The sequence below is a fragment of the Corapipo altera genome, unplaced genomic scaffold (assembly GCF_003945725.1).
Source record: "Corapipo altera isolate COAL_440 unplaced genomic scaffold, ASM394572v1 54, whole genome shotgun sequence".
Lineage (NCBI taxonomy): Eukaryota > Metazoa > Chordata > Aves > Passeriformes > Pipridae > Corapipo > Corapipo altera.
The window spans coordinates 6,966,261-7,038,349 of NW_020884902.1; the positions used below are offsets into that span (position 1 = coordinate 6,966,261).

Sequence of the window (72,089 nt, forward strand, 5' to 3'; positions counted from 1 at the left end):
ATTACTTTGGGAAATTTAAAGAAAATATGCTTTGATCTAGCAAAGGAAAAGTGCTCTGACAGTTTCTCAAATCATAATGTTGAGTTCCTAGAAATATTTAAAAAGGAGAACATAAAGTTAGTGATCATAATTTTGGGACTAGTCTAGATTTATTCGTTCTTCCAGAACCTCTTGAAATATTAGGAAGAACAAAGGAAGTGAATAAAAATTTAACTTCCTAGGCTTGAATTCTGAGTATTCATAGTTTATTTTCTACATCTTATCATTCCTGACCACATGGATTTAAATGGAACATCTTAGACATCTCCTCTGGCTTCTCATGACATTTGGAGACAAATGGTGAATGGGACAGTTGTTTGAAGAAGTCATAAAGGAGATCAGGAAAAGGTTCTAGGAAGAAAACTAATCAGCATCCCACAGCTGGGCCTCTTCCTGTGCTTTGAGCAAGTTCCATGGATTTACTTGCTTAAGAGAGGTTGGTTTCTTCCTTCTCACTCTTTAGCATCTCAAGGCTGGCAAGTTCATAATATTTTTTGTGCTTCAGAGGGCTTTAAAAGAGAGGCCAGACTCTGTCTGCAGCTCTCAGGAGCACCAGAGGCCATACACAGCCTGCTTTATTCCCATGGCATTCCCTGAGCAAGGGCATGATGTGAGCTCTGGATCACTGTCTTCTGTTCCTCAGCCTCAGTTCTCATTCACAACCAGGAAAGGGGTTTTGGGGTTTGTTCGGTTTTTTTATTCAGGGTTTTTTGCATTCACACAAAATTGAAAAATTTTTTGGACTGAAGGACCCTACCTACCTTTCAAGTGCCCTGTGGATACAAATTTCTCTCTGTCCAAATAAGCACATAATACATATATCCATTACTGCGTGTCATCAATACATAATTTTATCCCACGGCAGGATAATTTCAATTTCACAGAAGGAGAAAGAAGTGGATTAAAACGGCCCAGAATCAAAATTCCCAACTGAATAAACCTTGTTTTCACATTTATTGAAGGGAGAAAATACATTTCTGTGAGCTTGGTCAGGAAAAGGAATAATGTGTCAGATAAACAGAGCATCAAAGAATGCTAAATATTTTAAAATAGGTTGCTTAGTACAAATATTATTTCACAGGGGTTGTTTTCTATTGTTTTATGTGGGTTAACCTTGGCACTGTTAAAAGATGCCAAATGTTTGTTTAAAGAACACTATAGGGTAAATAAAGTCATGACGACACTAAATCTGTTTCAAATGTGGAGTTATAGTCTCATTTCCTGTATATTTTAAACTTGTGATATGTGGTCATATAAATATTAGAAAAGGAGAGGGTCATTATAACCACAGTAATAGGAACATGAATCCAGTACAGTAGCTTTGAACAAAAATACAAATGCAATTTTTAGAACCTAATTGAAAAATGGCAGCAGAGATTCTGCTACATGGGAAAAATATATTATCCCACCTTAGGCTGTTATAAACGAGGAGAAAAAAACCCCACAGGTGAATCAGGTATTCGAATGTATTCTATAGCTCTTTTTTTACACAGAAAGCCACTTATGAAATTTAAGAAAGGGTATTTTTCTGTTCAAGGACTACTAGATAAAACGTGCAGCACACGGTACGTGTATCCTGAGAAAAATTCAGACAGAAAACACAGAAACAAGGAGGGGGGGCGGGGGGGTTGTTACATTTTTTTCTCCTTGTTGTCACTTTGTCGAGTCCTACTACACATTTGGTTTACACCAAGCAGAACATGAAAAGTAAACCCCAAACACAACAAAACAAGTTCTTTTTAAAATTATTATTTCTAAGGAATCAAGGGGTGAAAAAGACAGAAGATTGAGTTACTCAGGTTCTGCAATAAAATTATGGGGGGAAAATAGAAGTCTTACAAAGACTGGGATGAATAAAATCTTTTCAAAATGGGACCTCATGTGATCTGGATGCTTTTATTTACATTCTGGGCTCTAAAGAGTGATTGCACGAGGCATCTCCTCTCCACACTTACTTCTCCCCTATGGATGAAAGGAGAAATACACTGTAAGGATCCATATCCATCAAACATTATGGGATATGCTGTCCAGTAAGAGACTCCAGCCTAGCAAGGAGAATAGAAGTAGTAGTCAGCTCTCAGGGAATATTGCAAAATGATTTTGAATCAAAGTGTTTCAGACTCCTAATAAAAATTGAAAATACATCAGTTGAGGCCTGTTAAGTATTTCAATGAAAAACTACAATTTCTATAAAAAGATACAATTAAAAAGATTACAGAGTATCTAATTACATAAATAAAATGTTTCAATAGCACTACTTATTCTAGCTGTTCACTAAGTATTCATGAAAATAATCACATTTACATTTTTTCATTTCTCTCAGTGGAAGCCATAAGTGCCAGATGAAGTTAAAAGCTCCCAGATTAGGTGTTCACCTACACAGAGACAGAATGAAACAGAGCCTTTATTTGGTATTTAATCTTCTTTTGAGTTTTCTGGGACATGTGCTCACTGGATGTTATCACATGGCCTGCAGAAAACCCATCTTCTGTTCCCTCTTAAGCTACTGCTGAGGGAATTGGAAAAAAATTGAACTTGTGACCTCACACTAAGTACTTCTTATATGACCATCTTTCATGCAGCATTTAATAAAGTCACTGGTGGAGTTTTCCAGTACTCTCAAAATATTTTATCTGTTTTAATTAACCTGAATATATTTACTCTTCTCCCTGTGACAACTTGTGCCAAGCAGCACATGATCCTTTCTCACTTTCCGAGATGTACATGTACATGTACTACAGGCTCGTGAAAGTCTTGCCTGTTTTTCTGTTTTGGAACAATTATCAGTCATTTGATCATTAGTTTCAACTGCATTCTGTGAGGAGTAGCAATGCAGAACAGCAACTGCAAAATCGTTGTCCTACTTTTGCTTGTCCCAGTTCAATGTAATGACTTTCTCCTCCAGTACCCCCACATCTCACACTTCTCCCACCCAACCTCCTCCTTAAATCCCACCTGTCTTGCAAAATCTCACATCACGTTTCCAGCTTATTTTACTTCCACATCAGCTCACCTGCTTAGGGGGTGCATTCCTGTTTTATTACTACACATATAAAAAATTGGTGTGCTATTATGAGACAGCTGCTTATGTTTTGGAAGATTTTTGTATTTATTGTGTGGATATTCATGAAGATTTTAGTTAGCCATTTATGTGGTTTTAGGTGCTTGGGTTTTCAAAATATTGATCCTGACAACAATTTTGCACGTGATGTTAAGTATTTGCCTGTTTAGCCTTATTTATTTTCCTTTATCGGTTTTGTTTTTTTTTTTTGAGGAAAAACAAGCTGAAAGTTGCTCAGTGAGTCAGGATACTCACTTTGGAAACACATACAAGGTGCTCTTTGAGGAGATGCATTGCTTCAGGAGCTGAGGGTATGCCCTAGAATTTGAAAACAAGAGGAAACAAAACATAAGGGCACCACACACGTTACTAATACCACTGCCTGGGGGGGCTGGGGGCACTGGGGCTGTTTTTCATCCCCTTTCCCACACATTTTCTGCAGGAGCTGGATGTGCCCTTTGCCCAGGGCCAGCCCAGGGGCACGTCGTGGGCCCAGGGAGCTGCAGGTAACAGGATGGGTCAGGTCGGCAGGGACCACTGCGGGGCATCTGCTCCCACCTCCCTGCTCCAGCAGTGCCATCCCAGAGCACACGGCACAGGATCGTGTCCTGGTGGTTCTGGAATCTCTCCAGTGAGGGACACTCCGTAGCCTCTCCGGGCGATCTGTCCCAGTAAAGAAGTACAGTAAGGAAAGCTCTTTCTCGTGTTCAGGTGGAGCTTCCTGGGCATCAGTTTCTGCACCTTGCCTCTTGTTCTGTTGGTTGGCACCACCAGGCAGAGCCTGGCTCTGTCCTCTTGGCACCCCCGCTTCAGGTACTTCTACACACTTATAACGCCCATTAGAAGGAAAATAAAAAGGCAAGGGGAGGCAGGGACAGGACAGCGCCGATCCCGCTGTACTTGCGCCACAAGCCCGCGACGTGAGAGAGAAAACAACCAGCTCATGGCCCGCCCGGCTTATCAGGCAGCGCGTGCGGTGACGTCACATCCCCCGCAGCCAACGGCCGCCTCTGTTTACTTCGGGCGGTGTTGCATATTCATGATGCAGGTCCCGCTCCTGCGGTGACGTCACACCCCGCAGCCAATAGCCGTGTCTGTTTAGCCCAAGTGCTCGTTTGCATATTCATAATTATGCAAATTTATGCATATTCATGTTAATGCATATTCATGCGAGCCACATTCCGTGCCGCAACGGCCGCGGCGGGAGGAGCGGGAGGCGGATCCCGGCCCGGCCCCCCCCGCACAGGGAGCGGCGGCCGCGGCCCATGTGTGTGTGCGGGGCCCCGCCAGGCGCTGGAGGCGGAGCCCGCCAGGCCCGTGTGTGTGCGGAGCTGGGAGCGGGAGGCGGAGCCCACCCGACCCGTATTTAAGCGCAGCCCCGCCAGCTGCGGCGTTGTGAGCGCGGGGCGGAAGCGCCCGGCACCTCTTTCCCGTTTTCCGGGCGCAGGCGACGAGGATGAGCCAGAGAGACACCCTGGTGCATCTCTTCGCTGGCGGGTAAGCGAAACAAGGCACGGGCAGGGATCCTCCAGCTTTCCCGTCCCTATCCCTGGGCTGCAGGTCCGGCCCAGCGCCCGTTGCCGCTCGGCCTGGGAGCGGGGGCGGCGGCCGCGCCTGGGGCGGGACCCGCTGCCTGGAGCCCGGGGGTGTCCCGGGAGGGCCGTGCAGGGCTGTCCCGCTCCCTGTGCCCGAGGGTCCGGGGGGGCCGCGTTCAGCTCCCCGCCCGCTGCCCCGAGGCCCTTCGGGGCCCGCCGTGCGCGTTCGGGCCCGGCCCTGGGAGCGCTCGGGCCTGGGGGTTGTGTTGTGTTGCGGGTGGAGCGCTGGGACGGAGGTTCTCGTAAAAACCAGCGTCGTTCCCGGGGTTTGTCCCTTAGCCGGTGTTTTCGTGGAGAAGCCCGCTCTGAAGGGCTCTGTATCCCGGCGGCTGCCCGGGCTGGGAGAGCCCGGCCGGTCCCGCTCGTGTCCAAGGGCCGCTGCGTCCCTGGAATGCATTCCAGTGCTCCGGGGTGTGCTGCCTGACACGGCCCTGCAGCCTTCCACCCACGAAGGCAGAAGCAGTGGGAGGGAAGAATGAAGCTAGAAGTAAAGGTGTGTCCCCTGTAGCTTTACTTAGGTTTGAGGTAACTTTTGTACTTTCGCAGGTGTTTGGTCTCGCTGTCTTTTTCAGCCGCAAAACACGCGGGATGTATGTGGTTACACAGCCTGTGGCCCTTCCCGGGACAGGGTGGGAAGGGCACCTGGCTTAAAAGGGAAAGCTGGGGACCCTAATTGGCTTGACTGTAAAAGCGTGTTTGGGGAGAGAGCCTGGCTGTGCGGAAATGGGAGTGACACTGAGAACGTGCTTTTTATCTCGTTTGAGAGCTTGGAGCTGTGACTTTCATTTGTGCTCTTCATTGACAAAAATGAGCTCACTGCCTCTGGACTGGGGTGTTTGAGGTGGAACAATAATGTATTTACATTACTCTGACCAGGTCTGGGTGAATTGGATTACTCGTAGGCACCTTCTCTGCTTCTGGCAGACTTTGTAGGTTTGTGTACATTATGCACCTGGTCTGTTGCTTGTGTGGGGGCTTTTTCAACCCCTTAATTTCTGGCACTGTTTAAGAGGAGAGTGGTTATGCAGCAGAAGGCAGATATAGCAGTGTATAATTTTTTTCTTAAGACTTCACATCCTTGTAAGCACTTAAAAAAAGCAATAGAAGGAGTTCAAGAAAGACAAGGATCTGTTGGAGAGGGTCCAGCGGAGGCCACAAAGATGATTAGGGATCTGGAGCATCTCTCTTACGAGCAGAGACTGTGGGAGCTGGGCCTGTTTAGTTTAGAGAAGAGATGACTGAGAGGGCATCTCATTAATACATAGAAATATGTCACAGGGGTGTCAAGAGGACAGTGCTAGACTCTTTCTGTGGTGCCCAGCAACAGGGCAAGGAGTAGTGGCCCTAAACTAAAATGTGAGAAGTGTTCCTCATAAATATGCGAAAGAACTTCTTTATGTTGAGGGTGGCGGAGCACTGGAACAGGCTGCTCAGGGAAGCTGTGGAATCTCTTTCTCTGGAAACATTTAAAACCCCCTTGGATATGTTCCTGTGTCATCTGTTCCAGGTGACCCTGCCTTGGCAGGGAGCTTGGACTGGATGGTCTCCAAAGGTCCCTTCCAATCCCTGTGATTCTGTGAGTGGTGCTCACTTGATAGCTCCTCACAGGGGGGATTACTGGGCAGAGTTGTGTGTATTATCACAAAAAGGTTTACAAACCTGAAACTTAAGACTGGATGAAGATCGCTCAACTCAGCTGGTTCATTGCTATTTTTTGCAGAGACCTCTGGTCTGTGGTGAGCTGCTGGCCAGCTGGGTCAAGGGTTACTCTGTGAGGAAAAGGCTGACTGCAGTTTCCTCATGTGCATGTGCCAGCCACGTGTTTCCTGTAGCCATAGTCCACTCAAGCTAACAGTTTATACTTGGTCTCATTTAGCAGTTGAAAAGTTTTCAGGGTCATCTCCTGACTTTGCAAATTTGGTGCGCTACAGATCACCTGAGTGATCTTTAGCCTGCTGTGAAACTTAGAAAGCAAGGAAACTTTGTTTTCCTTTACGTTGCACTGGAGTCTCTGTGAAAACAACATGAATATCTCAGTCTGCTGGTTTTTTTTTTTTTGTGGTGTCCAAGTTCATTCTTTAGTTCCTGCTTTCTGAAATGAAACTGTAACAGATGACATTGCTGGTTTAGTAACATAGATGGGGCCATCCTGGCATTTCTCTGTAGCTGCCTAGGCTCCAGATTTTTTTTTTTTTGTGTATCTTCTGTTCTTCCATCATCTAATCACACAGCAACTGTTGTGACTGTAGACAACATGTTGGTAGTATAAACTCAGGTGCTTTTATTCCAAATGAAGAAGAAATCAGTTGAGCGTTCTCCATCCTTAAATTACAAAGCCTTGTGATTGAAAAGTAGGCTGTAGATTAACGTTTTGGTTTAAGTATATAAGTGACAGTTACATGCTCTTCTAGTTCACAGAATTGCAGAATATATGCCAAGTTGGACTTGGTCATAAGAATGATCAAGTCCAACTCCTGGCCCTGCACAGAGCTCTCCAAGAGTCACACCATGTGCTGGACAGTATTGACTCTTTAAAAAAAGAGTAGTAGAAACCCTTAATGTTTTGCTTTATAGGGAAGATTAATATGTTTTGGATGTACCTGCTTGCAATCATAATTGATATATTGAATGAAAATTTGGGTGTTGGCTACAAAAATAATATTCAGGTTTTCATGATTTTTTTACTTGATTTCCAGAAAGCTTATGATAGTAATTTTGTATCATACAAACTTCCATCAGAGCAGTAAACTTGCCTGAGTGTTTCCTCAGCAAAAAGAGGGACCATTTTGGGTTTGGAGGTGTGTTCAGCTGCTTTTCTGAGTTAACAGTTGGGTAGTGTCAGGTTTGCTTCTCTTCTTCACTCCTGTGTTTCCTGCAGAAAGTTGGCTGTTTTCTAGTTTAATATGTGAGAGAGTGTAGGGAGGAGTCTCTTTATTTGTCTTGATTATAGAACTGTCTCAAATTGGTCTGTCACTGAAATCACTCTGATGGAGGTGCAGAAAATGTATTTAAGATAAATCTTTGAGTTCTCAGAGAGATCAGACACTGTTGAAATTATGAAGTAAAGGTGAAAGACTCTTGAGGTTTTCTGATTAAAAAGATGATAATAATAATCTCTAGTGGGTATTGTGATAATGGGGACTTTTTTTATGCCTTTTCAGAAAATAGCCACTTGAGTCATAACCAACTTGTCAAACACTTAGCTCCTCTCTGCCCTAACATACATTCCTAACATGTAAACCTGGATGCCTTTCAGAATGAGTGAGAAGAAGGTTAGTACCTTCCTGTCCAAACTTGGTTATTTTTATACTCAGATATGCTTCTGTGTGGAATAAGACAGTGTTTGTTTAAAACTTGGGCTTTGCTCCATGGAGTTATCAAATTACATGGAAATTGTGGTCAGTATTTGAGACACTGAGCCACTGGTATGTTGCTCATATTTCTTTCTAGATGCAGATGCTTGGAGTGGTTTTTACTTAACACAAATGTTATTGTAAATGTTTATTTCCCCTGGCTCCTAGTAGAAGTTACACTGTTCATTGCTGATGTTTGTTTTGGATAACAGAACACAGTGATGCTTGATCCCCTGGTGCTGTTTTTCCTGTTTTCACTTGTAGGTTTCTATGTGGTGGCCCATTAAGGGATTTTATTTTTACACTGTTAATTAGAAATAGCAAGTTTGATTAGTATTTTTAGTTTAAGGATGTAAGCTTATCTCGCCTTTTTTTTCTATTAGTAAAGAAACATAATTGGTGAATAAGGGGCTTAAGGGTTTCTGGCTACCAGTGCTCCTAGACACTATATTAATATCGAAGATGGAAATGCTTATAATCTGCAAGTTGAACAGTATAATAACAGGAAAACTGTAAAAATTCAGGTTTAATAATCTACATTCTTTTTCTGAAAGCTATACTTGCTAAAACCCTTATATGTCATCAAAAGACTGGTACTGCAGACTTAATATCTGAACTTGCAACTTTGTCGATATGAAAGTTACTCTGGTCGTAAGATGGCTCCATGAAATTGCTGACAGATTTGGGACTGAATTTGTAGTGATGAGGCAGGAAGCAGTTCTGTTTGCAAGAGGCTTGGATACCTTTCTTTTTTTTTTTTTTTGACAGAATGTTGAACTCAGTTTTCTTGCTTTTCTTTTGACAACCAGTATTTGTATAGAACTTTCTTTTTCATGCAGGAAAGATAAATAGTTGTTAAAATACATGAATGAATGTAGACCTGAGATAACAGGGTCAGGGGTTATCTTCAAGTCTTTGAGGCTGTGATTACAATACTGTGAAAGGTGAATCTGAGACGGACACCATGCAGCCTTGTCTTTTATTTTTATAAAATATATAATTATTTCAAGGAATAAAAAAAGTCTTGCACTGAAAGTTTCATTTCTCGGTCAGCTGACATTGACACTGGGAATTTTAATCTCCTTTGGAGCATTTATAGACAGTCCACTGCCTGGATTGGAGACCCTCATCCATGCTGGAGCTCTCTGCTCTTACTTGCAAGTGTGAAAGGTAACAGTAAAAGATACTTAACTGCTCTGGACAAACACAGTGACTCCTTAACAGATACCTTCAACTTGGAATAATATGAGAAGGCTTTCTTATGCAGCCATCTCTGGAAATAGAACCTGGGATTTGAACACCAAGTGGGTTTAGGTTTTTGAAGCATGTGCATTTTTCTTTCCTTGCAGCATCACACAAATAATACAGATCTGTCTGGGGAAAATGGTTGTCAGAATTGTCTGTGTTCAACTACCAGCAGAGCTTAAAACCCAGTAGATCCAGGTTTGTTTCTGGTAGTCTGGTGTATTGTGAGTGGGGTGTTTGAGGCTTTTATTTCCATGGATGCTCTCTGAAATAAGCTATAGTTTAGGTGAGCACTTGTCATCTCCCTAGGTTCTTCTGTCTAAGAGATGTCCAGTATACAACTGTTCTTAGTTTTGCTGTCTTTCTTTTAAGTTTGTCATAATCCTGCAGGTTAGATAATAACTACATGTCTCATGATGTATATGTATCTGTTTCACTGAGCACCATGTCTCTTAAACTGTACAAGAAGGCTCAAGTTAAAGACTTAATTCTCTAACTTTATACTGTTAATAGTGGTGGGATTTTGGTTTTCTTTTTTTTTACCAGTGTGTTTATTTTTATGGATTTACCCACTTATCTTTGTGTTTCTACCCTTCAGTTTACTTGGGCCCTACAGGTGGTTTCCATACCATTTTATGATCAGGTGTTTCTGATTAAAGGTTTGTGGGTGTTTTTATACTCACTTGGCAAAGCTGAAAAAGGCTTATAGTAAACACTGATTAGAGGCAAATGTCACATCTAGGATAGATAAGAGGAGCAAGTGGTCTTCTGAACAGCATTCTTTAGAAAGTGCTATAAAAGTTCAGACACAGAAGTGTCTCAGATCTTGCCGTTTTTCACTTGCCATTTACACTCTATCAGCAGGAATGTATTTGCTCACCTATTTACTCTACCAGGTGAAACCCATCTAATCCTGGAGAAAAATTTGCACACTAGTAAGTGTTCTTACAAGTCAGAATTGTTGGGGCCTAGTGCATGACTGGAGGTACTGAAGCCCCAGAGTGGTTTTAGGTAGTAAAAATGTCTGAAGTAGTTCACGAAATCCCACCCATGTTATGTGGAGAAGAAATCTAATAATTTTCTAACTCTTAAAAAATGTTTTTTCCAACTGTGCTAGCCCATAATTTGTGTTAAACCACAAACTAAAAAAACTCCCCTTAATTTGAGCTGGTGAGGAGGGTAGCAGCAAAGGTGGCAGCAGTCTGCTAGCCATTTATAGAACACTTGGAAGCTGGAGCTGCTGGCTGGCTGCTAATGGCCTGCCAGGACTTGGAGCACAAAAACGTAGCTGTCTCTTTGACAATATTTCCAGCAGTGTGTTAAATAAGCAAGGCCAGAAATATGTTTCTAAGTAAAACACACTGTCATTGCTGCTGGTGACAGCAGCTGGTATTGCTGCTTAGAAGTTACTTATTTGTACAGAGTGCATAGTTCTTGAATTGTCTCTCTTCTTTATTTACCCACAAGTTCTGTTTGCTGACAGTTCCTCATAAACAGGTTTTTGTCAAGCCTTGCAGTGTTTATCTTAAAGGTCAAGTGAACTAGACAAGTCAGAGGAGTTACTACATTATGCCTTCATTTAGTGGTTGTTCAAACTCAGTGGATCTTGTGACCATTGAGAAGGTCTGATTCTTCAACATACCAAGGCCTTTTCTTTCACTCCTTCAGTTCCAGATGTTATCTTTATTATGCGGGACTTTTTGAGGGCTGGGAAAGTGGAGTATTAGACTTTGACAGAAGTAGAGATTCGGGATTTTTCCAAGACTTGAGTGATATGGAACCATGTAGCACTATAAACCTTTTTGCTTTCTTCAACTCTAAGTAGCAGTTTGAGATCTTGAAGATAGGGGACAGAGAAGAAGCTTAATTCAAACTGTCAATAGTTAGTGGAAAACATTGAAAATAGTCTTGGGTTCAATTGAATCATCTTGAATCATCAACCAAACCAAAGAAACTACCCAACAACACAACAGCAAGAAGCTGCCAAGGGTGCTGATTATTTGAAATTACCTGAATGGCAGAATGTAATGCAGGTAAAGGCCCTTAAAGGGAGGCAGGTGATCTGCTGCTTCCTTATGATTGCAGGTAAACATCCACTGGCTCCCACTGAAAAGTGCTTGCTGTAGGCAGACTTAAAAAGAGCAAACATTGAGTAGCTGTGTATCTGCCCTCTTCCCCAGTAATCTCATAATCCATTGTGAAGTGAGGTGTCTGACCCATCCACAGTGAATGTCTGGCAGAAGTGCTGCTGCAGTCAGGCATCCCCTGTGATTTGGGTGTGGTGCAGGGGAGCATGCAGGACACAAGCTCCAGGGCAGCATTAATCTTCAACTTTGGAAGATTTTTCTGGTGAGATGTATTCTGGTGTGAGGTAGCTGGGGAGCATTAAGGGCTTCAAATTCTAAGCCCTGTTCAAGAATGTAGGCCATGGGGTTTTTTTGTCCTACTTTCTTCCCCACCTGCATGGTATTTATCTCATTAATATAAATAATACTATGTGCTTTCTCTTGTGATTACTGTGGCTCAAAATCAAGTTCTCATGTAACCTGCCCAAAATCAAATGCAGAAAGATTTTAAGGAAAGTAAGCTCAAGGGAGTTGGAAATGGAGAAGTTGCAAGAAAGGAAATAAACTCTAAAGCCAGCTTTCTACATTGCCTGCTGAGGCACATTACCATAGAGTGGTGTCTGCTTTGAACTGCAGGAAATACAGTAACTTGCTATCTGCTCAGAGCTTTAGAGGTTGAGCCTCTTCATGTCAAGTTGTTTTGAGGGCTGGTCTACCTGTGGTTCTCATGTGGTGTTCATGTTGTGAACCTTCACATGTTACAAGCTCCTGCTGTGTCCAGTACTGACTAAAATAAATCTTAGCACATCTATCCTGTCTTTCTGCAACTCTAATTTTAAAATACAATTAGAAGCAAGTGAATTGCTCATTCCAAGCATGCTGCTCCAAGATGTGTGTCAGTCTGTGTGAGTGCAACACACTGAAAGACTGGGTCATCGTCCTGCCATAACACTTTTTTCCAGACTGACGAAGAAACTTGATATCTTTCTTCAATTAAACCTTGGAAGAATAGACTTCAGGCTAATGTTGGAGGTAGAGATGGGCAAGATGCCTTTAGGCTTAGTAATAGGACACCTCTAGATCACTAGGTTTAAATGGAGCATTAAGTGAACATCATGAAATGCTATCCTACTTTGCAGATGTACTGTCAGTTCAATCCATACAAAAAGATTACTTTTTTAGAATGAAGTGCTGTATTTTTGTATTCTCTACAATAAGAGTCATCAGTCTACCCACCTATAAAAATTTATAGGAAATCTTGAGTCTTAACTGTTACTCCTAATTTGGACTGAACTCTCCTTTGCATTTTGGAAAACATTATTTTAAAAAGATTGTTGAACAGGCTTATAGCTTTTTAAAGGTTTTGAGGGTGTTTGAGCTTCTTATGTTAGAAAATAAATAGCTGATAATTATGTTGTCAGAATCAAACACCTCCTCTAGTTATTGCATTGGGGAAGCAAATGCTGGGCCCTTTGAATGTAGTACTAATTGTGTTTATGTGTTAGTGGATTTCAAACTGAGTTGTTAGTGTTAATATCTGAATTGAAATCTAGGTTTACATGTTGGGATGGATTTTTTGATTGCTTTTTAAAGGATATAGTGTTCTGGTCATAGTTTTAAGAAGGGTTTTTAGCAATGTTAAGAATACTGATCTCTGAAAAGGTTCGAGGAAAGTGTTGAAGGCTTTTCTGTAATGGTAATGTAAAGGCATTTGGGGCTGTCTTGGAAATCAGAATTTCTGAATTTGGTATTTTTCCCTCAGAGGGTTTATTTAAACAGATAGGAATGCAGATCTTAATAAGCAAGTAATGAATCAGCACCAGAAGAATCCTCTGAGCAGGGCTGTGCAAAGGCAGTGTGTTCTTGGCTGTGTTCTGCTCCAGCAGCACGACCGGAACTGCACTGTCAGCACAAGTTGTGCACGGCTTGCCTGGACATGCTCACAGGAACAGACTGAGGCAAAACCTACGAGTCTTTACCTGCTCATCCTCTTGAGCTCTTTTGTCTTCCCAGATTCTACTCTGTAGTATCTTAGTCTGCCTTACTGTACTGGCAGAACTCGGGAAACACTCAGGAAATCTCTGCTTTCATGGTACAATGCCCAAAATACAAATGGAGTTTTGAAGATGTTATTTAATTGCCATGGCACAGATTTTACAGGTTTTACATGTAGCCCTGTGTGCATAGTGCATAAATCTTTTCTGCCCTTAAGGATTTTTGTCACCTTGTTTGTGGTCAGGAGTGCACTAAACATTAAAAAAACCAGTTAAAATTTACCATAAGAAGTTAAACATTTCAACTACTGAGCTGCTTTCCAGAGCTGATTTGAACAGTGTGTACTGAAGACTGTGCTCCTTCACCACTTTTTGTCCATTTAATTTTTCACTCCAACTTGTGGGGTTAACAAACTGACTTAATACTTTGCTTACCTTCAAGGGCAAATAGCTGCAGCACTGTCATACATGTTCTAGTTGGTTCTCTACCTTTTGCAGTTTGACTGTATTATAATGCTAATTCTATGTGAATGTATCCCTCAGTTTTTTTGCAATTACACATGTGATGAGCCTGTTTATTTTTGCAGATGTGGAGGTACTGTTGGTGCAATTCTGACATGTCCACTGGAAGTTGTGAAGACACGATTGCAGTCCTCCTCTGTGACTCTCTACATCTCTGAAGTTCATCTCAACACTGTGAGTGGTGCTGGTGTCAACAGAGTGACCAGAGTTTCTCCTGGACCTCTCCACTGTTTGAAGTGAGTGCACATGTCACTAGGTTTTGGGTTCATTTTGGGGAAGAGAGAAGTGTTATGGACAAATCTGTATGAAAGACTCGAAATATTGTCTGTCATGATGTTACCATGAGATGACTTTCCATATTTTCCCTTTTAACTATAAGTTTCACATTCCAATTTTCTGAATGTCCTTCATGCTTGAGTTTGTATCGTGAATTAGCCAGAGCACATATACCTTGTACAACACACAGCTCCAAACTGCATCCCCAAAGGTCACTGGGAGCACTGTGACACAGCCAGACTCACTCTCATCCTGAAAGTGTTATCCAAATCCTGGAAGTTACTGAATATGGAGGCAATGAAAATTAACTCAGTTTCTTAGTTTCTTTTGACTTTCACCACTCCATACACTTTTCAGCTTTTGAATATCTTCTGGTGGATGTGTGACTTGTAACATTTTTTTAGAACTAATAAGAAATAAGTACACCCAGCTTCTGCAAATGTCTGGGATGTCTTGTTTGCATGATGCCTCACTGAAAGGTGACTGACTGCCTTTCCTCTCCTTGCCAGCAGTGCTTGTGTAATTCAGGAGCCAGCAGAAAAGTTATAAGGCCATAGTTAAACTGCTTGTACAGACAACAGGCAGGGTTCACTTCACTCGAGGGGACTCAAGCTAGCCAGTGAAGGGCAGGAGAGGTACCTTCAATATCTGGGAATGAGGGGAGACTTCTTCCAGGAGGGACTTGCTGCTGTTTCTTGCATTAGGAAGAATTTGCCAAGACTCAATCATCTATCTTCTCTTCTCAATTAATTAGTGAGAAGTAGTTTGTAGAGAGCCCCTTCTGGCAGTTAGTGTAGGATTTAGGCCTTATCTGGTTAGTGTATAGGATTTTCTTATGGAGGTTGTACCCAAACAACTCCTTGAATGGAAGATCATCCTTAGCATGAAAGGTTTGATTCAGAGCCTTTTTATGTGTGAGCTTGATAGTGAACAGATGTGTGGGAAGGAAAGGCTTGGATCGTGACAAGCAAGAAGAGTTCCATCTGACACGCTTGCCTTATTGACTTCTCTTGATGGAAGTTGAGCCCTTCAACTTCTTTCTGAATGTTTGGTTATGAATTTATCTTGTCTAGAAGCGTATCTGAATGAATAACAGGTGGAATAGATGTTTGTTTCTTACATTCCTCTGCTAGAAGCCTGCTATGCTTTAAAAGGATCCCTAAAGCCAAAAATAACTTGAGTATTCCCAGGAAGTGAATTCAGACTGAGGCAGAGGTGATACATGATGACCTTCTTTGGTAGCGCTTGTTTGTTGTGTTAGTTTGTTTTTAACAGTTGTCTTCTTATATGTGCTGTTTATCTGTCATACAAGAATGTCTCTTTTGCTGCTTTTATTCTTTTCTTAGATGTGTTTTCTTTCAGGTCATTATCAAACAACTGAGATGCAAAGTCTGGGTTTCGAGTTCTTTAAATACATTAAATATGAAAAAAAATCCCAAATAATGTGGCAATGGACTGTGACAATAAAAATACATAGGTGCAGGACAGAATTACTCGTGTTTAAGATGCTGGAGATGTGTAGTGGGGAAATAAAACTGGATTCCTCTGTCACTCATGCCCTTACTGTCACTTGATTTTTTTTTTTTTGACTAACGGTTGTCAGAGTTTGGTTGTCTCAGCAAATTCGGTGCAGCTTTCCAAGGCTCTCAATGCTCAGTCTAAAAGCAGAGAGAATCAGGCAAATTATGTCAGAATTTCAGTGAACTGACTGCTGTAGAATCACTTCTGCATCTTAAGCATCAGCAGAGGTGAGTTCAAAGGCATCTCTGTAAAGAAACAGACTTGGATTAACTGGTAGAGGTGACTCCATTCTCTGGCAACAAAACCAAATTCCCTTATTCTTAAATGTCTGTGTTATATGTCATATTACAGATTCTCATAATTAACCTTGCACAATTTAAACCTGAGATCTCGATAATGGAAATCTCACTGACCTCCCAGCATAGGCTTCTCCATGTGACATAAGTAGGTCAACTGAGGTCATATGGAGCACTTGTCCTGCTCTTCCAACCATGGATTTGCCCTTTTGCTGCGCGTGTTCAATAAACAAGTGCAGGCTCTGGGATCTGCTTATTAATGCAAAAAGCCTGTGTCTTATTTTCAGTGCAGACTGGAACTCCTCCAACTGTGTCTGTGAACGCAGAAGAGCATCAGTAACTACCTCGGTGATAATCCTGTTACAATCTCTCTAAAACTTTGCTACTCTGTCAAATTTCGGGACTTTAGATCCAGAAGAAACAAATAGACCTGGTACATTTCACTCCTAAGTGAAGATTCCTTCTGCTTTGAATACATGTACTGTATGTGCATATATGCATGTGTACCACAGGATATGGTGGTAGTGATTTTCAGTAGTGTCTTAAGTGGACACAGATCATGTTAGTTGGATTCAGTATTGCAGTTGCTAACAATGCTTTCAGGATACCAGGCAGGTCTAAGTAGTTTGTATTTCCAAAGTGACTTTGAGTTTGTGTTCAATATTCCAATTATTGCTGTGGAGCAATACTACCCACACAGTGAAATGATGTCTGTTATGGACACAAAGGTAAGATGTTGCTGGACACATTATATCCTAAATAATGCTGGTAACTTCAGAACTACTGTTTCATTTTTGCTTATTTAAAGCAAATGTAAACTTCAAGTTGGATTTAGCAGCAGAACAGTAGTGAATCAGCTACTGGAAATCAGAATAGGCTTAGAATCTCCTTCAGTGCTATAGATGGCTTTCACTTGTTTGTTCTGATAGTATATTCCAAATAAAATGACCATTTATGCAAGGGTAGTGTGCTTTATTGAGTAATTGACTTGTCATTAACCTGCATCTGTCTTTGAAGAAGAAATATATAGTAGAACTATTTGTGTGTATTGGTCAACACTTGTAAATCAATGAGCACAGGCTTCTGTTTTGCAGCACTTGGGAAAGTAGTTAATTCTTAACTTTAAATATGGTTCTAAAGTAATTGCTAGAGCAATTTGCAGTGATGGGATGCACGTAGTCCGTGTTTTTCCTTTCATGTCCTACTAGACTTTGTAAAATACTAATGTGATTAACATCTGGATTGTTGGACAGATTGATTTCCCTAAAACTGAATACTAGTGAATATTCTCTTACCATGCCAGTGTACCTTGCTGCATAATGGTTTTCAGTGCTTTCTTTTCCACAGCTCTGTGGGATAAGTATTGTAAACACTAAAGTACTAGTAATGCCTCACCTGAGGTCTCAACTTGTTTGAACCCCTGTTTCTCTGTAAATTCCACAAAGATGGAAGGTCACACCCTGCTGCCACCCAAGCAGTCTTTCCCAAGCTGTGTTTATGGTCGACATGGTACACAAGATGTTAGGACTGTACTGAGACTGTGACTCTTTGCATGGGTTACACTCCTGTCTCAGTTAATATCAGTGAATTACCTTGCATGGAGAGGTAAGGATTGTCTTTTCTGGAAGGAAAGACTGGCAAAAGGCAAAAAACCCCTGGCTCCACAGCTCGGCAGCAGCACTTGGTAGGAGCACACAGGCAGCAGTTCAGAACTGAACAGGGAGTCCCTGCCAGCCTCAAGGAATGGCCACTTCTTATGGTGGGGTTTTCAGTTTCCTTTTACTGTAGCCAAACTAGTCACCATATGTCAAAGAATAAAACTAAGGCTCCTAGTTGAATACCTAGTGGATTTAAATAATGTATGGGTATGAGAAAGGCAGGATGTAGAGGAAAGCAGCCTTCCAGATACCAACTTCTGATGTGTAAATTAGTGTACTGTTGGGAATCTTGTAGAATCAAACCTGGATAGCATGTGCAAAACCACGTTGAGGTTTGTCTCTTTTTGAGAAGAGATAATAGGGACGCTGCCAAAGTGTCCCTGGCTGGACATCATAAGCAGTAGAGCTTCTGAGAGCTTACGTCTTCCTGAGGAGCTCTCAGATGGAGTATGACTCAGTGAAACCAAGCCTTCTTAAATCTCTTTCCTCCTCTTTTGCCCTTTGCCTTCTGACCCTTCCACTCCAAACAGTCAACAAACATGGACCTAAAGGGTGGTGAAAGGAATGTAGCATAGAATCAAGTATTTTTGCCTCCTGAAAAATGTAAAAGGTACAGGAACGTGGACATTTCCATTCTTAGTATTTTCTCCTTGATTAGAGGACACTTTCTTTAGCTTCCTGATGGCAGACAACTCCACGCATGTATGTGTTCCTGTATTTGAGGTAAGTCTGTATTGACATCATGAGTCTTAGTTCTGCACTTAGTTTCTGGATTTCTGTGGCATATCAAGCAGTAACGGAATTTTTTATTCTGATTCTAGGAAATAACTAATTTTTTGTGGTCAGCACTGTATTGTCAGTTATGAAATTTTTTCAGAGTAAAGGTTAAAGTGATGTATTTGTTTGTCAGTGCATTTCTTCATTTTGATCTGAATATTACAGTATTGTCTTTTTTGTTTTCTAGGATGATCTTGCAAAATGAAGGCCCTCGTTCTTTGTTCAGAGGGCTGGGTCCTAATTTAGTAGGCGTTGCTCCTTCCAGGTAAATACAAACGTGTACATTAAATAAATTCAGGGATTCATTTGCAGTGAATTTTGTATCTGCAGTTGTAAATACTTAATAGCAAATAACTCATTTGTTCCTGGGATAATTGTGTTGTCTGAGAAATTGAGCTACTTGTACTTCAGAGCTCCAACTGTCTCAGCACTCACTATCCCTTGTGCTATTATAATGGCATTTACTGTTGCGGGCTATCCCTTATGCAGAGTTTTGTCCAATTAAAAAGAAAAATGCTTAAGGAGTTGCACATGTAAACTATAAGTTTGTACCTTGGAAAACACAAAGGTAGATCTAGCTTTCAGTTAATCCATCATCATCAGGAAGCAGTTATGTGACTGCAACCTCGAAACACTGGGTCTTTCTTCCTAAGTTCTGATGAAGTACAGGCTGGTGCTCCCCTGCTTTACAGAGCCTGTTCTGAAGCTTCAAAAGGGGCAAGGCTGGGTAGGATGACACACTTAGCAGCTGGCACAGAGCAAGTGGATCCAGCAGTGGGCTGGGCTCCAAAGGGTACTGGGGCACTGTCAGAGAGTGCAGAAGGGAAGGATGTAAATCTCATCTCATGGGCAGTGGTATCGCTGTTCTCTGTTGCTCTGCATCAGCACAAATACTCCAGCTTCAGGCTGGTGCTGGCAGTCAGAGCAAGGAGCAGGTGATGCCAGAGTTTGAATTTCTCCTTACATATGAGTGTTAGCCAAAGTTCAGTCTGAAAATAGGAGAATATGTAAGAGAGTATGAAACAAAGCTGTGTAAAAGTAATATATCTACTTAATTCTGGATGAGGCTATAGTTGGTTTCTTGCTCATTTTTATTCTCTTCTGTTTAAGAGAAGATTCTTTATGCAGAAGGAATATATTCCACAAAGGCTTTATTATTCCCTTGACTTAGTGCTCTGCATTTGTTTATTTACTTACTTTACCTGAAGAGAAAACATTCCTGTCTCCTACACATTCAGCTAGAAAGTATCTTAACTTTTCTGGTTTAAGGTGCTTGAATGTTCCTGGAAAACATTATTAAACTGAACTTCAGCTCTGACAGGTGAGGCAATGTTCTGTAGATCCTCTGCATAAGAGAGAAACATAATGCAGGAAGCGGAGTGTCTTTATTAGATTTTTTTTTTTTTTTTAAGGATTTAGGAATACCTGAGGTATTTTCTGATCACTAACTTAGTACTGCTCTTTGGAGGAGCTGAAGTAAATCCAGTATCTTTTTTTACAGTATCTTTACACCTGCAGGGTATCAGCACTTCCTAATCTTAAGAACCTGTACTTTTGCTGGTAGACCAGTCTGTTCAATCAAATGTTCCACATTGATATCACTTTAATAGCAATTTCTATCCAGGAATAGGTTTGATTTTATAAGTTACTATCCTCAATGAAAAATATCCTCACTTGCAAAAAACTTTTTTCTTTTCAATAAATTTTGTGTTAAATCTTCTAATTCCCTTTTCTTCCCCCAAGTGAAATGCTTAGCTTGTTTCCTCCTCCCCACCATACCAAAAAAGTCAACTTGATGTAGTGTGTGAAGTCTTATTTATGAGCACATCCCTATTTCCCTCTGGCTGCCTTGGTCTTCCTCTAGTACTTCATTTCAATTAAGCACTAGCTAAGTGGATTTAACATCAGCTCTTTGTTTAAATAAGCTGTAGAGAAGCATGTTTCATAACACATCCAGTACACTTAACTGGTCAGGTTCATTTGAGAAATGACACCCATAAAGCAAGCACTTTATCTTTCTTGTAATAAAGAAAAACATGTTTGCACAGCTAATGAGGTTAATGTTCTGTTCATGAAAAGTTGCACGTTCACTTTTTCTCTTGAAGAGGAGTGTTTAAAGAAACTGAGTAACAACCTGAAATGTTCTTTTAGATGTATTTAAAATAATCGTTTTAGCTTTAATGAATGAAAACAAGTTTTCATATTTTCAATTATTTCATTATTATTTCAAATTTTCATATTTTTCATAATATATTGAATTGGCATGCTGACTTTTGTCTAGCTTTGTTTTGCTACCAGGTCACAGGCTTGAGTGTAATACAAGTTTACAAAATTCTTTTGGGAGTGTATTCAGAGAAAAAAAGTGTCCATTCTAAATACAGAACTGAAGAAACAAAATGTCGATACCAGCTTCACAGCTGTTCTAGCATTTGACATACAAATATTTATAACCATGACTTAGCAATATTTACATCTTAAATGCTACAATGCATTTAATGCATTGCATTAATGCTACAATGCATTAAATGCCAAGAATACTGTTGGAGGGGGTTTAAAAAGCTGCATACTTGTTCATTCTCTTGAAATTGTCATGCTATTGAAATGAGTTTAGGTCCATTAGTACTAAGTTTTTCTCGTATTAAAGTGTTGCAGAATACTGAAACTTGAGTTTTCAGTCCAGCAGTATTTTACTTCCCAGTCTCACAAAAAGCACTGCCATATTTCTGCTTATCTATCCTTCCCCTCACTGGTTGGTAATTGGAGCTGTTGAAGAAGAAAAAGTTAAAATGCATGATCTTTGTTTTTATTTTCTACTCCTGGAGTAGTCCCACTATGTTACAGGAGTTAATCCTTGAGTAGTTTGTTACTGAGGAAGTAAATTTTAACCCAAGATCATTCAGATTAGTGAAGTTAATGGCACTGCTTATTAAAAATATTGACACATAAAACATAACTTGGATTTTGTTCTGATTTTAGAGCCATATATTTTGCTGCTTACTCAAACTGCAAGGAAAAGCTGAACAGTATTTTCAATCCAGATTCTACCCAGGTACACATGATTTCAGCTGGTGTGGCAGGTAAGGATCTGTAGCTTTTTAGCTTTGTTCTCCAGTCATATCTGCAAATGAGAAGTGACAAATGTGGGGAAAAAAAAACAAACCAACAAAACAAACCAGAACATGTTTAGTAATTGAATAATGTTTTCTTTTAGTGGTTACCTGCCTTGGCCTCTCATTAAACAAACTATCTGGAGAATATATGCATGAAACTGCACTGAGTGATAAATAAGTGTGTGTGAATAGTCTGTTCTGGAAAACCTGCATGCCTGCTTTTTCAATTGTTAATTTGTGAAATGAAAAAAAGAAAACTTTGAAAACAGTCACTTGTTGTTCTATAAGATATAAACATTGTTTACACTGACTTCAGGTTTAATTCTTCTTAATCTGCTTTTTTTGACCACCACTTTCTGTTACAGCTTTGTGTATCTGACTTATTTTTGTCCTTCTGAAATATGCCTGCAGGTATTTGTGTAAGTTATATGTAACACTCCTTCCTCCTTTGTTCATATACCACTCTATATGAAGTTTGCTCTACCACTGAAGAGACATAGAATAGCAGATTTTTCGTAGTTTTCATATATTTTCATCTCCAAAGATAAATTTGTTTTATATCTGCAGTGTAACTTTGGTATGTTTGAACAGCCACCAATATTTGTTGCTTGATTTGTGTGTTCTGTGCTTTGGGATCATTAAGGGGAGTTAAAGGCAACTGAGCTGAGTTATGGCCATGGACTTGTGCTTTGAAAATCAAAACTTGGGCTGGCAACGCTTTACCCATTGTTGCCTGTGTTTTTGCTGCACAGAACCAATTTTTCAAAAGTTTTTTTTTATGTGTAGGCCATAGGCACTTCATAGATGAATTCTGACAGTTTTATTGTTGAAGTTTCTAGTTCCTGTCAAACTTACAACCAGTCTATAGAATGTGAGTACTGGCAATCTGGGATGGACTGACAAAAGTCATGTCACAATAATGAATAGGATTAGTTTTGCATTTAATGCTGATTATCCAGTACAAAGAAATTCTATAAAGCATATAAAATATGTGACATTAGCTTTATTTAAATGACACTGTCCATCTCTGGCACATGAAATATGATAGAGGTTTTTAATCTTTAAGATGTGAAGAGATCTGTTATGTTTTGCCCAAATAAGACAAGGATGATGAAAGGATTTTTTTTTTATCATCTAGAAGTGCGTGTTTTGTTTTTAGGTGAACAACGCAGGGAATGAATTGGAAAGGCATTTAATGTAGAGTTCATTTAATCAACTAATTGTGCCAAGAAAAATTGAACTGTCTTCAACTCCTTGTCAAGAGGATAATACATGTCTTTAGATTTGGGGGGCAGGGGGAAGTGTGGGTGATATAAACAAGTCTGTCCTCAGTTGAAGACAACTTGTATAACTTATGCAGTGCTGCAGACAGAGGAAGGTTCAGAGTGTTCCTCATCTTTGGAAGTTGCTGCCCTCATTCTGTAGTGAAAAGAACACTTCTGGAGATGTGCTGTAGTGCCTTTTCATGAGTGTTTGCAGACTTGGGCTGTAGTTTGTCATGGAGTTCTGTATCTGTTAAGTAACTTGCTTCCTTTCCAGAAGGTTGATGTTATCCATTTGTACATAAAGCTGCAGGAAACTTGGGTAAATGTCTTTAAACCTTAATTGCTCTTCACCTTTTTTACTCTTTTATACAAGTTTTAATATTGAATTTAATTTGCTTAAGAGTTCTCACACTTCCCAAGTTCTGCAGTTGTATTTCTAAACTATATAGTCAACAAAACAGAAATGCTCAGTGCAGGTTCACACTATAGGTCTTGGCACTGTACACTACAGAAATTCTCTGGAAGACCTTTAAAAAAAAAAGGTTCTTTGACACACAACTTCTCAATACTGTGTTGGTGTTATTCTGATATATGAAAAGGACTCTGTAGTTGAAATTTAACAGTGCTGTCTTGGGAACGTGCTAACCTTGTTTTTGTAATTCTAATATATTTCAGAAAATGCAGCTATTAACAGTTTTACCTGCAAGGTTTGTATTGCTGTATGATGCAAATCAGCTTAAAGAAATGGCAAAATAACAGGGACAAGATTGAATGTGAGCTCTTAATTGGTTGACAGGTTAACACAGAAGATCATTGCAATATTTGCTTTGAACCTAAGACTTCAGAATTGGCAAGGTGAATAAAGACTTCTAATAATTAGCAAAAGATAATCAGTATTGGCTTTTTTTCTTTTTCAGCTACCATTGGTTTCAGTAAGAAATTGAGTAAATCAATCTTAAATGAGGGTTGTTGTTTTGGTTTGGTGGTTTTGGGGAGGTTATTTTTGAATATGACCTTTCTGTTTCATAAAGGCTTTCCTCATACCAAATGAGCATGAAGGAGGATTTACACTTACAGAGCTTTTCTTGTAGGTTGCAAAATATGGCAATGATGCAGAAATACAATATAAAAAAAAAACCCTGTAACTTACTGTTTTATGGAAGTACTGCAAATAGTGAACTTTAGTCAACTTTAAATTCTGTTTACTTGTATCATATGCTAGTTTACTAGTATCTCAGGCTAGCTTGATGTCCTTGTTAAATAAGGATTGTCTTATGCATGTGGTGTTTTGGGGACTGAAAAGCTGAGGTGTGGTATTTTAAGCATTTTTGTTTGGTTTTAGGCCTGATTCTTCCTTCTCAAGATAAAAATGGTATATTTATGCTTTTAAGATTTTTCTGCTAAGTTTGTTTGATCTGAAGGAGAATGAATTATCTACGTATTAGTAACTGATGCCTTATGCAATTAGAAATGTTTCCTTGCTATGTGCCAGCTTCCAGCATATAGTTCACATAACTCTCATACCTAAAATATCTGTGTACTGACATGAAGTCTCAACAGTCATTTTTACCAACTCCTCAGCATATCACGTGGTTCTCTTTTTGCAAACTAGGGCAGTGAATATATCTGAGCTCGCTACAGGAATGAGTGTTTGCTTATGTGAAGACAGTTGATCTCTGTACACTTCCAAGTTAGGCTAAATTCTCAGATTCACTGTGAACTCTACCTTCTTGTTGAACGTGACCTCTTTTGCCACAGAGAAGAAAAACTGTGGAGAACTGAATGAGATACTTGATTCCTTTATGGCCTTCTTATTTGCTTTTTTAAATGAATCATAACCTCAATCAGACAACATGGTTGCAAATCTGCTGCAAAACTGCTTTGCCTTGTATTGCTGTTGCTGTTCTTTCTAGAACTTCACTGACAAACCAACCCAAATGCAGATTTTTTTTTATTTATTAAAAATAATTGGGACCACTTTATTATTTACAGAGATACAATGCTTTTGTAAGTTTTTAGTACTATGTACGCAGTTAATTCATACCAAATAAAATGCGTATTTAGTTCATTGGTCTTAGAAAGTTTGATTTCATAAGGCATCTATCTTGTTTTTTCAGTCCTAAGACTAGGCTAGATTTTGTGAATAATATTTTCAAGGGAATGGGGAAGGAGGAGGGTCCACTTGTAAGTTTGCTATGTAGGTAAGTATTCGGAGATGTAAAATTGAACTGCTGCAAATGAGCAGAAATTTCAGTACTCAGTGCATTTTAAACAACTACTTTAATATCTGTGGCCTGTTTTGATTATTTTTCTTTCTTTTTTTCCTAAACTTTTACCTGCAAACAGTTAGATCTCACAATAACTAATTCACAAATCCTTCCGATGGGATTCAATTTGTACACTTGTGTCTGATGAGGTCACTGCTTGTTGTTATGATACAGAAAAGCCTGTGTCTATTTTAGGCATTTACTGTACATTTCTCCCGTGAAAAGAGTGAGATCGTGTCATCTCATGCTCCCCACCCGCAGGTCACTTCCTGCAGAAATATGGACTAACTAAAACCTCGTGAGTACTGAACTGAGCGTCTCTTGCAGCCTCTAGTGTAAGAACCACACAGTGGGTTTGTAATATCTATTGAGTAAACAAACTGGGGAATTCATTTGCATTATCTTGAACTCAGATGATGTGCATTGTGCAAAGACATCACTTTTTTTCTTAACTCTGTTAAGAGTGATTTTTTTTTTATTTTATTTTTTTTTTATTCCCCCCCTCTGCAGATCAGGGAAAGGTAAAAAATACCTTTCACTGGTAGCTGCTACTGTACTTAGCTCTGGCTGATTGTAAGCCCCTAATGGGTTAAACAAGGCATTTTGGTTTTGGGGTTTTTTTCAGTGTCCCAGAGCTGCCTTTTAAATGCTGCAGCTGATATTCTGTGTTGTCATATTATTTCAAAGATCTCTTTTCTTTTTCTTTTTTAATGTGTATATAATCTCCTTTCTGTCTCTTTCTGTTACTCTTTTGGTTTGTTTTCATTTGACTTCTTTGGATTTTTAATTTAGCATTCCATGTTCACATGTGTCTTATCAATTACATTGGCTTATAGAGAAAAAAGCAAAACCCCTATCCTTGGAAATATGATGCATAATAGGAATACCTGGGATCTTACCTGTCAGTAGCTGTAATAGCTGAAAAAGTAGATTGAGAATTTTTTGTCTCAAAGTGGGATAAAATTTCATAGAAGTAAAGTACAAGAGTCTGTAGTATTGCCAAATTTATCTATACTTGTATTGAATCTGGAATCTTTCTTGAGGCTACAACACATTGATAAGCATTGTAAAGCATTGTAAATTTCATTGAGACTTCTGAAAAGAAAAAGGAAACAATTGATGGAGCTTCGTGGTAGCTGTTGAAAGTCTCCAACCTTTATTTTTTAAAAAATATTGTGCTAGAAACTTTGTTTAAAAATGAAAGGTTATCAAAGATCCCGAATGGTGTTTTTCATGTTTTGGAGGGTTTTCCTTGGTGTCAGCATCACTCAACTCTTAATTCATTTTTCTTCCACTGACTATATTTACTACATTAGCTGTAAGAATTGACCTGTAGTCATTTCATCTTGAAACCTGAATTACTGAGGGACCTTTGTTTTGAAAGCTTTGGTTTGAACTGTCAATTTAGGCTTTTGACAGCCCTAGAGGAAAAAAATTTGCCATGTTGCTTAGTGTCTTATCCTGCTGTTGGGGGTGCTGCACTTAGACAATGCCCAGGGAGTGCAGTTTGGGACAGAGTAGGGGCTGCATCCTGTGCCAACCACCCTTCACTGGAAATTTCCAGTGTACTCTTCCCAACCTGCTTAGGAGTGTCAGGCTGCTACTGTGGGTGACTGCAGTCACTGCTGTCACCCAGACACTGCCACTGATCTCACTATGCATTTCCTGTCCCAGATTTAGGATCTGCAGAGACCCTTTTCTTGGACTGAATAGGAAGGAGGAAGGACTGAGCAGATAAGGCTGTAATGTACAGTCTAGCAGTAACAAAATTCCAAAGCATGCAACATGAGTAGGAATGCAAAAGATTTTATTTTTTTCACTTGAAATCAAGAACTAGGAGAGACTTAAGAACTAATTTTGGTTCTGAGAGAAGTCTTTCCTGGAAAATATGTTGATAGGGAAAGTTAGTAATTTTTCCTCACCTTATTTCAAAGCCTTTATTGCAGTCCTGTGTGTTCCTAGTACCCTTTACTCCACTCTAGATATGGAAAGATTCTGATTTGAAGTCAAAGAAAATTAAAACTTTATAAGTGATAGTGTAAAGAAATAAACATGTTGGAATCAGTGGAGTTTCTATGGCATGGAATGGCTGGTCAGACAGACTCTGGCTAGTTGGGCTACAGAGCTGATTTTGCAGATGTGATGTGTTCTAAAAACATCCTGTGCCTTGTTATGGCAGAGTAGTTCCTCGGTGCTTTGAGTTTTTACATAATTATTTACCTACCTAAAGTAGAGATATAAAACACTTGTCTTCTTAAAATTTCACTCCATCATATGAAGGGTATATATGTACCAAGACATAGACAAAAAGAGTAGTGCATTTAAAAAAATACAATTCCAAACCCTTATCTACCACAGAAAGTTACTTGATTAGAAGTTTAAGTCAGTTTAAAAATATATTTAATCAGAAGATTAAACAGAAACCTCCAATGTGTTTTTGTGCTCCTGGTGTAGAAAACCAGCTGAATCTTAGCTGCCAAACCTGTCTTTAGACAGCTGTCTTTAGAGCTGTAGCTGAAGATCCTGATGGGGTATTTAAGATTTGGGGGTGGCAACAGAACAAACCTTAGAACAGTTAAGATCCTTTGGCATTTCTGAGTATTGCAGACCTTTATGTGCAATGTCAAGTAGATTGTGATTGCCCAGGAGTAACATGTATGCAAACAGTTCTGCTAAATACATTTCTGTAAGCTGCTAATGATCTCCCTAAACAAGCTTATCAATAGCCTGTTCCTTGGATAAGTATGGTGCACCAGATGTGCACTGAGTCAGGTAACTGTTGCTTTCCCACAACCCCAGCCCATCCCCCTGCAGGAGGGCAGCATGTCTCTGTAGTGATATACCAGCCATGTGTGTCACTTAAAAAGCAAGTGTCTAAATTTATCATCTCTTGCTTGGCCATGTTCCAGCTTTTCCCTTTTCCTATTCTCTCCTGCAGACATGACACCTCATTAATGGTGCATGTGTGGTATTACAACTTGATGGTTTGTTTTATTTTACTTTTTTTCAGAGCTACCTTTCACTCTGCTCTCTCTCTCTCTCCACAGTTGTGCAGAAGTAAGAGTGATTCTTACTTCTTTTTTTTTTCTTTATTTTGTTTCCGTTTCTCTTTTTCTTCCTTTTTCTTTTTCTTTAGTGGACTGAAAATCAAAGCTTTAACCCTTGGCCCTTATGCAAGCCTAAATAGTTGCTGTCTGAATAGTTAGAAGTCATAGTGTTAACTTTAACAATTTAAACACTCCTATGCTTGTAAAAGTATTCCTAGACCAACCAAGAATATCTGCTTTGAATACTAAATACCACTCAAATTTAACTGCTCTTTATAGTTCAGTATTAGAAGGTCTCTTAATTTACAGTAATATATGCCTTTTGACTGCACCAAAAGTAGTATTTATTCAGTCTGCATGCTTTCAAACTCGGATTGTATTTCAGGTAACAAAGTAAATTGACACAATGTTTTCTACCATCTCAAATTGCTATAGCTGTCTCTGCAATGCATTCTTATTGACATTTTTGCCAAATTGGCTGTGATATTAGTCTAGCTGGCATTGCTGTTCCGTGGTGTCAAAACAGAGTTGGTATTAGATAGGAAATGTACTTAATTTGGCTTATTATATATGGGGCATTTCTTGCTAAGATTTAAACATACTCAATATTAATGTAAAATTTAAAAATAACCTAAGTGTTTATTGGCTGTATGGATTCATAAAATGTCAGTAAAGGGCTACAGTGGGTACTTGTGCAAAGTCAGTATAGTCCGAGTTTTTGCATCCACTATACCTTACTGTGTGTGTGTTTTAAACTTTAATGCAGTTGTTGTTCTTGTGGTATTATCACATCTAACTTTGTTCTTTTGACATTTTTTAGGTTTTACTGCGATCACAACAACTAATCCCATTTGGTTGGTAAAGACACGATTACAGCTTGATGCCAGGTATGGTGACAATGGGAAATATCACTGCTGGGATCAAGTTACACCGAAGTGTTGGGATGTTCTCTATCCCGAAATAGAATTAATTTTTAAACAGTCAACATTGCAGATTTGGAAAGTTGATGCTGATCTACCTACAAGTTATACTCTCATATTTACTATTTTAATCTCCATTCTGAGGTATGCTTGAAGCACTATAGTAGACTGGCCAGAAAACTTGGAATTAATTACAAGGTTAACAGTCCCATTAAAATAAGTAGATTTTGGTGCTATGTACAACCTGATTTCATCTTGTACCTCTGCTTGTTTTTTACTGAATAGTCAGTTAAACTTCTTAAACTACAGGGCTTTAAAGAAATTAGGGAAATTATGGATTTCTTGTGCACAGTATTTCTCTGCATTATATCAAGCACATTGTTCATATTGAGACCTGAAGAAGGATCTTTGTATAATACTGTGGTTACCTGGGCTAGTCAAGCACGTACTGCATTCTCAGCTCTTCTAATTCAGTTGTTAGTAGAGGCATAAAACCACTTGGTCTGTGGGATTATCCTGGCCTGATCTTGTTTCTATTGAAGTTCTCAAAAATGATCCCAGTAAGAACTGGAGAAGGCTTATGTTCTGTTCTCAAAGTGACATTGCTTTGACCTTCAATACAATGTTGTGCATCTTGGGCATCAGAAGAGCAAATACTTGCAGCAGTTTGTCAGTGCACCAGTCCAGGTGTACAGGCACATGTGGGGACTGGGAGTGTCCCTGAAGCTGCAGCTCCAGCTGCTCTTCTCACCAGCTCCTTCCCAGTTTTCTGCAGTGTCCTCTGCCCGGCTTACTCAGTCTCCAACTTGCAGCTCTATGTGCTCAGTCTTTCTCTTAAACCTTGTAATGTTCATTGCATTTAACATTGCAGGTTCAAACCATCAAGACCTAAATTCTGCCATCCAGTGATGCCTCTTACTGCTTATATAATAGTTGCTGCCAGGGTCTGTCTTGTTCTGACGGTGTCCATGAGTTACCATAACTTCTTACAGGGTTATTTGCTGTTTTGTTCTGTGGCTGTCTCACTCGGACCCCTACTGGCACAATCCATATATTCCGAGTGCCTACACTCATGGCTGTAGGGAAGCACGTCTTGTGCAGTGTTGTAATGGTTTTGTGTATCTGTGTATAATGTGTGTGGCAGGTTGAACCTGGCTGGGTGTCAGACACCCACCAAAGCTGCTCTGTCACTCCACAAGTGGACAGGGGGGAGAAAATATAACCAAAGGCTCATTAGTTGAGATAAGGACTGGGAGAGATCACTCACTGAATACTGTCACAGGCAAAACAGACTTGACTTGGGGGATATTAATTGAATTTATTATGAACAAAATGAGAGCAGCAGGATCATGAGAAGTAAAATAAATCTTAAAAACACCTTTACCCCACTGCTCCCTCCTTCCTGAGCTCTGTGTCTTCCCCCTCAGCAGCACAGGGGGATGGGGAATGGGGGTTGTGGTCAGTTCATCACATATTGTTCTTGCTGCTGCTCAGGGAGAAGTCTCCCCATGCTCCAGTGTGCGGTCCCTCCCACAGGAGACAGTCCTCCAGGAACTTCTCCAACATGAGTCTATCCCACAGGCAACAGTTCTCCGTGAACTGCTATAGCAATCTGCACTCTTCTGTAGAGTGCAGTCCTTCAGGCACAACCTGCTCCAGTGTGGGTCCTCCACAGGGTCACAAGTCCTACCAGGACCCTGCTCCAGCATGGGTTTCCCACCTCCTCCCCATCCTTCTTCACTGACCTTGGTGTCTGGATGGTTGTTCCTCTCACATATTATCACTCTGCTCTTCTCTGGCCACAATTACATCTGCACAATAACTTTTTTTCCTTCTTGAATGTGTTGTCCCAGAGGCATTACTGTCATTCCTGATTTGCTGGCCTTGGCCAGTGATGGGTCCATCCTGGAGCCAACTGGCCTTGGCTCTGCTGGACATCAGGGAAGCTTCTGGCAGCTTCCCACAGAAGCAACCCCTATATCCCCCCTGCTGCCAAAACCTGGCAACATAAACCCAGTACACATGCTAAGTATTTCAATATGCACAACTCAATTCAATAAGCAAGCTCAAAATGGGAATAAAATTTTATTTGCCAAATACTGCTTGATACAGTCACGTCTAATGAGCATTTTCCTTGACATCAGCAGTGGCTTAGTTGAGTCAAATAACAGCTACCAGTGTTGCATTGGTTGATGTGCTAGTTGTTTGCTGAGAGCTGTAATGCTGTGGGGCCTGCTGTTCAAACTCTTACCCACTGTAATTACCATGCTATGGACCACTTTATTTCGGGCAACACTTAGGGGAAATCCATTATGCAAAAGAAAATGATGATTTTTCTCATGAGTCACTAACATTGACAGCCCATTTGGGAGTCTGTTTTCAAGCAGTTTAATCCTTTATTGCAGAGCTGGGGGGGCTTAGCGCTGTTGAACCTGTCTACATGATACTTTTTTCTTTAGTCAGCATATGAAGTTTGGCTTGGATTCCATGTAGTGCTTTACCTGTGTTTAGTGCCAAAGGTCTTTGAGACTTTCAAGTTCTGTGTGTTCTTAACAGTATCTGACTTGGAGCTCCTCAACATCAGCGTTGGTTATTTCCTAAGTCTTCTCATCACTCAAAGAAAAACTGTTTAACTATTGTCCAGTCCCAAGTTGCACCAGTTGATATATGACTTGTTTTCTCCTTTTAGGAATCGTGGAGAAAAGCGAATGAGTGCTCTTGAGTGTGTCCGAAAAGTTTATCGATCAGATGGCGTTAAAGGCTTTTACAGAGGAATGTCAGCATCCTACGCAGGCATATCTGAGACTGTTATTCATTTTGTTATTTATGAGAGTATTAAGAAAAAACTGCTGGAGTATAAGACTGCTTCTCCAATGGACAGTGAGGATGAGTCGGCAAAAGAAGCATCGGACTTTGTGGGAATGATGATGGCTGCTGCCACTTCCAAAACTTGTGCAACATCAATAGCATATCCCCATGGTAAGTGGGGCATGTAGAGTTGAGAACCTGAGTCAGATCCACCAGAGGGAGTCTTTTCAGTGATATTTGTAGCCAGCTTTGGTTCACTTGCTCAAGAAATATTTCTTTGTCTAAAGCTTTTCACATCAGATTTGGCAGGTCAATGTGAGTGTGGTATTCAAAAATGGAAGTACTTTAAAGTGGGTGTCTAGCATGGCCTTCTCTTAGGAAATCTTTATTTTGCCAAAGGTTTACCAGGGTGTGGCCCGAAGTACTTAAGGAGATCCGCTTTCAATTGCAATCTATCTACTCAGCAATTTTCCATTATTTTCCAGCAAGTTCTTGTCTCCCTTCTAGAAAAACAGGCTGTCTAGTTTGTGTTTCAGTTGTACTTGATTCCCCTGCAAAATAATTGTGTATCCATGAGGTTTGTTAATGGACTGAATACTAAACCAGTGTCAACTTCTGAGCTAAAATGTAAGCCCAAACAACAGTCCTTTTCTGGACTGTAACTAAGCAAATCAATTTACCTTGTTCAGTCAGGTATCTAATGCTGCTGAAAATGTAACTTGTTTTCTTCTCTACACATACTTGGTTTGCTACTCCTTTTTTTTTTTTTTTTTTAAAGAGGGGTTCTGAGATTGAGAACTTGAGGAGGGGGATTTTCATGTAACAAATCACTGATTGGTTTCTGGGAAAAATAATGCAAAGTGGTGAATGTAACCACATGTGGTTTTCTTTGTACAGAGGTTGTACGAACAAGACTAAGAGAAGAGGGAACAAAATACAGATCTTTCTTCCAGACACTGTCTTTGCTCGTGCGAGAGGAAGGGTACGGATCCCTGTACCGAGGCTTAACCACGCACCTGATCAGACAGATCCCAAACACAGCTATCATGATGTCAACCTATGAAGTTGTAGTCTACTTGCTTGATGGATAGCAGTGTGACAAGGCTTCCTGGAAGAAGGTGGAAGATGGAAAGACTGGAGTGGACCACTGAATGTCAGTGCCAATGTGGTGGGCAAAAGGAACGCTATATCAAGAAAAAGCAACTGTAGACAAAACAGAAGGTTGATTGTGGGCAACTATGAATAATTTTGCTGCCTTATTGTGTGGTCTCTTGGCAGTGTGACAAATAGGAACTGCCGCTTAAGGAATGCCTTCATACATCTCTTAATTCAAAATTATTACTTCCTTTTCATCTCTTAAGCTAGACAAAACCATGGAGTCATCTTCAGAGACCTGATGGGTGAGGGAGGGAAGATAAGATATGTTCTTGGGCAGCCTTATTCACTTTTCTTAGTGATTGTTCTGTTTTAATTCACAGTAACCTGTTGGAAGAATGGACAAGACAGTACTTTTGTAGATTTCTATACCTGAAGGTTCATAAAGAGACTGAGGTAGTAGTCAGTGTGTAAAGTTTTCCATGTTGCTACCTCAAGACAAAATATGGTGCAGGGACCCAGAACAGAGTTATTTCTTCACTACAAAAGGTGATACTTTTTGTAGTTTTTAGTTTGCTTATGGTTGGGTTTCCCCCCCTTACATTTTGAGCAGTGTTGTAGGTTAGCAAGAGAGAATCTGATTACTGAACTCTTCAGGTTATCAGTCTGTTAATACTGGATGTATGTGGATTTCTGGTTCTGCTGTATTGTCTTTTTTCTTTTTTGGAACTGTTGTTAAGTTAGAGAGACCTATGAAACATTGTCCTATATCATCAGTTTTCCTTGCCAACCTGTTCAGGTCACTCACACAGCTAAGGAAGAAGTTGGTGAATGCTACTTTATAGCCTTCTTAAGGATTTGTAATGTGATCAGAAATCTTAACTAGTCCAGCCTCCTGTTTGTGAAGACAGGATTGACAGATAGTTTCATGCTGCCTAAGCACAAACTGTATTACCCTTAAATGTCTGGATTACCTATACTTTTATGGAAGTACTGAGAGAGAGCACATATCACTGTGGCTAAGGTGACCAGAAAGCAGAAACCAGTTGAAGCTGTGATAGATCTTTTCAGTGCAGACAGGCTCTGTGCAGAAGAATGGAGAAAATTGCAGTTGAGATTTTCTTGAAAGCATTCCCCTTGATAATTGCTGTATCACATCTGTCAGCTTGAACCTGTGTCCTGAACTGCAGCTGACGTTGTAACCTTGTCCTCTACATTGTCTGAATATTCAGACATTGTTTTTACTCCATAAGCCAATAGCAAAACAATGACTTGCATTCAGCAGCGAGGCTTAGCTGGTTTTTTGTCATGATTTACGGAGTTTTCCAAAATCATACAACTGAAGTTTTAAAAAGTTGAACGTTACAGGAACTTTTACAGCTTTCTAGGTATTCTGCAGTCTACAGCCATTATCCTTAGGAGGAAGATGATCATTATAAATTGGGGGCAATAGCTTTCTACTCATAAATGCTGCTACACTGGCATGGACAGAACTGTGCTATCAACTCTTCCAGTGTGGTACTTCAGTACACTTGAACTGTGCATTGTGTGCAATGGCTTTATTTTATGAATGACTTCTTATGCACTTTGCGGCCTTCTTAGGGCTTATGAATTTTCTTCCTCTTACTGCTTATCTGTAGCCAAACTGTGTTTGAAATATGCAGTTGGGTTTTAAGCAAAGCATGTGGTTTGATTTCTGTGTAAGCTGTGCAAGAGTTCATGCTGTAGATCCATGGCATCTCTGCAGTGGTTCTGTAGGCTCTATGTAAAAGCTCAAAGCTTGCAGAACAATCAGTCTGGGTTTTTCTCATTTTCTTGTCTTAATTTTGACCCTTGTCATGTTCTCCACACAGTGTCAAAGTCCTTGAGTATTTAATGTTATTTTCTATATTAATTGCTCATCCTCTAAAAGCTATCCATAGTGTGTACAGTGACCTTGCAATGCAAAATTGACTTCCCTTCTTGGAAAATGTTATCTTTTTAAAGACATAGCGTGGTCTGAGATGTGACCATGGTGACTTGATTGTCCCAAAGAAGTGAAAGGAGTGCTTAAATGTGTTCTAAAGTGGGCTTTTTCTAGTGGTCTCTCCAGGAAAAGTCTGGAGTATTCATGACTCTGACCCAAGCCTTGCTGTGATGCCATTGTTCAGGAATAGTGACTTACTGTAACTTTTGTTGTGTGGAAAGTGGGTCACTCTCCAGGCTATCCAGATAGTTCAGTCACAGCCAAAACTTAGATTCAGCTTTGGAATTCATGAATGTGATAATCACTTGGATTTGCCGAGGCTTCATGAGAGTTACTCTCCTGTTTGGATACATTGTCCCTTGGTTCCATGTTTGTCTCCCATGAATTCCCTGGGTACTGTGTGTGTGTGCCTTCTCTGGGGGAGAGCAGAGCCCCTTGGGTTGATATGGACACGTTAACAAGGACAACTGAATACGGGAGGCAGCAGCTTAAAGTAGACAATCAGTTTATTATTCCACTTCTTTAATGGATGTTCCAGCTTTGTTTTAAGTTTCAGGGGTGATCTTTTGGATTTGCTTTACATAACCAAACATAACCCCAAAATTTCTTGGGATTTTTTGCTATTTTTTAGACTATCGGTACCTACGAAGTTACCTCTGAAATATTTCCCAAAGATCTGTAAATTATTTATATAGTTTTCTTCATATTTATTATAAAAAGTCAAAGGGAATAAAAAGATGCTACATTCAATAATATCTTTAAGTACAGAGCTGAAAGGAGTGCATTTAAACTGGCCATCTTGATTTGTATTTGAGTGTCGTGTATTTGTGTCACACTTGTCTGTGCTAGAGGCAGAGGTCTGGGATGTCTGAAACTCAGTAATTAATTGGCTTCCCGCTATTTCCCTCACCTGGGTCAGACCGAACTGGTTGGGTGCGGGAGGCTGCAGTTCCCCGGCGCGGCCCGCAGGTGGCAGCGGAGCACTCCCGCTCTGCTGAGCCGCGCTGGGAACACGGCGAGGAAAAGCCGTGGAAAATTGATTCCCGTGAGCGCAGACACATTCCTGAGCCCCTCCTGTCCGTTCGGCTCCTGCAGTGCTGTGTGGAAACAGCTCAGCTGGGGTGTCTTGCGAGGGACTGAGCCCAGCCTTTCACCTGATGGACAGATTTTTTTTTTTTTGTCCGAATTTCTGGTCTGCTCCTCTGTGTTGTTTGAAGTAGGTTTACAGTAGGGAGCTGTGGAGTTCTTGGTTGTTCTGATTGTAACTGAAACATCACCTGTCCATTTGTATATTAACACTGAACCGATCTAGTTCTGTTTACATAATGCACTCCGTATATTCCCTTGCTGATTGAGATGTTAATGACATCTGATTGTTTGTTAATGACAGTTTTTCTGGTTTTCGTATGGCCTCTGTAACATTCCTCAGACTGTAGCATTGTAAAAGGATGCTTCCAGAGACAAAACATTGGAGAGCCTTTATAGGTGTTGCTTCCTGTTTAAACTGTTCAAGTTTGGAAACAAGCAGAATGCTGAAGTGTGCCTAGGTAAATGTACTCTTTTCAACTTTCTGTTTGTTAAGACTGAGTTATGTTTTTTCGGTTCTTCTATTTAAGAGTCTGCCTGCCCTGCATATGTGAACATAACTACACCCTCAGAGTCATAGCTAAACACTCACAGATGACAGTTTGAGAATACTTCAATGCTCATGTGAGGTTTGCTATTATTCTTGCATACATGTAGTTGGCTGTAAACTATGTGCATTTACTCTGTATTTATATAGTTAACTTTTTTGTTTGGATTGCTTTAAACTTCAAAGCAAATTAAAATGATGTGCTTCTCTTCAAATGTTGCCTTCTGTGCTAAACTGTACACTGTTTTTAACCTTTGAATTTTTCTATTATTGATACATACCAGTGCCTGGAGAGTTGTGATTAAAAATGAGCAATTCATTAGGAGATCCTAGTGAGTCATTTTATCTTGTGCCATTTTATAGTAGCTGGAAAGAGTGTATCTGTATTGTACCTATAATATGGTCTTCTGGGAGGGATTCATGAATGACTTAAACTAGTAGAATGTGTCTGCAGTTCATTTGAATACTGCTACCTCTGCAGAACTAAGTGGTTCTGCCTGTCAACTGAGATTCAATAACTAGTACAAACCACTGCTGCCAAAAATAAAAAGGAAGGGCTTGAATTCCTTAAAATCTTCAGAGTTAACTGCAAGTGCAGTTATAACCAAGTTCTTGAATCATTGTTAGATACTAATTTTCTTACAGTATGTTGTGTTTGATCTGAAGTCTGTCCACAGAACTTCCTCACAAATTGTTCTGCAGATGTAGGGTTTTGTTTGGTGATTGTGTACTCTTTTCTTCCCCCTCAGTGTGTGTTCTGGAACTAAACCTTTGCAGCCTTTAATATGGGACCTGGCTTGATGTCTGATTTGATTCTTTTAGCTATTCAGAACTACTTCAAAACTTGCATTAAATCAGCGCATCTGTGATAAATTTTTTTTTCAGTGTTAATGTCAATTGACCTACCTTGCTCTCTGTAGCTTCCAGGTCAGCCAGGCTTAGGGGTGATCAGTCCTCTGGAACCAGTACAGGCAACCAATATGTGTATCCCTGGTGCATCTGAAATTATGCCTCTGACTGGCATAACTGGAATTGTCTGTTATTGATCTTTCACTTCTACCCACATTGGCAGGGCTGAGCTCAGGTGAAGCCTTTGAGGATGTATTTTGTCCATCTGCTTTACTACACCTTCTGCTGGAAGGGTCCTGTTAGGCTTGCCGTGGTCAACAAGCATGTGTATAAAATGAAGGTGTATTTAAAGTGCTAATTGATTGTGGCTTGGCGTTAATGCAGCAGTATAGTCTGACATAGATGCAACCTAAAAGCACGTAAGGCTTAACAATGACCTCTTTCACAAAAGAAAACCCTTGAATTTGATAATGCACTTACACTAAAATAAAATGTACTTCCAAAGACAAACCCTCCTCTCATCTTGTATGTGCTGTTGCCAGCCACTGTGCTTTGTGCTGACTCAGAACATCCTAATCTTCCTGCACAGCTTCTGTGAAAGGCAGGAAATGCCAGGACAGGAATCTAGTTCTCATGAGCAAATTGATGCAAACAAAATGGTGCCTTGAACTGTGGGAGATGTATTGGATATTGGAGCAGAGGAGCTTCTGTTTTTGTAGATGGAATGTTTCAAGGGATGTTCTTAAGACTGGGCTCACTAATGCAGAGATAGTTGTCACTGATGGAATTGTGTGAAGAGAACTAGAAGCATTCAAAGACAAACTCCACACGGTGAAAATTACTGCTAATTCTGGGTAGACCTCTACAAAGGGAATGTTTCTTCCTTTATCTGTGGCTGTTTGGAAGCTGGTAGCTTCTCCTAATCCTGCTTCTGCAGCAGACACTTGGGATGGACTGAGGATATACATGTGGAAATTCTCTGGAATGTAACCAAAATGCAAAGCACTCTGTTCTGAGACTTGGTCATCCATTCAGACTTTTGAAAACAGGTATACAATGTGCAAGTGTGGCAGCAAATATCTTAAGGACCAGCAAAGTAAGATTAAATAACAGTGCAAAATGTGTATTCAGTCAGTTACAAAATACTAATGAGGATTTTTGCTCTAGGCCAGGGGTGTCGCTTTTTCAGTTGGTCAGAAGACTCCATATATAGTTTTCAACAATGATCACTGTTGCCTATTTAAAAAAAAATACAATTCCAGCATACTAAATGGAAGCATAAAACAGCATTTTCTTTTGTATCTGTAAATCTCAGACTGACTTAACTTGGGGTACATTCACAGCTCTGCTTTATCACACCTATAAAAGAGAGAAGGTTATAAAAAGTGATCATAGAAAGAAGTGTATGTATCCTGCCAGAGCATGGTGTTTTACAGAAGAAAAAACTTAGAAGGGTAAGTACTATGGGTGAAAGCATTAAGCTGCAGGACCTGCTGCTACAAAATGAACTATTTGCTGGCTGTTTGCTTGGATATAAGAAAGCTTTTAATGATCAGTGCAAAACAGTCTTATATAATAGTGAGAGCAGGAAGGAAGAAGGCACTTCAGAGTGCCTGAGCAGCACATGAAAGGGATGCCATGATCTGGTGACCTGTGATAGCTCAGACCTAAATGGTCTCTTCTGTGTGTTTCGTAGGGATTAGGCTCTCTGTTTATGGGGGAATTAATCACACTGTGTTTGGGGGCTGTGTGGGGCTTGTTCCAGGAGAATTCATGGAAAAGATGAATTAAGACTTGTCCTACCTACTTCCCCCTGCCTTTCACCCTCAGAACCAACCACTCAAAGAACTTTTCTTTCTGACATCTCCATATATATGTATCTTTAATCAGTTTGTCACTTTAACTGAACAACATAATTTATTATGTTGCTGATCTGAATTTTTCCTGGTCTTATGCCACACACTGCTGTTCTGCAAGCATTTTATTTTTGTCCTTGTCTGAGGAATGACACTGTTGTATGCAAAGGTGTTAGGAAACAATATATGGTTTTTTAAGGATATATCCTTCTGGGCTGGTTCAGCCTACTGCATTCCTGTTGCATACAGTTGTTCTCTACCAGGGAAAGGATTTTGTAGATTTAAAGTCATTAGAAGGGGTGAGAAGGTAATGTGATTGGTTTTGTTTAGTATTGTTTTCATAGCAGCAAGTTAGATGTATAACAATATTTTTAAATGGAGAAAGTGGCCCCTTTCTCTGTAATTCTCACCTAAGGGAATAAAGCTCTCAGAGTACAGCTTTGCAAAACTTTTATCCAAATTTAGCTGTGCTAGATTCTTTCATTGAGAAGGTGATAGTATGAGTACTTTCCAGGGCCACATCAGACTTTGTGCTGTCTATAGCTCTTCAACATGTCCAGAAGAATGTCCAGTAGAAACACTTCCCTGGAGTGGAGGGAGTTACATTATCTTGTGTTGCCACTGTAAATGTTTCTGGCCTTCACAGTGACTGAAGGACTTGCAAGTTGATTTGGGGAACTCCAGCTGGATTCATGCTGGATATGTTTAAAGGCTTGAGAATATGCTTTCAATTACTTGAAACAAGAATGATCTATTATCATTTACACATTTTCCTAAGAGACTAGCTGAGGGGAAAATACTGAAAAATTACAACCATTCAACTATGCTTGTGGGGTGGTCTGATATTATTCCCTAATTCATTCAGGCAACAGACAAAGATTTAAAGTGCTTTCTTTGTAATACTAAAAAAAAAACCCAAACCCACCGATATAAAGAATATTGACCTTTCCCCATTAGAGAGAAGAATATCTGCCTTAGTCCTTAACTGTTATAAACTTAGGGGACTCTTGCCAAAACTTTATAGCTTGGATGTAAATGGAATATTGCCTCTCAAGCAACAGCAGCTCAGAGCTGTTAAAACCACACACACTGAAATGCCTTGACCACACAGGGGTGAACCAGTTTGAGCTAACATTTCCCCAGAGCTCAGGTCAGCCACAACTATACTTTGTTCCCATCACCTTCTTTCCCAGGGTAAAAAATTGTTTCCTTATGGCAGTGCAGCGACACTCGTGTGGTCCTCAGATACAATGGGATATTTCTGTGGGACAGCATTCTGGTAGTGCTTGGGATCTGAGCTTTTTGCTTGGGCTGTCACTTATCTCACCCTGCTCCCCCTCCACAAAAAGGTGTTCAGAATTAATTTGGGAGGGATGGGAGTTTTAGAGATGGCAGATGTGGAAAGATGCTGACAGATAAGTAAAAGTTCTGGCTTACTGGAAAAGACAAAAGGCATTATCACCCCCTCCTTTCTAAATAGCTCGAGAAACATAAATCTTCATGAAACTTTGAGCTTTATTCTTCCCTAACTGTGGAAAGACCTCTCATTATTCAAATGGAGAGTTGACAACATGTAGTGGCAGTATCTGTTAAGCTTCCTGTTCCTGAACAGGAAATAACATTGGAATTCTGCACTGTAAATCCCTTCCCAAAGAAGGATTGGGGCAAAGAGACAGTGAGTCCCTGTTTCTTCCAGATGGTATGGTTTTGAGCTGCTTCTTTGACTCCCTGGGCTGAATAAGGCTCTGAACTGATTCTGTATTCAGAGTTCCATACTGCACACACCTTAGTCGATTCTATCCAGTCTGTCTAGTTTGCATGTTCTGGAAAATAAGTAAAGGAATTTTCCTATACCTGGTTTCTCCTCAACCTCGTGTCCAAATGCAACTTCGAAGGGAGATATGGGGTAAAGCTGCAGCAATTCCTAGGCCTCTTCATGCACTCAGTGTCACCCCTCCTTGCTCAAGCCAGTCATGAAAGTAAGATGGAGAAGGGATGAGTTTAAACTGTTAACAAGGAACAAAAACTGCTTAGGTCTCCTCCTGATTTGACTTTGCATCTCTTTATGAGATGTTTATTTCCTTATGAGTGTTTATACAGTTTTTCTTTTGAGTTGTAGATTTCTGATGTTAAAAGTGGTAATGGATGGAGAAAGCAGGATTAGCTCACTAGGTACATCTGTTTTCTGCAAGAAAACTGAAGTCAACATTGAAAAAAAAAAAGTCTAACAGTAACATCTACAAACATCCTGAACTGACAGACTAAACAGCATTCTTGGGACTGAACAAGAAGCCTGGTAGTCTCTGCTAAAGGCAGGGTAAGAGCAGAATGTCAGCAGAATCACCCAGAAAAATAATAGATGAGCTATATAGAAGAAAATGAGAGAATTGTTTAGGTTGGAAGGGACCTTAAATTCATCTAGTTCTAACCCCCCTGCCATGGGCAGGGGCACCTTCCACTAAAATGAGTGATTTTCATACTTAACCCAGCTAATTCATTCTCTTAACTGAAAATAAGGCAAAGACAAAGGAAAAAAAATCGAGGTATTAGTCAACAGAGCTTTGCATAAGGCAAAATGAATTCTCACCCCACAGTAGGGAATAATCTTGCAGTAGTGTTCTCAAAATGGCTTATTATGCCTAAGTAGGTTTGGAGATGCTGTGTTTCTACAGAAAGGACTGATGAGATGACCACAATATGCAGTGATTTAAAACCTCACTGTGTCAGCTGTAGTCTCTTATGGAGTTGCGTTGAGGGAATTTGGATTACGATGAATATTATCCTAACACTGGAGAGTGTTAATCATGAACAATCTGGTCTAGTGGGAGGTGTCCCTGTCCATGGCAAGGAGGTGGGAACTGGATGATCTTTAAGGTCTCTTCCAACCCAAATAATTCTGTGTGTTCTGTGCCCAGGATCTTTTTGTGTAGGCCACAGATGTGCACCTTTGGAATGTCAGTTGCCTTCTAAGCAGGCCCCAGTTAATGCAGACTATGTTAGGTTACTACTAATAGATGCAAATTAATTTTCTGTAAACTAAGTCAGGAAAGTGGTGTGGTCAAACTAATTCCTGATTTAGCTTCCTCTTGGTTTAGTTTTTGAAGATTTAGGAGTGCTAGTGAGAAGAAAAGCATTTCCCCTGTAATATCTGATTTTATTTAACAGAGCTGTAATTTAACCTGTTAATTTGAAGTGTTACCAAGTGGCTCCTGGTGAAAAAGCAGTGTAACTCCAGGAGACCTAGAGGGACCAGTGAAAAGGTGCCTATTTTTGTGAAAGGTCATTCTGAACTTTTGACTCTGAAACTGGGGGCTCATTCTTGACCTGGACTGATGGCGATCGAGAATATTGAAAACAGAGCTGTAGAAAACTACTAATTTTCACTTAATATGAAAACTGATAGTTTTGCAACTATGTGAAAACTTGATCCAGTGTACAGCTTGCTCTTTCTACCAGCCAACACTCCTCCTCAGGGTGTAAATGACTGTACTACTCCCTCTGGGCAAAATGGTGAATTTGTCCAGGTGCAAATATGTCTTTTCATGATGAAACTTTACCCGCTTCTATCAAAAGCAACTTTTTTATACGGTAACGTGGTTTCCCCACTGTTTTTCTAGTCATAAGAATTCCAGTGCAGGATCAGGGGTGTGGTGTTATGGGAATTGCATACCAGCTAAAGTAATTCTAGTCATTGTTCTCTAAGCAGCATTTCCACCCCTCTGTGGACCCCCGCTTAAACCTTTCCAGGTTAGTGGGAAGTCACACGGAATTAATGAAGGTAAAATTACATGAATGCCTAAAAGATTAATTTATGCTGATTATTTCCTTGTTTACAGGCAATCAAATATCTCATCATGTGAACAGAAGGTCTGTAACATGATGAAAAGCCAAATACTGCCTAAGAAAGCACTTTGAAGGTTGAAGACAATGGTAATATCTTACAGTCAAAATTATATGCAGCAAGGTAGAGTCACCAACAGTAAACCTGGAATGTGTCAGAACACTTACAGAATAGAAGTACCATATAAATTCACAATCATAAATAACATCTTCAGTTCCATAGGACAGGAAAAGAAGTATATTTGAGCTTTGTCGTATTTTTCCCTCAGTACATGAAATATGAGATTTATTTCTTGCTTAGGGTGACTAAGTGTAAAGAGATGTACTAAGTTGAAGTTCTTAGGGTTGTATTGTAACAGTTATTTGAGCTTCTTATGATTGAGAGTTCATTCTGTGTTTGTAGTTTCTGATTACTAATTAGATTGACATAATCAGAAAATCTTGACCCGCACTACTTAAGAAGTATTTGGCACTTTACAGGAAGTTTTAGAATTAACAAATCAAACTATCTACTGTACTTCCTACTGAATCAGTGTGCAGAGCTGTCTGTCTGATGTGTCCCTGCCCTCCAGAGATAATGGCATAAGACACTAGAAAAAGATGAAATTGTTTAATATAACTAGTCAATATACAAGCAGGATTCAAGCTGGGAATTCTAACAAAAAGCAACAAAACCAAGATCCGGGTCTTCAATAGCTTAGATAGAGCTTGAATATATCAGTGTATAAACATGTTAGTGCCTTTTTTTTTTCTACATGACTGATAAATATTTGGAAGTGGCTATATGAGTTGAAAGAGAAAGTCTCCAGTAAGAACGTTGATACAAGTGCAGAAGAGAAGAATTTGCAATTTGTTTGTCACACACTTAGTGAAGTTTCATTGTTGATATTTTGTATACAGATTGATATTAAGGAGAATTTTTGATAAACTTGGTAAATTCCAGTAAGTCAGTGAAGTTACTTATGAGGTGAAACTGTCTAACATCTTCTTGTACTGTCTGTGGCACTGCTGTTTATATAGATCACAATATACAACTCCCAAGGATTTATAAAACTGGCAGAAATGGAACCTTAATGTGTAGATGTAGTATTACTACCAAGAAACAGTGTGATTTGCAGGCCTTTTATAGTTTTAAAAGTGGCCTGGGAATGGTGACAGCAGAGTACCTTGGAAAAGCTTAAAAAAAAACATTGGAAAGGTAAGCAATTTGTTCAGTTCAGAAATATCCTTGCCCAGCATTCCAAAAGGGGCTTGCCACTCACCTGGTGTAAACCTGTATTATTGCTGTTCTGTGACTTCTGTGGAAGGGCTGAGTTGCAACCATGGTACCTACAGGCACATAAGAAATTAGTCCCCACATGCTTAGCAATGCAGGACCGAACAGGGATTCTTGTGTGATTAAATCCAGGTCCTTGTTGTGGGAACTTGTGGCCTATACCGTTCATAAATCTACCAGGCTTCATCTTCAAACTAATTAGGTTACTTGTTCTGCTGGGAGGTTGCCTCAAAACCTGGCTTTCTTGTGTTGAAACTGCTCTAATTTACTGTCCCAGTAAGAGTCCATATAAATTGATATAACTGGTGACTTTAAGTGCTGACAGCCCTCTAAAAAGTCACTTGTGTTGTAGGCACTTTGTATTGGAGACAAGCAGTTTCCTTGATTTCCCTTTTTCTGCTGGCTTCCTTTTGCTTTTGAGTAGCATGGGGAAATATCTTACATATGGAAAAGGGACTGGGTTACCTTGTTCTTGGATTTGCGTAGTAGTAACGCTGTCTTTTTTAGTTTTTATTTTAAAATAGTTCATCATATTTGTGCAAACAATCTGAATAATCAGTCAGCTCTTGCATCCTGTAGTTAACAAATAACACAGCTGGCCCAGTTTTTGTGCATCACAGCAATTAGCTCAGACTGACTCTCTTGGATTGTTTTTGCTGTATCTTCAGTCTAAATTGTTGGTTTGCAGCAGTGACACATTTTGTATAAGTTTTTCTGTTGCTGTATAGATGCTACATTTCCTCTTAGTTATATGTGAAATTATAACACCATTGAAAAACAACCATGTAATATTTTTGCTTGCATCCTTCCGTAGGCCTGATTCTCCTACCCTAACTTACCTAAGCAAACCTTACTCATTTGATGCCATCATTCCAAGTCTACCCCTGCACAGTATCACCTTGGCTTTTTCAGTAGGACATTATAAGCCTATCTTGAAAAAACACCCCAGTGGTTTTTAGCTCTCTCTCCTCATTGCTGCACACATACAACTGCTCCTGTAACACTGGGAAAACTGTTCTTCCCATGTTATTGCATTGTATCTGTCTGACCTTCAAGGCTACGAAGTACTTCAGGGGTTGGGTTATTTAAAAGTCACAAGAGAGGTAGCACTTCCATTCCTGCCTGTGCAGCTGTGCCACAGACACCAACCTGCCTGGTAAATCACTTTGCCATCTCTGTAGAAATGAGCAGTGTACTGACAGGCAATGAGTATAAATAACGTGTGTGCAACATAAGGTGGATTCAATTGATCTGTTGGATAACAAAATAATTCAGTGGCAACTGGTCTTTATTAAAAATTTCATCACTGTTACTGAAAAAGCTAGTTTTTATCCTCCCTTTTTTTTTCTTTCTGAGGAAGTTTTCCCTTTCTCATTTTTTCCTGCTGGGAACCATATAATTCATAAAACAGGTGACTGCACTGTATTGATTGAGGCTAATGCGAACAGAAAGAGTCTTAAGGGGGGAAGAAAGCTTTTCCTGTAGAGGGTTAAATTACTGATTCTTAATTTTTTTGAAAAAAAACTAGATGTGCAATCTGTCTTTATTTGCCCTACTCTCAGTGCTGGAGAGAAATAGATTTCCAGGTATTTTAGTGAACCACAAAAATCTGTCTCTTACTTCTCCCTTTGACAGGAATAGATTTCTACTAATTTCAGAAAGGCCTTCTGTGGACACTATACTTCTGTTTCTAAACTTAGACTGGTTTCCTGGACCCACCTAGATGAGTTTGTTTTGTTCAAAAGGGGTTATACACCTTGGGCTCAAAGAGCCTTTAAATTAGAGCTGCCTATGTGTAACTTAATTTATGCCAGCTTCTTCTGTCCTCAGGTTATTATCTTGTGCCCTCACATAAGGTACTTTCACCCAGCCATATATTCTAACACTGATAAGAGAAAGCCAGTGTGGAGGCACTGCAGTTGCCTGTTCTTGAGCACTTTTTAACATTTTATTAGAGAGGACATGCTGCCTTAGACTAAGTAGTAGTAGTAGAATAAGCATATAGATACAAAAATCCAGTTATGGTCTCTGAAATCTCCAAGTAATGCACTCAAAATAACTTTCATCTCTTCTATCTTGCATAAGTGAAGCCATTAAACTCACAAGACCAGTGGGAAAAATATTACAGATGCATAGCAGTCAAATGATAGACATAAATGAACCAAATCATAGTTAATTTTCCTTTTTATTACTGGAATTTTGTTTGCATTATTTTGGGGGCTTGGGGAATCCTATGAAAATGAGGCAAATAATTTGTTTATCAGTTTATGAATATTTTCACCAAGACATCTAATTACCATACTCAAAGCATGAGTTTATTCTCTTCATGACACGAAGTTAGTTTATCACTGAAAGAGTGCAAAACCCAAATAAATGGCAGGTTCTGTGGGTCTAGTGCTGGGCTACTTTCAGCAAGCATTTTTGGTTTTCATAGTTCAATTGTGATTTTGCAGATGAAAACCTTTTGCATTTTTGCTCCTATTCTGAAAAAAAGACAGAGGGATATTTTGATGTTACCACGAATTGCTTCATGGTCTAAGTGAGCATATTGGAAATAATCTTTGTTTTCTCAACACAGAACACTTCAGAACAGGGCTGGCTTTTGTCTGAAGCAATGCACTGTCATCAGCTCTCAGCACACTGATCCTTTAGGTCAGACATTGTTTTAAGGACAAGTCCTGTGCAGGAAGATGAACTGGGGTGTGCTTGAGGTGTCTGAGAGTGAGAAGTAATCAGAAATATTTCAAAGACATCATGCCTGGTCTGGAGAAAGACAAGTTGGCAGCTTCATGGGATGGACTTCCAGGCAGGGAAAGGGGGAGAAACTGAATTAATAAGTACTCAGACTATTTATAGGCCTGCTTCCAAATCTTGGTTGGAAGGCTGGCTTTCTTCCTAAATCTCAGTGAAGCTATGGGATCAGCTGTATTACTTGTAAGGGTTTTTAATAATATAACTTTTGGAAAGATTTTTGCTTTCTTGTGTAAAAATGTGAAGAACTATCACCACAACGCAAAATGAAAACCAGGCTTTTCAAAGTCACCACACAAAAACCAAATGGTTCTGAAATGAAGATATAAGTAGACTCAGGTAACAAGTCCAAAAAAGCATAAATTTGGTTGCACCAAGCATGGTGTTCTGAAGGGGAGGTGCGAATTCAGTTCTGAACGTTGTCTTCTCATAGGAGTTGCTGTGACCTTCACAGTAATGAAGGGGAATGAACTGTAGGCTGAAGGGAACAGGGACTTCTTTTTCTTGCATGAGTGTCTGAAGTTCTCCAGCTCTCCAGTTTTCAGCCTGGGAGGTTGTGTCTGACCATTCTGCACATGGTTCTGATTGCTCTGGGAGAAATGTTCCTGGAGCTGCCCATTCCCCTGGCCTGGAAGCAGCTGTGCAGAAATAAAGCTGTATTTGTGTGTGCTGCTTCTTAGGACAGGTTAAAGAGTTTATTGGTCCATCTGCTTGTTACCATTCCCTGCTGGGGACAGTTTTCCTTTGGTTGTGCTGGCATGTCCATCGAGATGAAGCTGCTTTCTAATAGAAATCACTCAGAATAATCTGAACCATGGCTTTAGTGTAGTGGGCTTTTTTTAATTGAGTATATTGTCAGGAAAACATATGTGATGTCATGCTGCAGCAACAGCAAGAGCTGGGGCAAGAAGCTGAGGAGGGGTTTGGAGTAACTGTGTTTCAATGGTCCAGCCACCTGGACACACCTGTATCTCTTAACTGTGCTTTGAATGTTACATTTTCTTTTTCCTACATAAACAGTGGTTAAATACTTGGTTCCCATTGAAAGTCATCCTGAAAGTCAGGAGATGGGTGTTTAACTTCCATTTGTGTCTTTGAAAAGCTCCTCTTTTGTTTTACCAGTGTGCAGCAGTGTTAAAGTCCAGCAGGCCCAGCTAATTTTGAAATACTTAACATAAGAAAAAAATTTATAATGTGAAAACACTGTTAAATTTTACAAATCTGCTTTGCAATGCAAAACTCACAGTAAAGAAGTTGAATCAAAGGCTCACCACTGCCAACTAATTATTTAATGTTCTCCAGCTAATGTTGTTACGCTGCCAAAAATGTGTGCTTCCATCTTTTTCTTTTCTTATTAGGGGAGGATAAGCTCATAAATTATTTTTCTGCTTGAGTTATTTGATTTGGACTAAATTTTCTTTTGTGAAAATATGTCTGCTCCCTTTTATCATCAGCAAACTTGGGAAAAATGGCTTATCATCTTTGTTGCTGAATCTAAAAGTAAATACATTTTAAATTGTGTTTTATCACACTTTTCAAATAAAATAAATTTTAAAACCTTTTGTTCATATGTGAGAATCCAGAAACCAAAATTAATGTGACTGCTTGGTGTTCTACAAGGCTTTGAATATAATGGTAAAAAATAGGGTGATGGTTGTTTGCTTGTCAAAGACTTGAGAGATTTGCATTCAGTTTGCTGCTGTTGTAAACCCTTACAGGTCCTATAGGATTGCTGGCAAGTAGTTCTATCTTTGACCATGATCTTAAAAAGGGCTTTTCTTAATTTAAACAAGAGGACAAACACCCTGGAAATCACGTGCAGTTCAAAGGTGTTCAGACAGCAGGGTAAAGCAGGTAGTTTAAAGTCTGAACACACCAACTCAGTATGGTTTTGCTGTACACCATTACTTAAACAAATACTGGCATTTTGTCCATTTAAGTCAGCAGGAAACCTGCTGTTGATGTGAGTGCAGCTATGATCCCCTGGGTAATTCTTCAATTTGATCATAATGTAAATTCACACCAAATATATGTCTCCTTGTTGCAATATCCAAAAATAAGCATTTTCTAGTGCAAGTTTACTTTTAAGATACAGCAGCAGCTCATTGCTCACATCTGGAGCCACGATTTCATCAGCTCCTGCAAACAAAGCATGTTTTAGTCTGGTCCAGAAGCTGAGAAAGAAAACCCAGGATGTTACTGTTGTGATTTAGTAAATAATGTTATCCTTCTGTTTCAGTGCCAAATTGTGCTTCCCTCCAAAGGGACAGAGTATTTGTTGGATCACAGACCATCAGAGACTTGGTTTCCTGACAGTACATCCTCCCACACAGTCACTTGTGGTGTTGAGATCTCAGTGGTGTCCTGTGAGGCACCAGCCAGCTGTTCTGTGCAAGAATTCCAGAAACCCTTGCAGACCAGATTCTCAGCTTTAACTATAACTGCAAACTGAGTTTGTCTCTCAGTCTTGCACCCAGACACTGACTATGCCTGTGTTAAGATTAGTAGATTCCTGGAGATCACAGGTGAGAACACACCTGCAAGGTGATGTGTTTACAGGCTTCCTGTGCAGTCTGTAAGTGGCACCAGGGCACAGCAGTGCAATGGTTGTAAACAAAGGCAGGTCACCGGGGGAAAATAGAGTTCTCATCAAAACAGGGAGTGTTCTCTTCCATATGCTTAGTGCAGGGACAGCTTGCACTTGTCATTTGAAAGTAATACCACAGTTCAGTTAAAGCAAACCTGAATTTATTGAAATAGAGCTATTTCTATCAATATGAAGCATTTGTATTTGTTTTGTTGAGAAGTAAAGCCAACAGGAGATCCCTCTGGGCTTAGAGTCAAGGTCTAAGATCTTCAAACTGAGGTCTCATGGCAAGGCATTTCTAAAAATGTGTAAATAATCAATCTGTCATATTTTTGGCAGAGCTTTTGCTTATGTCTCCATAGTGAACCTGACAGTTTTAGTGTATATGGAACTGGTCAGACAAAGAAGTAATTGAGGCATTAAACTATTGTACCCCAAGATATCTCAAATCTGTCATAGCTGCATTCTTGTTAGCTAAATTTAGCATAAAACAGGCTGTGGATATCAATGTCTTTAACATCATCCTGGAAAATGGAACTAAGAGAGGGAGAGTTGAGTTTTTGGTGATGGTGGTTGAAGAATTTGAAGCAGAACCTGGTAAAGCTGTATTAGAAGCTTGGATTTAGCAGGTACATTTCAGCAAATGGATGTGTGAGACAGTCATCTAAATGCTTGAATTTCATTAGGCATAGAGAAGAAAAGAGACTACTCCCTGCTGAATTTCTATAGACAGATGTCTATGGGTCTCAGATGACTTCACACATCATAGTGATCCAGTGCCAGTCTGAAGCATAGCAGGGAATATCAGATTATTAGCTAAATTCCAGTCCTAATGAAGGCAAGATGGCTTCTGAACAATTTGTTTATACAATATGTTTGACCTCACACTGCACAGAACTTGTAAATCGTGTTCCTATGAGTCCTTGGCCTGCAATGTGGATGCTCTGTTGGAATTTGTTGTAGTACAAAAGAGAGGACAATATTACAGACATTTAGGTGGTAAGTTAACTTTTACAGAAAATTTTCTCTCTGTATCATAGGCAGCCTTAAAGACCATACATACCAACTGCCTCAAAACTGTGGTGTGAATACAGTGGTTCAGATGGCCTGTGCCTAAGCCTGTTGAGTTCTGCCTCTTTAGGGACATTACAAAGGAACTCCTGTTGAGTAGCCTCAGTAAAATCTGAAATCACTATAAAAGCCTCCTGGCAAGGTGGCACAGATTGAGTCTTGAACTCTTGTTCTCAAGTCTCCATATCCATCCATCCATCTACTCGACTGGAACTATCACAGGCTTTTTAATAGAGAATAACAACAGAAAATAAGTCGTAAAAATGTTACACTGCTGCGTATCTCACAGCTGAGCTTCCATAGGCCTAGTTACCATCTTTAGATCCTGTAGGCATTTGAGTATGGCTGTGTAGTCAGGAGGGATTGACCAGTGCCTGCATCTAGGTTTACTTCCCCTTGGGTTCCAGGCCTCAAGAGGTTCAGTGTAAGTTCTGATCTTGATGAAGCTTGTGGACATTGAGGTGACCTGCAGGGCTAAGAAGTTGGGAAACTGGGCTCAGTAGAACTGCATCTTCATCTACACTTTTGTCAGCATGGGTGTGTAGATATACTCACTGAAAACACAGTGTAACATGAGAAGAGAGGGCAGTGATCTCATACATACAAAGGAAGAGACAAATTCCCCTTTGGTTCTTCCAGGTCACTTGCCAGAATTCTACTGCCATCTTCTTCCTCCTCGTCTCCATGACAACCTTTCCATTGCAGTGGCCATGTGCATATCTAACAATGTGATGAAAGAATCAAATGGTCTCTGTATAGTGGATATTTTCCAGACTATGCACAAGGCAGTAAGTGCCCATTTAACCACTCTTCAAAAGGCTGAATAAGTCCAAAAATAATTTTTAGAGGAGCTGCAATAAAATCATTCAAAGTCAGAGCTGTCATATTTGCTGTCCTGAGGTTCTCCTGCTGCAGCTGAGACACTCCTGTTGCTCTAGGAAGAAATAAGAGTGAGGGCAGTTAATGAGCCAGTACCTGGTGCTGTTTTCTCACCACTATTCCAGGTTGCTGCATGTATTTCCCTGAGCTAGTGCTCTTTTGTGGTTGGTGAATTAATGAAATAATATTCTGAGCAGTACCACCAGCTCAGCAATGCTGTCTGTGTAGAACCATCACCCAGGTCAGGAACTACCCACAAGGAGCTCTGACTATAACCAGGCATTTCTCCCAGGGTGAGTAGTGCTCACTCACTGTGCCCTTGATGAGCTGCTGGGAACGTGCACTGCGAGTTGTGATTTAAACTGACAGGAGCAACTTAATTTGTAATGAAGAATTACTGTCTTCCATTCAATCTACTACATAACTGTGTCCCATCTGCCTGCCTCCCAACTGCAAGGCCAGCACAATCCCAAGATTGTTCCCTTGCATGCTAGTTCTTGAGGGTAAAAATTCACACTGTTAATGACAGCTAACATAACATTCAGACTTGCATAGCACAAAACAATCCTTCAGATCAAGCTCAGGCACTTGTGGCACTTGGAAATCTTTTGCTTCCTCCCAGCTGAGAATCAAGTAAGTGGATGAAAATACTGAGTTACTCTATCAATTCAATTCTTGCATTTGTTTGCTATAGCTCAGAAATAGGCTTGTGGAGTTTGTTGCTGGTCTTGCTTTTCATTTGCACATGCACTCTGCATAGAAGTACCCAGCTTTGAAATGCAGTAAATAAGACATGCTTTAAAAAGGATTTCAGAAATCATTGCAGAGATGAGTAGAAAAATTTATTTTGTAAACTGTGGTTTATTCTAAAATGCTGCCAAGTATTGATTATGGTCTTAAAAAAATCTAAAGGACAGAGAACCTAAGTCAGGGACAGTATATTAATAGGTATGTTACCAGGTAAAAATAACAACTAATGACTGGGGAGAGAGGGCGTCTTCCTGTTAGTTCACAAAATGCCCTGTAAGCAATACATTAAACTCATCTCTTCCATTTGCTTGGCTTTCTGGTTTGCCACACATCTCCCTGGCGCAGCCTTGCAAGAGAATGAAAGGCAGAAATAGCTGTAGGGTTTGCACCAAACCCCTTTGTACCCTTGACACCTTTTGTTTAAAATTTATCCTGTAGTATTTGACAGGCAAGCATGTGCCTCCGGGTAACATAATAACATGTGCTGTACTTAAAGGTAAATGTCTCTGCTGTCTGTGTCATTTACAGCAAGCAGAGGGCTGGGCTGGGCTGGTGCAGCTTCCAGTTGTTTCATTGTGTACCTTGCATTGTTCAAAGCTGTCCTGCTGGGACCTCCCAGTGAATCTGCCCCACTGCAGTTGCTTATCCTGGTTTCCATCTGTCCTTTGGTGTGTGCTAACAGGTAGACACTGCAGAGAGATAGAGTGTAATGGACTGTCCATCCTCTGTAGCCACCAACTGATCAGACAATGGGAAACTCTGCTAAAATTGTTACAGCAACCCAACAAGGTGGTGCAGGTTCATATCCCTCCACTGTAGCCTTGTCAGGCTTGTGAAGGTGCAGAGTACAGGTCAGTTCTCTTATGCAAAGATTCCTAAGGGAGCCAAGCTCCTTGGAAAGAGCTGTGTGGGCAGTTTGGTCTCTTAATTAGCCCTTTCTTCAGACAGCCTTGTTTTCTAGGAGGTGTTCACTTGTGGAAAGAAGAGAGGGAAGATCTGATACATCTTGACACACTGAAGCGCAGTCACTTGAAAGATAACACAGGTGAGGTTTTATTTAACTGAATGCCATTTCAAGTGTAACCCAGAACTGACATGAGCCAAGTTTAGCATGGCCTGAAGTGTCAAGGTCAGAAGCAGAGCAGGCCCATTAATGGGCTGTGAAAACTTGTAAATAGCATTTTCTCTGCTGATAACACAGATGGTGACTGTTTGACAATATTGCAGTGGATGGTGAGGAAAGAGAATTTTGTTAAAACTGAGGGCATATGTTATCTAATTCACATAACATATAAATATATATGTATATATTATTCTCTGGATTTCCAGTGATTAGTAAGTTTGGTGCTATTTTCAATTTCTTTTAAAGTTAAATTAACTGTGTATATCTTACTCTTTAGAATCATGCACATTAATTTTCACTTACAAAGCTTGTGAATTGTTTTAGCCAAGAAAAATACATTTTTACAGACTGAAAAGTCTTTCTAAATTGAATGGGAGTATTATCTTTGGAATGACTGTGCATCACACAGAGAGCATTTTTCCAGGGAAGATGTCAGAATGTTTCATTTGTGTACACTCCTTCGGGAAAATGTATCCTGGATAGTGTCTTTGCTTAGGTTTAAAGCTGGAGCTTAGAATAGGCTTTCAGAAAAGGACTGAAAATTTGCAGTCTGCATTGCATTCTTTGTATCTCAAACACTTTTAATCTGCCTGTACCAGTATACACCTATAATTTACACATAACTTTACCTCTGGTAGTAGCTGGTTTTTTGTTGTCGTGGTTGCAGTTTCAGAGCATAGATACATGACACAGGTAGATGGTAGATGGTGGCATGATAGGCCCTACCTTACACTTAGAATTTTTTCTGCAAGAGCATTTTTTAAGAATTTTAGTTGTACTGGATTTTGCTCTTCCCTAAATTTAGGGGAGGGTTCCAGGTCTACATAGAATTTTGGGGAGGCACATGGGTAGTTAAGTCTACCGCAAGGGCTAGGATTTAAGGGGAAAAAAGGTAGAGTCTGCCAGGTTGCTGTTCAATCACTTGTGTTCCTTTAGTGTGGAATAAGGCAGGATAACAAGTCTATGCCTTACATCGCAGTTTCAATGTAGATACTGTTGACCTGGAATGGAGGTTTGGATTGGGGTCTGGCTTTTAAAAACAAAGGAACAATTAACCCAGTCTTAGATGGGCTTAGAGACCCAGCATGAGGAGTGGTGTCAGCTCAGTTCAGCAGCATGAGAGGGGTGGCTCCGTGCTTTTGTTTCAACTAAGGCTCTCTGAAAGTTAGTTTCAGAAAAGAGCTGACAGCTTTTGCTGCTTTTTGCACAGTTCTGTTTGGCTCAAAGATTAAGAGCAACAGCTGGAGTCAGGGGGTTCCTGGCTTTGCTTTCCTTCAGAACTGGTGACAGGTGTGAGGGATGTGCTCAGCCTCTCCACCAAACCAGCTGCAGTTTGATACAGGCTCCAAGGGAGGGCAAGGCCTGAGCCCGGAATGCCTCTGGTTCCAATCTGTTCCCTGACAACCAAAAAGGAGCAGAGTGACACAGTGAGCATGGGCTGCACAGGAGCTTGGAATACTGATCACACAATTAACACATGAATAGCAGATGGCTTTTCCAGGACTCCCTTCTTAAGGAAAAAAGCAAGTTGTGGGAATGAGCATACCATGTTCATTGGTACAGAAGGGAAGTGTCTGTACAAAGGCAAAATGTCAGAGCACAAGGCTCACTTGAGCAGTTCCATTAAAAGAGCATTTATTTTCAAGCAGTGTCCTTATATTCAGATACATACAGAGGTACTGGTTTCAGCAACACAAATTGCAAGCTGCATAAATGTGCATAAATGTATGTTTCATGGGCCTGAATAACAGTTATGTCAGGGAAGTGATAATGAAGCTAGCAGTATTCTTGTCTATATAGAGGTAGACAATCTTTTAATCTGACAAATAATTAGAAAGGAGTATATATTAATAGCAATTAACATTGAGTGGTATCTTGGAAAGGATGAGACTTTGCTTTATAGAGCCATTGTCTGGGAAGTTGGGGCTCATTTTGTTTTGGAACTGATTGATGCAGTCAAACTGATGACATTTTGCTGTCCAGAGAGCAAATCCAGAGAAAATGAAATAGTGCATGTTGGATATTGTTGTCCATGACACTAAAGGAATTGTCCTGCTTTCACTCTTTTTAGCCTGGCTACTTGGGAAAAAAGGCTGATGAATTCCCATTATGCTTGACAGTGTCTGTCTTGTATCCCTCAAATTACCTCTATGAGTCTGTTGGTTAACTTCAGTCAAATTTCTCTCAGGCTACAGTAAAAATTATGGTCAAACAAGTTTCTTCAAACTAGATGTTGTTTGGGTAAAGAATCCCAGTGAAGTGACCTTAGGGAGGGGAACAGCACAGCATGAGTTTGCATGTTACTGGGCAGAGAAGCCACCAAGGAGTGAGATCTCTGCCAAAGCTGAGCTAAAGCTCTTAATCAGTTATGGGAAAGGAAATTTCAGCGGCTCTGCTGCTCACAATGAAAACTTGCATCTCTGTGAGTTGTAACTGGGTAATGTCGGATGTTCTGTTGTCTCTGTAAGTTACTTATGGCCTTAAGAATTACTACTCCACTAGCCATCCCATGGAGCTGAAAGTCACAGTAATTAAATGCCTAGAGTAGGATGGCACTGTTGGCACAACAGCAACAAATGTCTTTTACCAGGAGAAAGCTTGTTTTCCAAGTTTGTAGTTTACTGATTTTAACAGTAACTTGCTTCCTTGACTGCTTTGTGGGCACTGAGTCAGAAAAGCAGTGTCTTGAGGCTGTCAGTTTTGCCCACCTTCACTGCATTAGACTAGGGGAAATTTCCCTAAATTTCCATCAGATTTAACAGTGATTAATCTGAATAAAGCTGAAATAATGCAGAAAGCACTTGCTATGCAAAAATCTGCAAACAAACGGCAAGTACAGTTCCTCGCTTCTGTTCCTGCAGTGGAAAATAAGCAAGCTTTTTGCAAAGTCATGGAAACAAAATAGCTGTGCTAATCTGAAATCAGCAGCCCTGCACAGCTTTTCAAGGAGAAAAGAAGAAACCTGAAGCCTGTGAATGGCTGAGTACCTACTTTGGACCTCTTTCCCTAATACTCACACATGAGCCCACGTTCCATCAAATACAGTCAGCCTTACTGCTATCCTTTGAGAGGATAAATTCAAATGCATTTGTTTGCATGTTTTTAAGCATTTGAAGAATATTCCAGAATCAGGCTTGCTATTAGGAAATCACACTGCATAGAGATACAGTACCACAGCAATCCTTCTTAGAGAAATACATAACTGTAGTTCTTTTGGGTCTAGTTTTTAGTTGAACTCGTTTACCTCCGAGAACCCTCCTCTCCATTGCATGAGGGAGAGACAAATTTGCTCTCTGATTTCCTCAATGATAGCACATTATGGGTGGCTTAATAGCTACCAGGGTTTCAGCCTGGAATCATTAAAGCATTAGGCAAACTTTCAGTACACATTTCCTGTTAGTCTTGTCACACCACAGAAAGGTGAGTGTGAACAGAGGTCAGCAGCACATCATGAACATGCAAATAGTGTCATAAAAACAAGTTCATCATGCCTATATTTCACAGAATAACAGAATATTCTGAGTTGGAAGGGACCCACAAGGATCTTCAAGTCATTTGTCATAGGAGGGATCCTGATTTCTCTTTTCTGATTCACTATGCAATTTATGTGTACGTTCTCATCATCTCACCAGATTTGTGCTAAAATGAAAGTGAGAATATATTCCATCCATCTACAAATCGTGATCAGTAAGTTTATATACACCAGTCACACTAGATGTGGACTCAGTACTCTACTTTTATGTAGAGATAACAGCGGAAAATAGTAAATGCTAAAATTTCCCTGGTGGAAGAGGCATTTCTAGCAAAATACAGTGAGATAGACTCAAACTTGGCCATAAATACTATTTTTTCTTTCTGCAACTGGTATTGCAAGTTGTACTGTGGCAATGACTGAGGTCCTATTTAACTGAACACTGAAGGAATAGACAGAAAGCCTCCTGAAGAGCTCAGTCCTGCAGTTTTTGTCTTCCCGCTTTCTCCTTAAATGGTTTGTAAAATTTACCGAATGGTGAGAGAATTTCTCATAGGTGAAACGTGTTTTAAATGGGAGAAATATTAATGCTGATTAACATTATTCCTGTTTTATGATATAAAAGAAAAATTTAAATAGTGTAATGTAATATTTTTAAATTCAAAGACATCTTCATATCTTTATGGCCCTGTAAATTATCCCACTTCCATGTGAGAATCGTAAGGAGAGAAAAATCAAATGTACAATAAGGGAAGTACTTGCTCCTTAGAAAATTCCAGTATGGATTCTTACTGAAGTGATGAATAAATTAGGGCATGAAATATGGGCACTATTGCAGATATCTGAGGGGATATCTTTTTCACTCCATGTAACATCCATAGGTTAATTAGTCTGCACTTCCTGTGTTGCATTTTTTGACATTCTGCTTTGCTCTAATGTTGTCAGACAACTTGTGCTGTCAGATGACACCGTAGAAAAGTAGAACAAACAGAAAATAGTCATTACATAATGTCTCTGCTTTTTCTCTTGTCTTAGAAAGTGACTTTGCCTCTGCATCAAACTGAAGTGTTTGCATCTCCTCTTCCCCTTTAAGAAATAAATAGGTCAATTGCCTGCAACAAAGTAGAAAGAGCCAGCTATGTCCATGATATTGCCACTGGCATGTGATTAGTTAGAAAATATGTTAATTAACCAGGTACATTTGTGGTTTTCTACCATATTTTTCTGATGGTAGTCTTGTTCAGTAGTCTGCTGAAAATGTGCCCGGTACAGCATAAAGTAATGCACTGATAATTAGGTTCCCTGCCCAGTGATTCAGACCTTTCCAGTTTCTTGAAGGTCACCTTCAGCTGCCTCCCTGTTCACGCTCCAGTTTCCCCCAGTTCCATTTCAGTGCTCTGTGCAAAAACAGGTTGCAGAATTCAGTTTCTCAAATTGGCATCTTTAAAACACCCTGCTTTGAAAATCTAAACACTCTAATGATCATGTGCATCCACTCTGCAGGCTTTATATAATAATTTTGGTTTTCCTCTTGTTGACATTCAAGAGCTAAAGCAATGTACTGTGTTTTGAAAATCCAAAATACAGAAGCAGCAAATTCTTCCTGTTTCAAAAGCTCTTCAGCAACAGCTACTTCACTTTAGGAGCTTTTTTTTATGATACCCGCAGAGCACTGACCAATGTTTCGAAATGACACTTAAACTTGATGATAAAATGCATTAATGTGTCCCCCATCCCTAGAGAAGTAGGATCTATGAATGGAGCCAAACTACTCAGTGTAAGTAGTTGAGTAACTCTGACAAGTTACCTCAGAGGAAGTGTGTGTAAGTCTAGTCCAAGTTGGCTGTTTTCATGATTACATTTTCTTTTTAAGTTATCTGTACCTAGTATATGTATAACCTATTACAGTTAATACCTTTCCTAAATGTCTTGGGGGTAAATACAGAAGTGAGAAAAGGTATAGGGAAATAGCTGTGTCAAGAATTCTCATATTCATGAAGACTGCAGGTTTTGTATACGTTCAACTGGGGCAGCTGCTCAATTACCCTGCTCACAACACAACAGCCCTGTGATGATAAGCCCAAGAGAGTTTGTCTGTACCCCGACTTGCCTCACCTCCACGTGGTTTAGGCAGAGACATATGGTGGCTTAGGTGTGAACTAGATATTAAAAGTGTGTGTTGGCCTCCCCGTTTACCCCCTGTGTGTGTGGACTGGGTAAATCACAGCAGTGTCTTCTGGAGGTATCACGCTGCTGCTGAGGTCTGCTCAGGTGGCACTGAGCCTCCCCTTGGGACAGGCATGTTTATAGATATTGCCAGGATAAATAGTTAGCCCGACTAGGGACTTCTAGTGAAGTGACTGCTCAGAACTTGCAGTCAGGAAATACTTCTGACTACTGCTTTGTCTCTGATCTGGTTGCCAGGTGGATACCGCAGAGATAAGTTTTTGTTTCTCTTTTACTGAATTCTATAGCTTCTGTGAAGAACTTTTTTTAAGGAGAATAGAAAATTTCTAACTCCTATAACATCAAAAAAGACACTTAACTGTTAATATGCACTAAAGGATTCACTGAGGATAACATTTTCAAAATTCTTGGGTCAGCAATCTCATACACTTTTGGGTGCTTTATGCATAGAAACCATAATTAGAGAGACAGATTTGAACATGGCAGTGTGCCATGCACTTATTAAAATGTAAGTGCCTGAAGTCAGCCATAAGCTTTGGAATTTGTTTTATTTGTGAATATGATAGTAAATTTGGAGTTATTCTGAAGCAATAATTATTCTTTGAGATATGTATGGCAAAGCTGCCTAAATGTTTTCTGCTTGCTTACTCTGGTACTACATCTCTGTAACTTCTGCTGTTCTGGGACTATGTATTTATCCCCTCTGCACAAGGCTTTCATGTCATTAAATGTACCTCAATGTAATATTTCAGATGGTTCACACCAGACTAAAGAAACTGTAGGGGGGGAAATTAAAAAAATCTAGGTAATTTGTTTAGACTTTTTTCCAGCATGAACTAGGCAATCAATGAACTTGAGGGTGAAGTACTTGTGCTGGTAATGCCAGAACACAAGAGTGGCAAAGTTAGAGAAGGAGACTGTAATGAAGAGCTCTGCTTCAGCTGTGGCATCCTTTGGTCTCACTACAACACTTGATGTTTTGGGGAAATGAAACATCAGGTTTTTTTGGAGACCTAGACTATATGGGGCCATTTCTGTTGAAAGCTGAGAACTGGCACCATGCATTTGTCTGCTTCAGGTCTCTTGATTGATTTCACTAACATTTTTCATCCGGCAACTATTAACATTTTTTTGTAACTGATAAACCTGGAAAGTGCAGTTTGGAGAATTTGCATGGATGTTCAGGGCTTTCATTTCAAGGCATCTTACATTCTTAAAATGCTTAAGGTGACCTATAGCTTGTTTAAAATTAGCTCAGGTTATTCTGTGCTGCACTGTTACCTGCATTACAAATCTAACTGAAGGTGGGCACTGCTGTAGGTTTGCTGTGCTTCCCGAACTCTGAGAATCTGCATTGTGATTTCTTGTCCAAGTCATGTGCTCACATGTTTTCTCTTATATGTTATGGTTCTGTCCTGTCTCTGGGCAGACACTGTACAAGATGCCAGCAGGGTATGAAAGGAGAGTTGCCCATTGGGAGTGTAAGAGATGCCACGTGGCTTTGACTGGGCTGGGCTGTGACCTGATCGTCGTCTGTAGGACGAGCACCTGAGCCTGACCTCCATCAGAGCTAAAATCTGCAAGAGCTGGGTAAACACCTGAGCTGGCAGCTCCATGTAAGCAGTTCAGTGAATTTTTTTCTGCTGCTATTGTTGGGTTTTTTTATTGTCTCTTTATTAAGGTTTGAGAAGGAGACTCAACCTGGATATGCTGCGTTTAAGGTGAATGCGCGTTTACCTCACTGAACAGGAGCCACGTTACTGACAGAAATATTTGAAAAATAGTAAATACTAGAGAATACTCTGATAAAATGCCATCTTAGTGTATATGTTCAAATTCTAAAGCTGTTTAATAATTTACAGGAGGAGAGTGTCCAGAATGAATTGCTCATTAAAGACTTGGAGACTTTGAAGCTTCAGACTCTTCCTGTACCAGAAAACCAGAGTGCTTCCCTGATGAAAGGCAGGAACAAGACAAGGAAAGTGAACAATACAGAACATGAGTAGTAGTTCTGGGAGAGAAAGAGCAGGGAATAATGCCAGAAATATCAAAAACAATTTGCTACAGGTCTTAAAGCACATGTAGGCTGACCTTGTTAAAGTTATCGGGAGTGTTTCCAGTGGCATTAGCACAGTTTTGCCTGAAGAAATGAGGATGGAGTGCATGGGGGGTGGGTTGCATTTAAGTGATATTTCCTTTAATTTTCAGGTTTCTCTGAGGACTAGAAGAACTGAGAAAGGAAAAGTGGTGAATCCGGAAATGTGTGAATTCCTCAAGAGGATGCAGCTCAGACAAGGTGCTGGAGCTCACACTGTTTGTATCACTGCTGTACAACTTACACATACTCCCAATTTTCCTGTGAGGTTCTGTGATTCCTGAAGTGTACCAGGGCTGAAGTCAGTGAGTCTTCATATAGGACTGGAAATCTACCTTTACTGGACTCTTTAAAAGTACTTTGTTAAATTACTTATGCAAACTCAATGCAAAGCAAAACACTACATCTACTTCTTGGAATAATTTCCACATATCTAGAACCAAAGTTTAAATTATTTTTTTAAGTTATCGATTTAATAGGTATTGCTTAATATATTTTATTGTAGTAATAAAGTCTTCAATTACCAAATTAATATTTCCCAAGTAAAATCTGCTAAGTCAGAAGTGAAGAGTGGATTGCTGCCCACTGTTGATAGTTTAATAGTGGAAATGCTATTTAATTTTATTATTATTCAAATTTATGTTCAGTTTTCTCAATTAGCATATAAATACTATAAATCACTTACATGGAAAAAGCATTATCCTGGAATATTTCTAATGATTTAAAATAGCTGAGTGAGGCAAAACCTTGGCAAGCACATAGCAGGGAACAAAACTAGGCTGAACACGGTTGTGGTACAACGAAAAATGTTTATTTTCTCCAGCTTAGTTTCTGTGCAAGAATTTGTGGACCCTTAAGTAGGTATCAGAATCTTTCCTTCTTCAGTCTATTCATGTAAAGGAGTAACCATTTTCTTTTATGTGTATATATATTTTTTTTTTTTGAGCTGGTTTGCCCACGTGTTCTGTAACGGAAACCTTTTTTAAGGGTAAGTTCAAGCTCCTCTTTGGCACCCTTGAAAATTGCTGCTGAAAGAATGCTATTCCTGTAGCCACCCTTTGCCCATGTGTATGCATAAATGTGTATTAGTAATTCAGCTGAAGAAAATGTGCTGAATCACTCTGCTTTCTCAAAAGAGGGCCAGAGTAAGGAAATAGATTGAGCAGCATGGATGTTTATAAATGAACACCATTTCAGCTCAATGAAAGGGGAAGTGACAAAGCCAATGATTCATTAAGAAAAATCTATTTTCATCCTTATTTTGTGTGTGTGGACTCAAGGACTGATATCTTCAGTTATTGCAGCAGAAGTAGGTAGCTTTTAGGCCATTTCGTGTTTTTAGGTTAAAGTGAACACCCTAATCTTTTTCCATTCTTAAAAGATAGCCAAATTAAGGAAAGGAATATCAATTTATTTTCCTTTCTGAAAAATACTCAGCATAAGAAATGACCTATTGATACCATGTGTAACTTTGCATAAGAAGGTATCAATGTCTGGTGTATATCTGAGGTGTACCATGAAGTTGGCAGTGCTTGTATTGGAAAAGAGGGAAACAAATGCTCTGTTTGATCTGGCTGCTTGCAGAATGTCAGAGGAATTGTTATGGATGTGTGAAGCACACAGGAGAGCTCAGCTGAGCTGCTGCCCTCGGAGGGATGAAACTTCTGCCACTCTGAAAGCACTGACACCGTTCAGCCAAAGTCACCCAGGGCACATTCAGACCTTCCTCGTGCTTTTCAACCACCCGAATTTGGAAGGAGAGCTAATTAAAGATGTACAAAGGTTCATGTCTAACTTTATTATAAATGCAACTGTGACACAATTTTTCAGGTGAAACCTACAATGGAAGGGAAGAAAACATGCATTTCAAATGAAGTAGCTCTGCACTCAGGATGAAAAGCAGGAGAGATCTTGACTAGGCAAATTAACCTACCTACCCATCTATTGTGTGCTGAAAAAATTATTTTTAGCATACCTGTGACACATTTGATAATTACTTTTCTCTGTAGTCAAAGGCTCTATTTAACAAAACAGAGATGAAATGGGGAGTTCAGCATGAAGGGAGAGGTGTCTGTGTAATCATCTTTATCTTGCTCATATTAATGTCCTGGGAATGCATTGCCTTGGAATATATATATATATATAGTTACCCTCTGAAAGCAGAGCAGAAATAATTACCTGTATTGAGTGCTTGTTAATATCCAGAATAATAAAGTTTAAAATCACTTGTGAAGGATTTGGTCCCAATAGGTGCTTAGTAGGCTGCAGAACCAGAAAAATGGCATGTAAGTGTGGCTACCTGCTTTCACAGGGAGCATCTCCTTCTTTTCCACACAGACATCATTTAATGCTAAGATGCTGTGGAATTTCCTGAGCTTAGTGCTGTGTCTGTTGGGTAGGTCAGCCTGGATTGCTCCCAGAACCCAAAGGATAAGACTTGCTGGAGGAGAGTTGTTAGGATTCTGGCACTGGGGCGTTTTCTGTATTGAGCTAATACAGTGCTGAAAGCTAACACAGCAACCAAAGGCCATTCAGAGCATCTTCTTATGTTTGGTTGCTTGCAAAAGAAAAGATCAGCTTAGAGGGGAAAAAGCATATAAAGTCCAAAACAAGATAAACCTCAGTAATTCACAGAAAAGTATCAAATTAGTGGAACCTCATTTAAAAATCAGCATGACTTTTATATAGTTTCATATGCTCTGTCCATTTAGGCTTTTTTTTTTTTTTAATTAACAACTTTCAAGTAAAGTACTGAAAAATACTTTGACTGGAGGGTTTTGGAATTAAATGACAAATTCAGTGTGTAATTTGTCAGCAATTGGGAATAGAATTTCTCCAGTCCCATTTTGCTGAGGGCATTTTCTCTATTGTTCGTCTCTTTCTGATCATCTCTACTGCCTGTGAAAGGAAAAAAAAAAAATCTATATTTTTATTACCTTCACTGAAGAAATTGAGTGGCAGGGAATTTTTCCATGACTGACTGCTAAGTAAAAAAAAAAGAAGTTATGGCTGGGTTATGACTATTTTCTCCTGCTGTGATGAGATTAGAGAAAGTTGAAGTCAGCACCTAGTTGTGGATAGTCATCAATACAGATGATATACAATAAAAATGAAATCTAGTATCTCATTCACCATTCGAGCAGCAGCTCAGTTTCTGAGCTCACTTCCTCATTAAGAAACTTCTCTTGAAAGAACCATCATTAAATTATGTTTCTCTGCTTCTCAGGATGACGTGCACTTCCTAACTTAGCACTTACACAGTAGGAAAGAAATAATTAATTTTGAGCTTTCAGTTCTCTCTATTGACTTGCAAGGGGAAAAAAATAATGGAACAATTCCTTTCAGGTCTGAAAAGAGGGTGAGATACATACTGATTCGTCAATATATTTGGACAGTGTGTCCCTCCACCATGAACAGCTATTGTGTTTTTCAAAAGTTTATCACAAACTTTGGTGAAGTTTTAACAAGTGGTGAAGTTTAGTTGAGTTAAAATAATCTTTATATCTTCATCTTTTTTGTGGAATTTTGGGAGTGATCCAGGAGTGGATTTCATTTGAAAAGTAAAAGTAGTTACTTAAACTGTATTTGGAAATATCTGACGTGAAAAGTTTTGGAAGGCATTGAAGCCCAGTAAATTCCCTACATTGTGTTATACTTCAGCTCTCTCACAGGAGGTGTTAGTTAGAACTATTAAAAGTTTGCACCTATATTATAAGGCTTTACAAGTCAAGTATCAGCTTTAGATGAAAATTTACGATTGCAATCTAATTTTCTAAAAATAAACATAATTTGAATACAACACCTCACTGTGCAGCATCCATGTGAGTGCCCTCAGATGCCCTCAGCTACAGCTGTACTGGCCCAGGCTGTTGATACCATAGGGCTAAAATGTTGTAGGATGGTAGAGAAAGCAGAATTAATAGTTAAACATTCAATTTTTAATGTTCACAGAATGGCCTGGGTTGGAAGGGACCTTAGATCATCTCATTCCAATGCCCCTACCATGGGCAGGGACAACTTCCACCAGACCAGTTTGCTCAGAGCTCCATCCAACCTGACCTTAAGCACTTCCAGGGATGGAGCAGCCACAGCTTCTCTGGGCAATCTGTGCCAGGGCCTGGCAACCCTCACAGGGAAGAATTTTTTTCTCAATATGTAATCTAAACCAGTCAATCACAAGTTATTTAAAATATACTGTTATCTTACTTATTTTAGCTTAATTTTAAACTCATCATCATTGTCTGAATGATTCTCTTCACCAAGGGAAGTGGAATTCTATTACTCTGTGAAGAATCAACCAGGAAAATTTCACTAGAGGCATCAGGTATTTTATTAACTGTGCATCTGAGCAAATTAATTTTCTTAAACTAATTTTTTGAGAACAAGCAACCGTGCTGCAGAGATCCTGTTTGTGTTACTGCTCCATAATCCAAACATTACTCTCATTGTTCTTCCCATCCTACAGATTTGTCAGTAGACTGTTCTGTTCTGCTCCACTGTTTTTTCTAATTATACTATATATTCTTTGCTCATAACTTCCATCCCATACAAACCATATGTTTAAATCATTTGACAGAACATTATTTCAGTAGCTTCTTCATAAATTCTGATTGCCCCTATTATTTCACAACACAAAGTCAGCTCAAAGTTAAATGTTTCAACTTTGATTAGTAGTTCTGCTTTTCTCAGCAGTACAAAAGACAGCTAATACATTTCCTCTGGGCTGGCTTTTGCTTCAAAAGCTGGGCTTGCTATTACAGTATATGGAAATTGAGAGTATAACAAATATGAGTGTGACAAGCTAAATTTCTGCTTATTACATTAACACTGGGATGTTGTTTGGTCTTTGGTTGCTGTTTATTCATGGCAATAATCCATCTTTTCGTCAGCAGCTGAACCATACCTAATACCAGTTACAGCCATTACCCTGATTCGCACTGCTCTGAAAGTCATGTTGCCGTATTTACTCTTCACTCTTTATTTGGCAAGCTCTGGGATTTGAGAGGGAAAAAAATGTATAGGTCAAGAAAGGAGAGGAAAGAAAATATACCTGTTCAATTAGAGGGCTCAGTTGTTTCTGATGTGAATTGAAAAATTGCAAAGTGTTGCTTAGTCACCATTGCTATCCATCAGTATTAATGTGCAGCTTACTCCAACTAGACATGAACCACCTTGTGTGAAAAGCAATTCACAAGTGAAATCATAGATCCTAAACCCTCGGGGTTCAGGCCATTGTATTATAATCCAGTGATGATTGCCACACAGACTTTACTTTCCATTCAGGTAATATAGTTTGCAAGCTGTTTGGAAACTCATCTTCAGTTTAAACCTGAGTGTTCTGTATCTGAACAACATTACTTTGCTATTTTCAGATTTGGTTCATTTATGATTGTGTCACATAATAGCATCAAGATAATCAAACCATGACAGGATCTGTTTCAAATTTCCTAGTGAAATGTCTCAATATGAGCCCTCTCCTGTTGTGTTACACAGTAACTCTGCCCTCATTATTAAAACAAAAAGTAATTTTGTTGAAGGAAGACTGTGTAACATCAGAAGGAGCAAATTACAAATCTTGCATTCTCTCAATTTCTCAGAGTTTTGGAGTGGCTGAACTCTCTGATTCTGCTTCCATCAACAGCCCCAAAATACTCTTAGGTGTCAGACAGGTGAAGGGAAAATCCATACAGTCAAAAAGCCAGTGAAGGGTTTAATTAAGTTTGCCAGCAGTTGTCTGGGTTTCAGTGCTCTGGCTTTCGTGGGTGTGCACAGGCTTGCAGCTTGGGCTAGACTGAGGGGATTAAATCCAGCACAGGTTTGCTGGCATTCACTGCTGAGTCCTCCTCGTCTGTGATGTGACTGAAGGACATTCAAACTCTCCTTAAAAACATCTTGCAGTGCAAATGCAGTCAAGGCCAGAATTGCCCTACCAGACCTGCATAAGCTGTGCTGTTGTTGGGCCCTCACCCTCCCTTCTCTAGCCTGTGTGTCTTGCAGCTTCACTCCTTGGAGAGCTCTGAATCCACAAAATATTTTCTGTGGAAGAACACAGAAGGAGCCAAACAATTCTGCACACACATCCAGGACACAGAGTTTGTCTTATAGATAAAGAAATAGATTCTGGCCTCAGGTAAAGTACCCTGGGCATTATGACCTATAATGAGACAGTGAACAGAACACTTTCATCTGCTCCTCTAACTGAATTTACAGGTGGCTGACTCCTACCTCTATTTTTAGTAATTTATTCTTTCCCTTAAACCAGAAAATCAAAATATGATTTCTCTTCCTGGCTGACATTTGCATATTCATTAAACATTTCATTAAACTGTTTCGCAGCATTTTTAATGATGCTCACTGGCAGCTCAGGATGTACCTATCTCATGGCAATCTAAATCGGCAGTTTTGACTGATTTGAAAGGGTTCAATCACCCCCACCCATTGCCAAAATGCAGCAGTGTCAGAGAAGGGCTGAACTTCCAATAGGCACTTTACCATTGCAGACTGTCTACCCTTCAGTTCCAAATTATTCCTAAATATTTCCATATTCAGCAGCACTAAAATTATCTTCACAAGCATACACACACAATATGAATGCTTATGTCATATTCTGATTTATATTCATGGGTTTGACACTAAGGTTTATTTTATATTTGTATTCAAAGACTTCATTAATAGGAAATTAGCTCAAAATACAGTCAAATAATAGGAAAAATATAAAATTATGTATTAACTGTCTTTTTAATATCTGACTTGAACCCCTCTGGTGAAGTCAACATTTTCTAGAAAATAACCTTATTGAATACACTGGATTATATTATGTGTTCCTGGATTTTTAAGAACATCTATAATAGCTGGAAGATTAATCCCTTCAAACAAGAAAATAAATTACAGTATTAATTTACTGGGTTTGGCAAACCATGTGAAAGGCTGCCTCTTCTGGGGTGTTGTGCAGAAACACATTGATGGTGTGCAAGTCCAGCACTGCGAGGTGAGATTTGTGTAATCACAAGGTAGTTGCTAAATCAAGAAAAAATAGCATAGTGATAAAACTTCATTTGTTCACTCAAATGCTTATTGATTAATGTTTATTTTCTCATTTCAGCTCAATACACATTTTGTGAGAAAGCTAACTGCTTGTGATAAGACAGTGTATGAGACTTGGCTGTAAATTAAAATTTGTTTGGCACTGAACAGGACATTTGGCACTGAATGGAGTTCAGATAAGTTTAGATATGACACACAGAATGAGGTTGGATATGGCTGAATATTAAAAAAAATATCCCTTTAAGTTCATTAGGGGTTCAATTTTTATCTAGGTTTTAAATGGCTGCAGGATTTACAACTCTGGCCCTCTCTCCTAGAAATTTCGTAAGTTATAGTTGGATGAAAAAATAGTATGTTATAATAGAAGGTTTTTCAAATCTTAACAAAAAGCAGCTCTACATGTTTGGCTCTTAATAGTAGGAATGAAATAGATGGTAGTAGAATAAATGTCAATGTATTTCCTTCCTCAGTTAAAATGTGCAAAAACTTAAAATATCAGAGATTTGTAAAGAACCTGTATTTTCTAGGATTTTTTTTTCTCACTTTCTTGCCACGTCTCTAATTTTGTTAAAATATTTTAGAGAAGCATTGCAGGTAGTAGCTTCTAGTGTTGAAAAACAAATATCTAGCTTTCCTAAGAATCATACATTAGAATATTGCAAAGTCACCCCCAATAATGTCACTTTGACTGGAAACAGATTCCAGGTTTTTATCTTTTACATTAGTCATGCCTGAACTTGATTTTTAGTGATGATCATGTCAAAGTTGACTTCAGAAGCCTCTTTATACTTTTTAATAACTTGGACAAAAAGCTAGTCCTGCTATGGATGGTCTGGTCTTCTGATACCTGTTTTATTTACAAAGTGGGGGGTGGAATAGATCTATCATGTAATATCAGTAACAAAGAAAAATTTGTGAGGCTTATCATTACTTTAAAGTTTGCTGTTAACAAAATTTTCTCAGGTTCAAGAAAAGCTCTTTATGTTTTTAATGTGGAATGGAATATTGTGCTAAACTCATAATTGTATTTATCATTATGTAGAGAAACTACAGTGACATGAGCATTTTCTAGAACTGGGAAATTAAACAGATTATTACTCTCTATCTGAAGAAAATTAGTACTGTCATTGCAAGGCTATTACTTCTATTCATTTTCAGTGCAACAAATTGGTTTTGCAAGGTTTTGTTACTCTTCCCTCCCACCCCCACATCTGTCTTGTCTCTGCTGAGCTTAGGTTAATGAAGGGCCACATGCATTTTGCCTATTTTAGGCTCAAAAATAAATTTTCTTACAAAGCATATCAATGATGTTATTAATCACACAGTGCCTTTATAACGTTTTTGTGTTAACTGTATTTTTGATGCTTACTCTTATGCTAGTAGGCATAATTATTCTTTAAATAACAAAGAAAATTATGTATACATTTATACATTCATGACATTTGAAGACTATTGCTTCCTAATGCAGGTATAAATCATTACTTCTTATAATCTTTTGAGTTTTGTCAATGAACAGTGTCATAACTATTATTAAATAACAGGCAAAAAGCCTCATCAGTAACAATACTTTCCCGCAGATGAACCTCCTCTGTGTATCACAGGTCTGCAACTCTGTGTTGAAGAACAAAGAATAAATTAATTTGCTGTGATAAATGCATGGGATCACTGCAAAAGTTAGAGCAAATATGAAAATAAACTGACATGCAGTCCTGAAAACACTGGAAGGGTTTGTTATTACTAGTTTCACTTCTGTTCTCTATTGCCCTTTCTAAGATAATCTTTCAGCAGGGAGATGCTCCTGGTTGAGGCTGAGTTAAGTCTTCAAATGAATCTGTAGGCTGCTGGACAAGGCTCCACTAACAAAGGTGAGTTCTGTTTAAAATACATTATCATGTTAAGACTGATAAAATACATCTTAGAAATGATTGGCTTTAATATGGAACTCTAAACTTTTAAATTCTGTGATTTTGCATGTCTCGTGTACCAACCTGTACTAGTTTGGATATGCAGTGCTTGACTTTTAAATTTATCGCATCCCCATGACATTTCTCACTGTGAAATGATGACCAAGTTTTCTGTCTTAATTCCCCTATGAAGTTGCTTGTTAGGAAGTGTATCCTGCTTCCTAACCCAAACTATGCAAAATCTGTCAGGAAACAGAATATTTGATTTTTTTAAATGCTAAGAAGATATTTAAATAAAGAACAATATAATTTGCCTCTTTTTGTGAATACTTTGCAACTTACGTTACTCACTGTCCTCTGGGCCTCTTCTAGCACAGCATTGTTTGCATTTCAAACTAGTGAAAGTTTTGAGCCATCATTACATGTTATTAATTTTATTTTCTTTTTTTTTTTTTAATTCTTCAAGTGGAATGGATGAGGTTCAGGAGAGGAATATTTCAGCCTTTGATAAGTGAAATTCTTGGGTTCTGGTATATCACAATTCATTGATATTAGAGTAATTTATTACCATTTTAAAAAACATATATTCCCACTTTCCAAACCTCAGGGTCCCTGTTCTCTCACTGTAGTCCTGATATGAAGCATAATACCATTTTCAAAGCTGAAATGACAACATTATTTGTATATGTATAAAAACTATTTTGGGTAATTTTTGTAATGTTCTAATAGAAGTGATTGAATATAACTCCTTCCTACTTTCCAGGACCATGTTACTGGATTTATAATACCAAATGGATTTATTGGATTTACTGTGGTAGGATACATAAATATTAAAAATCTCAAAAATTGTAAATCATATGTAAAGGATAGAACTTACACGGTAATACACAGCAGTTTTATTGTGCCTAATTTGGAATGTACACAACCCTCTTGTATCCTCACACACTTTTAAGTGTGACCTTACTTTCTGTGATAGGGGAGAGTTTAGCAAAACGATCCGAGAGGAAAACGCTTATTTGGGATTAAAGGGTGCCGGTTCCGCCTCGCTGAGCGGTGACAGCCCCAACGGCAGGGCCGGGGAGCAGCAGCAGCAGCACCAACGCTCCCGGCCCCGGGGTCGTGGCCGCCGTTCCCCGGCGGGAGTTGAGCGAACGCGGGCCCGTTCTCTGACCGGGACGGGTTCCCGCACCTCGTGGCCGGCGGGGGCGCGGCCGTGACCTGCGGGAGCCTCCGCCGCGGGCACACCCGGGCCGGGACCCCCGGCGGGACCCCCTCACCCCGCGGGAGGCGCAGGACCCGCGGAGGTGCGGGGACCCCGGCCCGGCGGGGCCGTGCCCGGCGCTCGGAGGTGCGGGGAGGCTGCGCCCGGTGAGTAACTCCTGCAGATCGCGGGGACGGCCCGGGAGCGCTTCCAGCAGCTTGCAGGGATTCCCCGCGGGAACGGCGGCCGGGTCTCCGTGTTTCCATCGCCCCAGGCGGCTTCGCGGAGGTGCCCAGGGATGAGCGGGGAATAACCCGTTCCCCCGGCCCGGCGCCGGGCCACTGCAAGCGAATGTGCCCCCGACCCTCCAAGGCATCTCCGCCCTCGTGGGCGGTCCCATCCCACCCCTCCTTTCCCGGCTATTTGCTGCTCCCTCCGCCCGTCGCCTCGCAGCGCCTCGAGGGCGAGAACGTTCCTGTTCAAGTCTTATCAGCTGTGTGCTGAGCGCCTCCAAAATATGGGGCGGAGGCACCTGATGCTGCCTGTTTAACCACCTTTGTTTAACCTGCGCTTTATCAACGGTAGCTGGTGTGTTTCCTTCCTGCTTTATCTTCTTGCTTTGTTACTGGCACTTGTTATCGTTCACATATTACATAACGAGCTCTACAATACCCGAAGGGCGGAGGAGGG

The 72,089-nt window shown here is 39.8% G+C and overlaps 2 protein-coding genes across 3 annotated transcripts in view; both read left to right on the plus strand.

Moving 5' to 3' along the window:
• The first annotated feature begins 4,382 nt into the window (after positions 1-4,382).
• SLC25A36 (solute carrier family 25 member 36) lies at positions 4,383-36,839 on the plus strand. Its single transcript, XM_027650757.1, has 7 exons — positions 4,383-4,597; positions 13,941-14,111; positions 18,591-18,668; positions 21,380-21,480; positions 28,913-28,979; positions 31,702-31,991; positions 32,718-36,839. Exons 1-7 carry the CDS (start codon positions 4,557-4,559, stop codon positions 32,909-32,911), a joined length of 942 nt encoding a protein of 313 aa, XP_027506558.1. The 5' UTR covers positions 4,383-4,556; the 3' UTR covers positions 32,912-36,839.
• Positions 36,840-71,383: 34,544 nt separating this feature from the next.
• SPSB4 (splA/ryanodine receptor domain and SOCS box containing 4) overlaps positions 71,384-72,089 on the plus strand; it is a 161,765-nt gene continuing 161,059 nt past the window's right edge. For both annotated transcript variants that reach the window (XM_027650703.1, XM_027650705.1), the window contains exon 1: positions 71,384-71,566. The gene's annotated coding sequence lies outside the window, so the exon portion shown is untranslated. The remainder of the gene's footprint in view (positions 71,567-72,089) is intronic.

Excerpts from the sequence above, each read along its gene's own strand:
- SLC25A36 (XM_027650757.1), top strand. The coding sequence starts at position 4,557 with ATGAGCCAGAGAGACACCCTGGTGCATCTCTTCGCTGGCGG. Across the intron at positions 14,112-18,590 it reads GGACCTCTCCACTGTTTGAA|GATGATCTTGCAAAATGAAG; the intron begins GTGAGTGCACAT and ends TTTGTTTTCTAG. Across the intron at positions 21,481-28,912 it reads GATTTCAGCTGGTGTGGCAG|GTTTTACTGCGATCACAACA; the intron begins GTAAGGATCTGT and ends GACATTTTTTAG.